Below are 72,089 nucleotides of genomic sequence, written 5' to 3'. Positions count from 1 at the left end.
AGGTAAAATTTTTCTGTTCCTATCTTTTGGGAGGTTTGGAGAAAAAAGATATAATTAATTTTTTTTATTTTATTATTATTTTTTTTTTATGTCCTTGAAGATACATTGCTTAGGAAGGTTAAGAATCCCTGTAAATGAAACCTAATCAAATTGATTTTACGAATATCTTGAATATGTCTTGGGAATGTGAGCAATTTATTAACTTCAAAATAGTTTGGGGGAAAAAGAGCTTTAGTTAAAGTATTCACCATTTCAGAAACATAAAGTACAGGATTTAAAAGCAGTGGTTAGTGGAAACTATATTTTGGGGCTGACTTAGTTGAAGTAGTTACATTAGGGACTGAAAGATAAGTACAAATTTTCATGCCTGATTTTTTTTTTTTTTTTTATTCAATTCAAGCTATGTTTTTCTGTGCTGAAACTAGAGATTGAAGGAAAGAAACCTCCTGGCAGTTGAAGTTGAAGCCATTTTGGAACATCTTACTCTAAAACCATTCAATTTCATTGGTTGGTTTAGGTTTATGTGATATTGTCCTGAAAGCTATTGATAAACTTACTGTTTCTGTATGAGCTTCTAGCAACAAAGTGATCACTTCTTGTTTCTTAAGAAGGTTGGATATTTTTAATTTCATTGAGTGCTGTGGGAATAATATAGTTTTAAAATGTCTTGGGTACAAATTGTAGCCTAAGCAATAGAAGATAGAAAAGGGAAAATAATTAATATTTTCCAAAACGCAAAAGAAAAAAATCTATACACCTTTTCCATTGTTCTTTTAATCAATTGGGGAGAGAGAGAGAGAGAGAGAGAGCACATATTTACCCTAAAGTTGCCAGTATATCCTGTTTTTAGAGTAATGTAGAAGGTTTCTACTTTCTCATTTTTTACCAACTAGATACATGCTTTAATAGTTTCGGGTAGTTTCATAACTTATGAACTAATATGTGCCTTGTAGAGAGAAAGTCAAAAGTTTAGTTGTCCATATCGTGGACAACTGTATCTGAACTTCATTTCTTGGAGCTCTTATGAAACTAGCTAAATAATATGTTGGGCTGTATCTGCTCGTCTATGTATAAATTAGTGAAAATAGATTCTTTCAATCTTCACAATTCAACTTTCATAATCAGCTCCAACATATAGTGGTGACAAATGTCCTGGTGTGTTTCATAGCAATCCATTAATGCCTTAGTGGGCAATAAAATGAATGTGCAGCCATGTGACTTTATTGTTCCATGTTATGGTTCATGTATAGCACGTGTTTGTAGTAAATCATTAATGCCTGTTGTAGACAGGAAGTGCATCAGGATTAAGAAAACTTTCCTTATGAAATTGTAAAAGCAATTAAGCCAATGACTCTCTCTCTCTATCTCCCATCAAAGTCAGATTATGAAGCACACACACCCACAGTAAGTGGATAAAGTCTATCAAGTAGGAAGTAGTTGATCTCAAAACCAAGGATTGCAAGATTATTATGTTAGTGTAAAAAAGTATCAATGGTATGGACATCTTGTAAAAGCAACATCTAGGAGATACTTTTTGGTAACATCTTGTTCAGACCCTTGATTTGGCTTTGCTTTTCCCTGCAATTACACCAATAGAAAAAATGCTAAAGACTGATTGATGCAAGCCTTGTATTTAAACAGTCTTTTAAAGGCAGTGCAGAGCTGGCTGTTCTTGTGATCAATCGCTAAGAATATTGCAAAGCTGGAATATTGTGTGGCAAATACTAGCTGTTTTTCCAAACAGAACTTAAATGTTTGTTTGGATGAAGTTTCTTCTCTTTGTTTTCTGGGAGGAAAATGTCATTTTTCTTATTAATTTTCTGTATGCTCTGCTTATCAGATTCTATGCTAAGATTTGGGAGGGAGCTATTCAATTTCTTTAACCTTTACAATTGGATGACCTCAGTTAGTATTTATTCATCTTGAACAGGTTCAGCCAATTTGTCTCCCTATTCTATGACACTGGTGAGTGGCTTCCTTGCTGTCATATCAGTTAATGTAGTTATTGCCTTCTATATTTATATGGCGATGAAGGAGCCTTCAGATAAACATGAGCCAGATCCTGCATTTCTTGCTGAAGCCAAAGCTAGTGTCAATCAGTCTAAAAGTCAAGCCGAAGCTAGTGTCAATCAGTCTACCAGTCAATCTGAAGATTCTTCCCATTCCTTAAAGAAAAAGGAGTAGATTAAATTTAAGCCTTTCTCATGTATCAAAAAGAAGTAAAATGTGGAGAAAACTTGCTGGTTAGATAGTAGTGAAGATCCAAGAGATAAAATTGTCCTAATGTCTGGTGTTTGATTATTTTTCCTCTTTTATTACACTCAAGTTTTGATGTGAATGTTATGAGTTTCCTGTGGATTATCTCTCTCTCTCTCTCTCTCTCTCTCTCTCTCTCTCTCTCTCTCTGTTATTTTACTCGATTTTATGAGTCTATTCCTGTTTATAAAGGGATGAAATGAAAAGAAGGGGAATTTTTTTCCCCATGTATGTTGGGAGTTAATAAAAGAGGTAACAATTTTTTTTTGGTAGAGAAGGAAACGTACTTCTGCTAAAATGGCATCATACTTCATATGTCTTCCAATAAAAGAAAGATGATGATAAACGTTTCTTTATTGTCCACTTTTGGAATGAATCATTATGAATGTATACAAATAAGTGGAAAATAATGGAGTTAATCAAAAAAAAAAAAAAGTGGAATATAATGGAATGAGACCTCTGTTTTAGTCAATATATTTCTTTCTACAAAAGTAACAAAATTCCCCAAACAAGAGAATATATAAAATGTCCTTTAAAATCCGTTCTCTTTCATTCCCTTTCCTCTTCTTATACCCACCCCCCTCACCTCAAAATACCTAAGGTGTTTTGCAATGTTTCATTTTATGAAAGGCAGTCTACTGAATATTCCTGGGCCTTTCATGTCTTACTGCTAAAATGAAAAATCTTAAATAACGGAAGAAAATAAAATACTAGGGACAGCCATCCTCCCTAAATATACATACATAACTTCATCACCAAAAAAAGCCTTGGGAAGAACAGCACTAACAAAGGGATATCATGACGTCTGTCTATTTTCAATCACTAATGATAACAAAGGAGCATCACTAATTGGAATAGGACTTTTTTGTATCATTTTTAAAATTATTATGTTTTCTTTCTTTTTCCTCCTTCTTTTTTTTTTTTTTTTTTTTTTTTTTTTTTGAGAAGAACTATTCCAACTAGTTAAAAATGTGTTTTTAAAGAAAAATATTAAGGAGGTATTTTACTATATTAGTTCAATAAAATTCTACAGTATTTACCTCAAAACCAAAAACTATATTTTAATAAGCTTGCAATAAAAAGCTAAATTCAAATGCTCTTCCCTTCAACTCCAAGGAGTTGGCTTTAATAATATCTAAGATCTAATAAATCAATGAAGTCCTAGATTCAAAACTTTTAGCCAACATATTGGGGCAACCTTCAAGGAATTTTTCTCTATAATATACTAGTGTGTGGAATTGGAAAATTGCACACACCCAAGAAAAAACAAGGAATCGTAAAATCTCATCTTTATATTGATTTTAAAGTGTTAGAAATATAAAAAATTTATAAAAAAAAAAATTCATAATTTATTAGAGTAACAAATCGAAATAACAAGCCCAACCTATGGAACCAGACCATGGGCCTTATGTGAATATAAAAGTGATTGAGGTACCATGAACAAAGGGCAAGAATCTAACAGTAAAAGGAAAGGAAGAAGGAGCCTTGAATAAGGTACAAATGACCCAATAAAAATGGTTGCAAGGGAAGGGGTTCTTGAACGAGACTAGTATGGCAAGTTCGAGGGTCCATTGGGATGAACGGTCATAGACGACCCAGTTCCTTAGTGGAAGAACTCGAAGGGAAAAATGATCCCACCATAGCAAAATTAGATCTGGAAAGTCTAAGAATCCTAAGGAGAGAAGAATAGCATGCGAGAACTAGCCAACCAATGAAGAAGAAAGCCAAGGAACTTCGTCTATAAGAAAACCATGAAATAGTAAATCACCCCAGTGACTTTCATGGGTTATTCAATCAAAGGAGTATCTATAGCATATGTAGGTAAGAAAACTAAAGATTGTGAAGTCACTTTCACAACCTAGTAGATTCGTAACGTTGCCTTCACAACACAGCAGTAAGTCCTACACCCTGGTGAACTCGAAAATTGCACAGAGGAATTTTCCATTAGAGGAAGGTACCAAAGGTGCTTTTCTAGAGGAAGCTTACAAAGATAATGAAATAAGAATGAAATGAGGAAAAAAAAAAAAACCTTCAGAGGCAAGCCTCCCAAGGATGAATAGTAGAACCAAGAAATAAAGAACGTAGTATCCAAGAAATAGGAGGAAAAATACTTAGGACCTGTTTGGATAAGCTTTTTTTCATCACTCAATTTTCGTCACTTAATTTCCATCACTCATCATTTATCACTCATAACTCATCACTCATCATTCATCACTCATTTTTTCACTCATTTGACAACATCACTTTTATTTTCATCACTCAATTTTTTCACACTATTCATAGGTCCTACACCTGTCAGCCAGTACATTTTTTTTTTAGTACCCAACTCACCGAAGCTAATATATATATATATATATTAAAAAAACAAAAAAAAAACACTGAATGGCTAACCCAGGAAAGAAAAGAAAAAAAAAAAAAAGAACAATGACAACCCAGAAAAAAAAAAAAAAAAAAATCACTGAACGGCTAACCCAGGAAAAGAAAAGAAAGAACAACGCCAACCTAGGAAAAAAAAAAATCATTGAACGGCTAACCCAGGAAAAGAAAAAAAAGAAAAGAAAAAGAAAGAACAACGCCAACCCAAAAAAAAAAAAAAAAAAAAACAAACAGCTAATGCCAACCCAGAAAAAAGAAAAAAAAAAGTCAAAAGGTGGTCAAAAGTTACGGCTGTGGGTCCCTTATGTGTGTTTAATTACAATATTACCATTGAGTTATGAGTTATGGAAACTGAAAACAACTTTTGATGATAAGTTGTGGAGATCCAACTCCTCTATCAGCTCCAGGACTAGTTGTCCTCCTGATATTGTAAATGAAGAAGATCACACTATTGATGATAATGAGTTGATCCCTGATTTTCGTAAATGGACTATTCCTAAAGTTGATACTAAAACTATTTATAAAACAAGTTTTGTTGAAAGTACTTTTCATTCTGCTTATAAAGCTAGAACTGTTGAACAAATTTTCTCTATTTCAAAAGTTCATGAAAAATGCTGTTTGTTCACTAAAAAGAATATTAATGACTTCCTTGCTGCTAAAAAATTCAGTTATTTGCATATTGGTATGGTTCAAGTTGCTATTAAACCGCTTACCCGAAAGGGTATTAATGCTTCTGTTCTCATGTGTTTAAGAGATGCTAGATTTAAGATTTTTAAAGATAGCATTCTTGGTATGATTACTGCTTCTTTGTATGATGATCCTGTTTATTTTAACTGTTATCCTGATCTTACTCTTGCTTTGGATGATCCTAATATTGTAAAAGCTTTAACTTTGAATATTGCTTCATCTGGCTATCACATGGAAGAGGGTAGTAAGCCTTTTGCTTTGATTTATCGCATTTATTATAAACTAATGGGTACTCAAATGAATCCTTGTGCTATAATGCCTAGAGAACCTTCAGGTAAAATCATGTTAATTCAATGTTCAACTCCTGATGCTAAAATCCAAGTTCCAAAAATGATTCAATGGCAAGATGTTAAACTTCCTAAGGATTGGTTGTTAGAACAAGAAACCCCTCCTACTAAACCCATTTTTGATGAGCTTGATCTCACCCATATTCAACAATATCTTGATGGTACTGTTAAAATAAGTTTTCAAAACAATCCACCTTTGAGAATCAACGAAGGAAGACATTCCTTTGCTGGATCTGAAAGTATTTCAAAAAGAGATCGCGAGATCAATGAATTTTTGAAAAAGAATTTGGAAACATCCTCTGATTTAAAGCTAAAAGGTATTTCAAGTGATAAATCCCAATTTAGCTCTGTTTACTATTCAACTAAACCTGAAACTTCCACTCCATTTAGTAAAACTGCTAATGAAGATGAGGAAGATACTGTTTCATACCACTAATAAGTGGGATAATAGTAATAATATTCATACTTATACCACTAATAAGTGGATTATTATGGAAAAGAAAAACAAAGGAAAAGCTCCTACACAGGACTATTCCCAGATTGCAATGCATGAAGGTGCATCTTCTGGGATAAAACCCAGCGGATCAACATCCCTTCAAGGATATGTCCCAGCTAAAATGACATATTCCAGTGGTGATATGATAATTGCTTTACAAGAAGTCTTATCTAGATCCTTACAATTTCATAATGGGATTTATAGTGAATTACCAGATTCCATAAAATATATTCTTGATAATCTCTATGCTGCTTTTACCAGAAACAACCGCTCCTTGTTTGAAAAAACCCTTCGAGCTCTCGAAATCCACCTTGTTAATCTTACTGCTCAAATTGAATCTTATATAAGCTATGCTAACCTTATTTCAGAAAAAATCCCTACTCCAGAAAATACTCTTATTTCAGAAAATGAGGCTTTTAAAAGCCATCTTGCTGACCATCCAAATACTTCAATTGATCCTTACATTAGTCAACTCTTTAGCATAGAGGATATCCATTCAAAGGATAGAATGACTATAATGGGCACTGACTACGCCAGATTGAGTCTTAAGACCCAATCTATGGTAAGAAGTGCTTTTGCCAACTTGCCATCAGATATACAATCTCGTATTCTGAAAAGCAAGGCTATGTTTAGGTCTTTTGACCTATGGTTCAAATGTTTTAAAAGGCTTGTCACAGCCACTATTCCTGATCCTGATGAATTAGATGAAGGTGATAATGTCTTCATTCAGCTTGAATGGGAAGAACACTTTGGGAGTACTCTTAGAGTTTATGAAAAGAAACACCCATTTCCTGGCCTCTTAGTAAATTATGATGATGGTGCAATTGTTGCTGATGATTCAGATGATGATGATGACAGGGACCCTAACTGGCTTTCACATATGTTTGAATATGCCTTTATCAGATCCATAAAATTAACAAGCCATTATCAGGCCAGCCAACTCCCACAGATTATTCAGGATGCTATTAAACAATTCAACAGTCCTTTAATTTAAAGAAATTGTTGACAAAATTTGATTTCTTTATCATATTCCGACGCCATTGCTCATTTGCGAATTGCTGACCATTGTAATCCACGGAGTCTTCTTATCCCAGGTAAAACTCCAACGTTTGAGCCAATTTTATACTGCGGATTCTGTAACCAGTATGCTATTTCCCATGAGCACCCATGTGGTTCTCCACAAGGTCCTTTTGATCCTTTTGATGGTTATCCCTCTGACGCTCCCTCTACTGATTGATGAGATCACTACTGTTTTGAGACTGGTGTTACTTTATTTGTCTGGCTTGCACAACAGCCAAAATATTTTATTGTCCTTCATAAATATGCTGCGGAAAATCCGGAACCAATTCATGATACTCCGGATTTTGCGGAAGATTTTGATTCCCCTATTTGTCTAGCCTGCACAACGGCCACTATTTTTCTAGCCTGCACAACGGCCAGATCTATTACAATATTCAAAATATTTTGAAAGGCATAAGGCCATGATGATTGTGAAGAAACAATGCTCTGTAAAGCAATCATCATATCACCACTGGAATATGTCATTTTAGCTGGGACATATCCTTGAAGGGATGTTGATCCGCTGGGTTTTATCCCAGAAGATGCGCCTTCATGCATTGCAATCTGGGAATAGTCCTGTGTAGGAGCTTTTCCTTTGTTTTTCTTTTCCATAATAATCCACTTATTAGTGGTATAAGTATGAATATTATTACTATTATCCCACTTATTAGTGGTATTTATCCGCGCATCATTGTCCGATTCCTGCAAAGAATCATTGATAATGTTAGGATAATGGATAGTTTTTAACATTTTGGTGTTATGAAAATTACCTTTAAAATCATCAGAATTCATTATTAGTTCTTGAACAAGTTCATTCATGGGAGAGTCTTTCTTATGAGACAGATTATCAATATCAATCTCAAACTTTGAAGCAAATTTGAATTTTACTTTCTGTCTGAATGGATCAGTAGTAATTCCATCATGTTCAACAAGAAAGGGATACAAAGCATTAATAAATGGCAGACCAAGAATCACTTTATCAGTCATATTTTTGACAAGAACAGAAGGAATCTTGAAACAAACATTATCATGGCACACCTGAGCATTATTCAATTCATACTTAATTTTCATTTGAGAACCATTAGCAGAAACCAATCTTTCAGTAGATTTCTCAAAATATTTTGAGGGAATTAATCCTTCTTGGATACAGTTCATATCTGCACCAGAATCAATCATGGCAATAACAGTGAAATGATAATCAGGAGAAACAACAATTTTAACCTTTGTAAACCATTTTGGAGGAAATAATTTATTAACAAAAGCAAGTTGGGGATTAATGAAAGTACTAGGAGTACCTTTATCAGAAAGAAGAGTCTGTTGACTGGAATCATTTCCATCACTGTGCTCATTTTGATCGTTACTGGACTTATTAAGATCTTTATCAAGTTTTAGCATTGTCAATTCTTGTTTGAGATTATGATTATCACTTTTCATGCTTTTAAATTCATGTCTTAATTCGTTTATCTCATGTTTAATAATATGAATTTCATTTTGGAGATCATTAACAGTTAGTTCTTTAGATTTCTTTTTATTAAATCTTTCCAAAGTTTCTTCAAAGCTTATAGTAGATTTTGGTTTTTTACCAGTTTCATCTCTTATCAAATTTTTCTTAAACCTATCCAAATATTCTTTCTGGAGTTCAGGGTTTTGAATTTGGTTTATTATTTGAATTATTAATTTTTCATCTTCTTCACTTTTGGTGAGAGCATTAATAACATTGCAACAAGAATCTCTACAACCAATTTTAATATTAGGAGAATCAAAAGAATCATCAGCAGAGTGATAGCAAGAATCAGATGAAGAAGAGAAATCATCTTCCAAAGAATCAGACGAGTTGTTTGATTCAAGGATTCTGAATAATTCTTCTTGCGCATTATCATCAATGTTTAACATGTTGAACTTGTTTTTCAGTTTACCAGGTTTTTCTTTACAGTCTTTACTAAAGTGTCCAGGTTTACCACAGTTAAAACATTTACCTTTATTTGATCTCTGTTTAACATGTTTTTTAGAAACCTTTTTCTTTTTAGCATAGAAATCATTGGGTTTAACAAAGTTATTTTTGTATTTTTTATAGCTTTTATCATGTTTTTTACTTTTTTGCTTAGAAGGAGCAATAGGAGGCAAACCATATTGTTCACAGAAATTTCCCATTTCATATTTAGCTTTTCTTTTATTCTTTAATTGGTGTTTTAACAATTTTTCATCATTGCACATATTAATACCAAGTTTTTTAATAGTACTGAAAATATCACCATAAGTTAAATTATCATAATCAATAGAATCATTTTTACCCATTAGTTCTTGTTTTACCTTATGAGCAAAGATAGGGGGCAGACCGTCAATAAACTTTTCTTTCCAATAAGGCTTATGGCAATCTTTCCGGAGCATCACCCTGGAAGTAAAAACATCTTGATACCATCTGTAATCAGACATAGTTGGACAACTCAGATTATTCAGATAATCAGAAACACGAGACGAAATATTGGATGGAGTACCAACAAAATGTTTGAGGATAGTATAGATCAAGGTATTGACACCATCAGGAATACCACGACCAATACTTTCATCAAAAATAGGCAAACCTTCCTCATTCTTTTTAACAGCATGTTTAATAGACTCTTTGGATTCTTCAGTGATGTACGAATCCCACCATCCACGAAGAGTACCAGAAAACCCAGTAAGAAGCAAGTTAACAATTTCAGGTTGATCAAGATCATGGTTGTTTTGATAAGCAATACCAACCATAGACATGTGACTCATTTTATTAATGATTTCCTGTTCAGACAAACCATCAATATTCCATTCATAGAGCTTATCAGCAGAGACAGAAAACTGTGTTTGAAAAGATCTCTCTTCAAACTGCATGTCAGGAGGAGTAGGTTTTGGATACCAATTTTTTGTAAAAGACATGGGTTTGGAGTTCCCAACAAATCTTTTAATTTCTGGGAAATCGTCATCAAAGATTCTTTTTGCAGGAACAGAAGAAACAGAAGAAACAGTATCAGAATCTGTATTTTCTTCAGAAACAATTTCTTTTTTGGAAATAGTTCGATTCATTGGAGCACTTGTAGAAGTACCAGTACCCTCAGTTTTAATCTTTAAATTAGAAAGCATTTTGTCAACAATTTCAAGAGTCTTGGACTGAGAAGTTTTAAACATAACTTTTTCTCTTTGACTGGGTAAATCAATCAAAGGTTTCTCAGTTTTAACAGGAACAGATTTTTCAGAAACAGGAACAGATTTTTCAACAAATTTTTCTTCAATACGGTCAAGCTGTTGACCAATAATATGCAAAGATTGATTAGTGAAATTGTTTTGTTCAATAAGGCTAACAATAGGAGTTTGATCATCAGCAATTTTGAAAGGAGAGGCCTTCACTTCCTCTTTTGTCACTTCATCTTTCTTGGTAGTTATCAAAATAGAATCAAGAGGAGGATGACTAGATCTAATAATGGTTTTATCAATCTTAACAAAATTTGATTTCTTTATCACATTCAAATGTTGTTTTGAAACCTCATTATTTGGAACATAGTGGTTTTCAAGAAAATCAAAAAACAAAATATGTTTTTTCAATTGGTTCATCATTTCCAACCATTTTCTTTTAACACGGTCTTTATCAGACTGAGCAAAATTATCTTGGAAATATTTTCTCTTGGTTTTGTTTGAAGCAAGCATAAACTCATTGTACAAAGAGTCCCAATCAATTTCAAAATCATCATTTAAAACAGTCAAAACTCTTAATTGATTTTGGTAAACAGGAGGAGTTTCAATAGGAGAATCAAAATCAGATGGAGTAACAGAAACAGAGTCTTCCTCATCTTCATTAGCAGTTTTACTAAATGGAGTGGAAGTTTCAGGTTTAGTTGAATAGTAAACAGAGCTAAATTGGGATTTATCACTTGAAATACCTTTTAGCTTTAAATCAGAGGATGTTTCCAAATTCTTTTTCAAAAAATCATTGATCTCGCGATCTCTTTTTGAAATACTTTCAGATCCAGCAAAGGAATGTCTCCCTTCGTTGATCCTCAAAGGTGGATTGTTTTGAAAACTTATTTTAACAGTACCATCAAGATATTGTTGAATATGGGTGAGATCAAGCTCATCAAAAATGGGTTTAGTAGGAGGGGTTTCTTGTTCTAACAACCAATCCTTAGGAAGTTTAACATCTTGCCATTGAATCATTTTTGGAACTTGGATTTTAGCATCAGGAGTTGAACATTGAATTAACATAGTTTTTCCTGAAGGTTCTCTAGGCATTATAGCACAAGGATTCATTTGAGTACCCATAAGTTTATAATAAATGCGATAAATCAAAGCAAAAGGCTTACTACCCTCTTCCATGTGATAGCCAGATGAAGCAATATTCGAAGTTAAAGCTTTTACAATATTAGGATCATCCAAAGTAAGAGTAAGATCAGGATAACAGTTAAAATAAACAGGACCATCATACAAAGAAGCAGTGATCATACCAAGAATGCTATCTTTAAAAATCTTAAATCTAGCATCTCTTAAACACATGAGAACAGAAGCATTAATACCCTTTCGGGTAAGCGGTTTAATAGCAACTTGAACCATACCAATATGCAAATAACTGAATTTTTTAGCAGCAAGGAAGTCATTAATATTCTTTTTAGTGAACAAACAGCATTTTTCATGAATTCTCGAAATAGAGAAAATTTGTTCAACAGTTCTAGCTTTGTAAGCAGAATGAAAAGTACTTTCAACAAAACTAGTTTTATAAATAGTTTTAGTATCAACTTTAGGAATAGTCCATTTACGAAAATCAGGGATCAACTCATTATCATCAATAGTGTGATCTTCTTCATTTACAATATCAGGAGGACAACTAGTCCTGGAGCTGATAGAGGAGTTGGATCTCCACAACTTATCCATACTATCCTAGGTTTAACACTCAGTTATCATGTTTTTCTCACAACCGTTGCATTTCGTAACACATACCCTAACCAACCTCATACCTCTCATGCCCTACACGCCCTCTCTTGGCTCAAACGGGCCTTACAGCTAGGTCCTAGGAATTCACTTTACGACTAGGGTGGCGCCAACGACGGTAAGAAGGGAACACAACAACGGAATATCAAGCGTTCGGGTAGACACGGACAAGAAGACAAAGAACACAACCACACTACCACCGGCCAGAAAAGAGTGGCTCTGATACCATAAAGGGGGAAGGGGACGCACTGCTGAAGAGTGTGAGTGGAAGCACAGTAATATTGTAAATGGAAATAATGTAAAGAACTTAAAAATAAATAGCTTGAAAGTAAATAACTTGAATGTAAGAACAAGAACAATAGTTCAAAATAAATGAAAGCAATTTAGAACCATCCGGTATGGCGGTAATCCGTCCAAGGTGGTGGTAACAACAAATAAAGTAATGAACATAGAACTGAAAATACTTCTTATTGAAAGTAGGATAAACACTTACAGTAGTAGTAGTGAATACAAGATCTCAACAGTACAAGTTAATAGTTACAAAGCTTGAACTAGTCCTAGTTACAAGGTTTGTAGGATTACAAAGTTTGTAGTGAATAAGGATGAACAAGGTAGTAGTAGTAGAAGTAGGGTGAGTTCTCTCTCTAAGAAGGCTAGTTCTAAGGGAAGAGAAATCAGAAGCAAAACTTGACTTAAGAAAAAACCTTAAGGGACAACCCCCCTTTAATAGGCAATATTTTTGAGTAAACAGTACTTGTGAACAGTGAAAGTTAACAGTAAAAGTTAATAGTAATGATTTTTCTGAAAGCAATCTTGGTGTGACTAAAAGACACGGGAAACATGGAGAATCATCTTTTCAGAACATTATCATCAGTGGTGGAAATCAACAGTAGAATTTGACCAGAAAGTAAACATTGCAACATTTTTGGCCATTATGCAGGCCAGACAAATAGGGGAATCAAGTTTTCAATCAATCTTTTGCTAAGTCATCAGCATCTTCGTCATCATGACCAAACCACTCCTGATTGTAAGGGTAGTAAGGGTCTTTTGAAGCAGAGGCTTGAGAGGATCGCTCATCATCTGAATCAGCAGCTTCATCTTCTTTAACCATTTTAGTGAGCAGGGCATATAAAGCATCAGGGTCTTTGCGGATTGCATCCAAAGGAGAACTTTTCTTCTTAGTCTTTGCAAGTGGCTTAACACTTTTAGCGGATGAGGAAGCAGGTGCGCCAATTACAGCTTTTTGCATAGGAGTAGCGATTCGTAATGGGGAAGCACTTGGGGAAGGGAAATCTCTGGCAACATTGGTAATGATGGATTGGGTGTGGGCAAACTTATCCCACCATTTAACATAACAACAACAAGTGAGAACATCACCATCTTTAACATACTGCCATTTTAGAATCCAAGGAACCTTGTATTTTTTAGTGAAATGAAGCAGGGGAGTGAACTTAGCTCCATGATCATCAGTTCTGAACCTTAATGTAAAATTTTGGAAAGAATCCTTCAATGGCACAGGGAATATTCAACAATTGAACCAAATTGGGTCCACCAACGGATGAACCAGAGAGGGAGTTCAGAATCAAATTCTTTATCAAAATTAATAAACCATGAATGGGACATATTTTCATTTTGGTGGAGCATGAATCTGAACCAGGCAGTAACATAATCATGATATGAATAGGGAATAGAGAAATTTGGTAATCTTCTTGTGGCGGCAGGGTTGGAGCCCCACATTTCTTCAGAAATAATATTTTTTATGTAAGCACTGTGATAAATAATCCTATTATTATTAGCCTTATCAGTTATGGCTTTGATAACAATTGAATTCTCATGTCGAAGCATTTCAGAATAATATTGGACAGTCTTTTGGCTGTGTTCCGGAATCCAGTGAAAATTTGGAGGAAAATAACTGGTAGCAAGCCGAAAAGGGTTAGTGATGGAGGCCCTATTTGGCTCTACGGAGAACAGGTTTTGGATATATTGTTTTCTAACATACTGGGAAGTATTGGAAGCATTAGGGTAAATAGTTTTAACAGGTTGGTGAACAGTGGCTAAAGCATAAGGATCATATTGTGAAGCTAAAACAGAAGAATAATTAGGTTTGGGAATGGTACCTAGGGGAGTAAAACGGTTAACAATATCCAAAGAGGAAACAGGTTCTTTTTTAACAATTGGATTAGTAGTGGCAGGTGTCTTGTCATTCGACCTTCTACTTGCCATTGGGACACTGCAGAAATTCACGGGTAAGGAAATCAGGGATAGCATTTTGAGATCCTTTAATATATTCAATATCAAAATCAAAAACACTCAAAATAGCTTGCCATCTGGCAAAAATATGTTTTGAAGCAATATTTTCAACATCTTTTTCAATAACATATTTAGCACTTTTGCAATCAATACGTAACAGAAACCTTTGGTTTAACAAATCACTTTGAAATTTTGAAATATATAGTACTATAGATAAAATTTCCTTTTTAATAGTACTATAATTTAACTGTGCATTATTCCAAATACCAGAATAAAAACGAACAATTTGTTCAGGTGACTCAGGAGAAACTCTTTGTTTTAGAATACCACCATAACCAACGTCAGAGGCATCGGTTTCAACAATTTTGAAGGCACCAACAGTAGGAATACCAAGACAAGGCAATGTCTTAACATGAGATTTGATTTGTTTAACAAGAGAAGTATGAACATCAGACCAAGGAGGAGGATTACTTTTTAATCGATCAAACAAAGGTTTGCATTGTTTCCTCATATTCTTGTAAAAATCCGCAACATAGTTTAATGACCCAAGAAATCTTTGGAGCTGTGTTTTGTCAATGATAACATCAGGAAACTTATCAGCAAATTGGATGGCTCTATCTATAGGACGAATTTGTCCTTCAGAGATATCATAGCCAAGAAAACGAACTTTGGTTTGGAATAGTTTAACCTTCTTGGCTGAAACAACAAGACCATTTCTTTTAATAGTGTCTAGAAACGAATTCAAATGTTTCCAATGTTCGTCAATGGAGCTAGAGTAAACAAGAACATCATCAATATAAACAATGGTGAAGTGACTGAAAGAGTTAAAAATGTCATTCATGATGTTTTGAAATTCGCTTGGAGCATTTTTGAGGCCAAATGGCATAACATTCCACTCATAATGTCCAAAAGGAGTGGTAAAAGCAGTTTTATACCTATCATTCTCACTAATCTGAATTTGCCAGAACCCCGATTTCATGTCAAACTTGGAGAATACAACAGCTCCACTTAGCCTATGGACAAGGTCATTCTTATTGGGAATAGGATACTGAATCCATTCTAAAACCTTATTCAATGGTTTGTAGTTAATGACTAATCTTGGGGTTCCTCTTTCAATCTCAGCATTTTTTTGGACATAAAAAGCTGAACAAGACCAGGGGGACTTGCTATTCCTAATCAATTTTTTCTGCAACAAATCATTGATTTCTTTTTTGCAAAATTCAACAGTTTCAACATTCATTTGGATAGGACGAGCTTTGGTGGGAATATTTTTCTCATCAAAATCTTTAATATATGGTAAATCAACAATATGTTTCTTTCTATGCCAGAAAGCATTAGGAACATCGGAGCAAACATCATTAATCAACATTTTCTGAAAATCGTCAATTTTGGATTGCAACAATTTATCAGAAATTTGTTCAGCAATTTTCTTGTATCTAATCTCTTGCTGGAGGAATTTAAGATGTTTAATTTTAGCATGAATTATGTTTGAAGCAATATTAGTATCAATATCAGTCTTTAAAGCAAATTTGAACTTTACTTTTTGTCCAAAAGGATCAGTAGTAATTCCATCATGTTCAACAAGAAAAGGATATAAAGCATTTATAAAAGGCAAACCAAGAATCACTTTATCAGTCATATTTTTAACAAGAACAGAAGGAATCTTGAAACAAACATTAGCATGGCATACACGAGCATTATTCAATTCATACTTTATTTTCATCTGAGAACCATTAGCAGAAACCAATCTTTCAGTAGATTTTTCAAAGTATTTTGAAGGAATCAGTCCTTCTTGGATACAATTCATGTCCGCTCCTGAATCTATCATAGCAATAACAGTGAAATGATAATCAAGAGAAACAACAATTTTAACTTTTGTAAACCATTTTGGAGGGATTATTCTATCAATAAGAGCAAGTTGAGAAATAGTGACATTATCAGGAATTCTTTTAGCAGAAGGAAGAGCTTGTTGACAGGATTCATCTCCATCTCCATCTTTATACTCAAGGCCTTGTTTAAGATTATTTTTATCACTTTTAATATCTTTAAAATTATGTTTTAATTTGCTTATCTCTTGTTTAACAATATTAATTTCATGTTGTAAATCATTAACAGTTAGTTCTTTAGATTTCTTTTTATTAAATTTTTCCAAAGTTTTATCTTCTTTACTCTTGGTGAGAACATTGGTTCGAATAACATTGCAGCAGGAACCTCTACTACCAATATCAGAAGAGTTATCAATATTTAGTATGTTGAATTTGTCTTTTAAATTACTAGGTTTTCTTTTACAATTTTTATTAAAGTATCCAAATTTTCCATAGTTAACAGGTCTCTTCTTACCATAAAAATAATTAGGTCTAACAAAGTTATATCTGTACTTTAATTGGTGTTTTAATAATTTTTTACCATTACACCTATTTGTACTAAGTTTTTTAATAGTATTGAAAATGTCTTCATAGGTTAAATTATTATAATCAATAGAGTCATTTTTACCCACTAATACTTGTTTTACCTTATGAGCAAAGATAGGAGGCAGACCGTCAATAAACTTTTCTTTCCAATGAACCTTAAGACAATCTTTCCGGAGCATTACTCTGGAAATAAAAACATCTTGATACCATCTGTATTCAGACATAGTTGGACAACTCAAATTATTTAAATAATCATGAGATGAAATATTGGATGGAGTACCAACAAAGTGTTTGAGAATAGTATAGATCAAGGTATTGACACCATTACAAACAATGCTTTCATCAAAAATAGGCAAACATTCATCATTTTTTTTAACAGCATGTTTAATAGATTCTCTGGATTCTTCAGTGATATATGAAATCCACCATCCATGAAGAGCACCAGAAAAACCAGTAACAAGTAGGTTAACAATATCAGGTTGATCAAGATTATGGTTGTTTTGATAAGCAATACTAACCATAGACATGTGGATCATTTTAGTAACAATTTCCAGTTCAGACAAACCATCAATATTCCATTCATAAAGTTCATTAGCAGGAACAGAAGAAATAGAAGAAACAGTATCAGATTTTGTATTTTTTTCAGGAACAATTTCTTTTTTTTGAAATAGTCCGAGCAACTGAAGTACTTGTAGAAGTACTTTTCATTTTTAATTTTTAAATCAGAAAGCATTTTTTCAACAATTTCAAGAGTCTTGGACTGAGAAGTTTTAAACATAACTTTTTCTCTTTGACTGAGTAAATCAATCAATGGTTTCTCAGGAACAGATTTTTCAACAATTTTTTCTTCAATACGGTCAAGCTGTTGACCAATAATATGCAAAGATTGATTAGTGAAATTGTTTTGTTTAATAAGGTTATCAATGAGAGTTTTATCAGTCTTAACAAAATTTGATTTCTTTATCACATTTAAATGTTGTTTTGAAATCTCATTATTTGGAACATAGTGGTTTTCAAGAAAATCAAAAAACAAAATATGTTTTTTCAATTGATTCATCATTTCCAACCATTTTCTTTTAACACGGTCTTTATCAGACTGAGCAAAATTATCTTGGAAATATTTTCTCTTGGTTTTGTTTGATGCAAGCATAAACTCATTGTACAAAGAATCCCAATCAATTTCAAAATCATCATTTAAAAAAGTCAAAACTCTTAATTGATTTTGGTAAACAGGAGGAGTTTCAATAGGAGAATCAAAATCAGATGGAGTAACAGAAACAGTATCTTCCTCATCTTCATTAGCAGTTTTACTAAATGGAGTGGAAGTTTCAGGTTTAGTTGAATAGTAAACAGAGCTAAATTGGGATTTATCACTTGAAATACCTTTTAGCTTTAAATCAGAGGATGTTTCCAAATTCTTTTTCAAAAATTCATTGATCTCGCGATCTCTTTTTGAAATACTTTCAGATCCAGCAAAGGAATGTCTTCCTTCATTGATCCTCAAAGGTGGATTGTTTTGAAAACTTATTTTAACAGTACCATCAAGATATTGTTGAATATGGGTGAGATCAAGCTCATCAAAAATGGGTTTAGTAGGAGGGGTTTCTTGTTCTAACAACCAATCCTTAGGAAGTTTAACATCTTGCCATTGAATCATTTTTGTAACTTGGATTTTAGCATCAGGAGTTGAACATTGAATTAACATGGTTTTACCTGAACACAAGGATTCATTTGAGTACCCATTAGTTTATAATAAATGCGATAAATCAAAGCAAAAGGCTTACTACCCTCTTCCATGTGATAGCCAGATGAAGAAATATTCAAAGTTAAAGCTTTTACAATATTAGGATCATCCAAAGCAAGAGTAAGATCAGGATAACAGTTAAAATAAACAGGACCATCATACAAAGAAGCAGTAATCATACCAAGAATGCTATCGTTAAAAATCTTAAATCTAGCATCTCTTAAACACATGAGAACAGAAGCATTAATACCCTTTCGGGTAAGCGGTTTAATAGCAACTTGAACCATACCAATATGCAAATAACTGAATTTTTTAGCAGCAAGGAAGTCATTAATATTCTTTTTAGTGAACAAACAACATTTTTCATGAACTTTTGAAATAGAGAAAATTTGTTCAACAGTTCTAGCTTTATAAGCAGAATGAAAAGTACTTTCAACAAAACTTGTTTTATAAATAGTTTTAGTATCAACTTTAGGAATAGTCCATTTACGAAAATCAGGGATCAACTCATTATCATCAATAGTATGATCTTCTTCATTTACAATATCAGGAGGACAACTAGTCCTGGAGCTGATAGAGGAGTTGGATCTCCACAACTTATCCATACTAACCTAGGTTCAACACTCAGTTATCATGTTTTTCTCACAACCGTTGCATTTCGTAACACATACCCTAACCAACCTCATACCTCTCATGCCCTACACGCCCTCTCTTGGCTCAAACGGGCCTTACAGCTAGGTTCTAGGACTTCACTTTACGACTAGGGTGGCGCCAACGACGGTAAGAAGGGAACACAACAACGGAATATCAAGCGTTCGGGTAGACACGGACAAGAGACAAAGAACACAACCACACTACCACCGGCCAGAAAAGAGTGGCTCTGATACCATAAAGGGGGAAGGGGACGCACTGTTGAAGAGTATGAGTGGAAGCACAGTAATATTGTAAATGGAAAGCACAGTAATATTGTAAATGGAAAAGAATGTAAAGAGACTTGAAAATAAATAGCTTGAAAGTAAATAACTTGAATGTAAGAACAATAATAAGGCGGTAGAACCAGCCAAGCAGTATATATCAAAACAATTCAAAGTAAATAAGAACAATAGTTCAAAATAAATTAAAGCAATTTAGAACCATCCAGTATGACGGTAATCTGTCCAAGGTGGTGGTAGCAACAAATAAAATAATGAACATAGAACTGAAAATACTTCTTATTGAAAGTAGGATAAACACTTACAGTAGTAGTAGTGAATACAAGATCTCAACAGTTACAGGTTAACAGTTACAAAGCTTGAACTAGTCCTAGTTACAAGGTTTGTAGGATTACAAAGTTTGTAGTAAATAAGGATGAACAAGGTAGTAGTAGTAGTAGAAGTAGGGTGAGTTCTCTCTCTAAGAAGGCTAGTTCTAAGGGAAGAGAAATCAGAAGTAAAACTTGACTTGAAAAACCCTTAAATTTAAGGGACAACCCCCCTTAAATAGGCAAAATTTCGGAGTGAACAGTGTCATGAACAGTAAAAGTAAACAGTGATTTGTGAACACTGATCCGTGAACAGTAATCCGTGAACAGTAATTAGTGAACAGTAATCTGTGAATAGTGATTTTTCCACTTTTTGAAATAAAACTTCTGAACTTTTGACAATTTGGTCCAACATGTCAGGAGAATAATGGCAAAAGACAAGAGGATAAGCATGCATGCCACCACCAAGTACGTAGATGCTCCATTCTTTTCTAAAAAGACTCCAAAGGTGGCATCTTGTGTAGGCACAAAGGAAGTCTTTGTCAGAGCATTGTTTCTTCACAATCATCATGGCCTTATGCCTTTCAAAATATTTTGAATATTGTAATAGATCTGGCCGTTGTGCAGGCTAGAAAAATAGTGGCCGTTGTGCAGGCTAGACAAATAGGGGAATCAAAATCTTCCGCAAAATCCGGAGTATCATGAATTGGTTCCGGATTTTCCGTAGCATATTTATGAAGGACAATAAAATATTTTGGCTGTGGTGCAAGCCAGACAAATAAAGTAACACCAGTCTCAAAACAGTAGTGATCTCATCAATCAGTAGAGGGAGCGTCAGAGGGATAACCATCAAAAGGATCAAAAGGACCTTGCGGAGAACCACATGGGTGCTCATGGGAAATAGCATACTGGTTACAGAATCCGCAGTATAAAATTGGCTCAAACGTTGGAGTTTTACCTGGGATAAGAAGACTCTGTGGATTACAATGGTCAGCAATTCGCAAATGAGCAATGGCGTCGGAATATGGTCTGGGACCAAAGACAGAAATTCTATTTGTGCTTCCCATGAAATGATAATTTTTCCATAAATTATGGGCAATATTAATAATCTGGTTATTAAAATAATTTCTCCAACATTCTGCAAGACCACGAGGATTTTCAAAAGATAATTGAGAATTTCCTTCAAACCATGGTCCTTGGTGAGTGTGACCATTAATGAGAACGAGATGTTTTGAAGGCTGGACGTTCATCCAGTTATCTCTTTCCCACTGTGGCAACGTACTCCAACACCTGATGGAAGCAAAAGGACTATTGAATTGTTTAATAGCATCCTGAATAATCTGTGGGAGTTGGCTGGCCTGATAATGGCTTGTTAATTTTATGGATCTGATAAAGCCATATTCAAACATTTGTGAAAGCCAGTTAGGGTCCCTGTCATCATCATCATCTGAATCATCAGCAACAATTGCACCATCATCATAATTTACCAAGAGGCCAGGAAATGGGTGTTTCTTTTCATAAACTCTAAGAGTACTCCCAAAGTGTTCTTCCCATTCAAGCTGAATGAAGACATTATCACCTTCATCTAATTCATCAGGATCAGGAATAGTGGCTGTGACAAGCCTTTTAAAACATTTGAACCATAGGTCAAAAGACCTAAACATAGCCTTGCTTTTCAGAATACGAGATTGTATATCTGATGGCAAGTTGGCAAAAGCACTTCTTACCATAGATTGGGTCTTAAGACTCAATCTGGCATAGTCAGTGCCCATTATAGTCATTCTATCCTTTGAATGGATATCCTCTATGCCAAAGAGTTGACTAATGTAAGGATCAATTGAAGTATTTGGATGGTCAGCAAGATGGCTTTTAAAAGCCTCATTTTCTAAAATAAGAGTATTTTCTGGAGTAAGGATTTTTTCTGAAATAAGGTTAGCATAGCTTATATAAGCTTCAGTTTGAGCAGTAAGATTAACAAGGTGGATTTCGAGAGCTCGGAGGGTTTTTTCAAACAAGGAGCAGTTGTTTCTGGTAAAAGCAGCATAGAGATTATCAAGAATATATTTTATGGAATTTGGTAATTCACTATAAATCCCATTATGAAATCGTAAGGATCTAGATAAGACTTCTTGTAAAGCAATCATCATATCACCACTGGAATATGTCATTTTAGCTGGGACATATCCTTGAAGGGATGTTGATCCGCTGGGTTTTATCCCAGAAGATGCGCCTTCATGCATTGCAATCTGGGAATAGTCCTGTGTAGGAGCTTTTCCTTTGTTTTTCTTTTCCATAATAATCCACTTATTAGTGGTATAAGTATGAATATTATTACTATTATCCCACTTATTAGTGGTATTTATCCGAGCATCATTGTCCGATTCCTGCAAAGAATCATTGATAATGTTAGGATAATGGATAGTTTTTAACATTTTGGTGTTATGAAAATTACCTTTAAAATCATCAGAATTCATTATTAGTTCTTGAACAAGTTCATTCATGGGAGAGTCTTTCTTATGAGACAGATTATCAATATCAATCTCAAACTTTGAAGCAAATTTGAATTTTACTTTCTGTCTGAATGGATCAGTAGTAATTCCATCATGTTCAACAAGAAAGGGATACAAAGCATTAATAAATGGCAGACCAAGAATCACTTTATCAGTCATATTTTTGACAAGAACAGAAGGAATCTTGAAACAAACATTATCATGGCACACCTGAGCATTATTCAATTCATACTTAATTTTCATTTGAGAACCATTAGCAGAAACCAATCTTTCAGTAGATTTCTCAAAATATTTTGAGGGAATTAATCCTTCTTGGATACAGTTCATATCTGCACCAGAATCAATCATGGCAATAACAGTGAAATGATAATCAGGAGAAACAACAATTTTAACCTTTGTAAACCATTTTGGAGGAAATAATTTATTAACAAAAGCAAGTTGGGGATTAATGAAAGTACTAGGAGTACCTTTATCAGAAAGAAGAGTCTGTTGACTGGAATCATTTCCATCACTGTGCTCATTTTGATCGTTACTGGACTTATTAAGATCTTTATCAAGTTTTAGCATTGTCAATTCTTGTTTGAGATTATGATTATCACTTTTCATGCTTTTAAATTCATGTCTTAATTCGTTTATCTCATGTTTAATAATATGAATTTCATTTTGGAGATCATTAACAGTTAGTTCTTTAGATTTCTTTTTATTAAATCTTTCCAAAGTTTCTTCAAAGCTTATAGTAGATTTTGGTTTTTTACCAGTTTCATCTCTTATCAAATTTTTCTTAAACCTATCCAAATATTCTTTCTGGAGTTCAGGGTTTTGAATTTGGTTTATTATTTGAATTATTAATTTTTCATCTTCTTCACTTTTGGTGAGAGCATTAATAACATTGCAACAAGAATCTCTACAACCAATTTTAATATTAGGAGAATCAAAAGAATCATCAGCAGAGTGATAGCAAGAATCAGATGAAGAAGAGAAATCATCTTCCAAAGAATCAGACGAGTTGTTTGATTCAAGGATTCTGAATAATTCTTCTTGCGCATTATCATCAATGTTTAACATGTTGAACTTGTTTTTCAGTTTACCAGGTTTTTCTTTACAGTCTTTACTAAAGTGTCCAGGTTTACCACAGTTAAAACATTTACCTTTATTTGATCTCTGTTTAACATGTTTTTTAGAAACCTTTTTCTTTTTAGCATAGAAATCATTGGGTTTAACAAAGTTATTTTTGTATTTTTTATAGCTTTTATCATGTTTTTTACTTTTTTGCTTAGAAGGAGCAATAGGAGGCAAACCATATTGTTCACAGAAATTTCCCATTTCATATTTAGCTTTTCTTTTATTCTTTAATTGGTGTTTTAACAATTTTTCATCATTGCACATATTAATACCAAGTTTTTTAATAGTACTGAAAATATCACCATAAGTTAAATTATCATAATCAATAGAATCATTTTTACCCAATAGTTCTTGTTTTACCTTATGAGCAAAGATAGGAGGCAGACCGTCAATAAACTTTTCTTTCCAATAAGGCTTATGGCAATCTTTCCGGAGCATCACCCTGGGAGTAAAAACATCTTGATACCATCTGTAATCAGACATAGTTGGACAACTCAGATTATTCAGATAATCAGAAACACGGGACGAAATATTGGATGGAGTACCAACAAAATGTTTGAGGATAGTATAGATCAAGGTATTGACACCATCAGGAATACCACGACCAATACTTTCATCAAAAATAGGCAAACCTTCCTCATTCTTTTTAACAGCATGTTTAATAGACTCTTTGGATTCTTCAGTGATGTATGAATCCCACCATCCACAAAGAGTACCAGAAAACCCAGTAAGAAGCAAGTTAACAATTTAAGGTTGATCAAGATCATGGTTGTTTTGATAAGCAATACCAACCATAGACATGTGACTCATTTTATTAATGATTTCCTGTTCAGACAAACCATCAATATTCCATTCATAGAGCTTATCAGCAGAGACAGAAAACTGTGTTTGAAAAGATCTCTCTTCAAACTGCATGTCAGGAGGAGTAGGTTTTGGATACCAATTTTTTGTAGAAGACATGGGTTTGGAGTTCCCAACAAATCTTTTAATTTCTGGGAAATCGTCATCAAAGATTCTTTTTGCAGGAACAGAAGAAACAGAAGAAACAGTATCAGAATCTGTATTTTCTTCAGAAACAATTTCTTTTTTGGAAATAGTTCAATTCATTGGAGCACTTGTAGAAGTACCAGTACCCTCAGTTTTAATCTTTAAATTAGAAAGCATTTTGTCAACAATTTCAAGAGTCTTGGACTGAGAAGTTTTAAACATAACTTTTTCTCTTTGACTGGGTAAATCAATCAAAGGTTTCTCAGTTTTAACAGGAACAGATTTTTCAGAAACAAGAACAGATTTTTCAACAAATTTTTCTTCAATACGGTCAAGTTGTTGACCAATAATATGCAAAGATTGATTAGTGAAATTGTTTTGTTCAATAAGGCTAACAATAGGAGTTTGATCATCAGCAATTTTGAAAGGAGAGGCCTTCACTTCCTCTTTTGTCACTTCATCTTTCTTGGTAGTTATCAAAATAGAATCAAGAGGAGGATGACTAGATCTAATAATGGTTTTATCAATCTTAACAAATTTTGATTTCTTTATCACATTCAAATGTTGTTTTGAAACCTCATTATTTGGAACATAGTGGTTTTCAAGAAAATCAAAAAACAAAATATGTTTTTTCAATTGGTTCATCATTTCCAACCATTTTCTTTTAACACGGTCTTTATCAGACTGAGCAAAATTATCTTGGAAATATTTTCTCTTAGTTTTGTTTGAAGCAAGCATAAACTCATTGTACAAAGAGTCCCAATCAATTTCAAAATCATCATTTAAAACAGTCAAAACTCTTAATTGATTTTGGTAAACAGGAGGAGTTTCAATAGGAGAATCAAAATCAGATGGAGTAACAGAAATAGTATCTTCCTCATCTTCATTAGCAGTTTTACTAAATGGAGTGGAAGTTTCAAGTTTAGTTGAATAGTAAACAGAGCTAAATTGGGATTTATCACTTGAAATACCTTTTAGCTTTAAATCAGAGGATGTTTCCAAATTCTTTTTCAAAAATTCATTGATCTCGCGATCTCTTTTTGAAATACTTTTAGATCCAGCAAAGGAATGTCTTCCTTCATTGATCCTCAAAGGTGGATTGTTTTGAAAACTTATTTTAACAGTACCATCAAGATATTGTTGAATATGGGTGAGATCAAGCTCATCAAAAATGGGTTTAGTAGGAGGGGTTTCTTGTTCTAGCAACCAATCCTTAGGAAGTTTAACATCTTGCCATTGAATCATTTTTGGAACTTGGATTTTAGCATCAGGAGTTGAACATTGAATTAACATGGTTTTACCTGAAGGTTCTCTAGGCATTATAGCACAAGGATTCATTTGAGTACCCATTAGTTTATAATAAATGCGATAAATCAAAGCAAAAGGCTTACTACCCTCTTCCATGTGATAGCCAGATGAAGCAATATTCAAAGTTAAAGCTTTTACAATATTAGGATCATCCAAAGCAAGAGTAAGATCAGGATAACAGTTAAAATAAATAGGACCATCATACAAAGAAGCAGTGATCATACCAAGAATGCTATCTTTAAAAATCTTAAATCTAGCATCTCTTAAACACATGAGAACAGAGGCATTAATACCCTTTCGGGTAAGTGGTTTAATAGCAACTTGAACCATACCAATATGCAAATAACTGAATTTTTTAGCAGCAATGAAGTCATTAATATTCTTTTTAGTGAACAAGCAGCATTTTTCATGAACTCTTGAAATAGAGAAAATTTGCTCAACAGTTCTAGCTTTGTAAGCAGAATGAAAAATACTTTCAACAAAACTAGTTTTATAAACAGTTTTAGTATCAACTTTAGGAATAGTCCATTTACGAAAATCAGGGATCACCTCATTATCATCAATAGTGTGATCTTCTTCATTTACAATATCAGGAGGACAACTAGTCCTGGAGCTGATAGAGGAGTTGGATCTCCACAACTTATCCATACTAACCTAGGTTCAACACTCAGTTATCATGTTTTTCTCACAACCGTTGCATTTCGTAACACATACCCTAACCAACCTCATACCTCTCATGCCCTACACGCCCTCTCTTGGCTCAAACGGGCCTTACAGCTAGGTCCTAGGAATTCACTTTACGACTAGGGTGGCGCCAACGACGGTAAGAAGGGAACACAACAACGGAATATCAAGCGTTCGGGTAGACACGGACAAGAAGACAAAGAACACAACCATACTACCACCGGCCAGAAAAGAGTGGCTCTGATACCATAAAGGGGGAAGGGGACGCACTGTTGAAGAGTGTGAGTGGAAGCACAGTAATATTGTAAATGGAAAGCACAGTAATATTGTAAATGGCTGTTTTCAGTTTCCATAACTCATAACTCAAAAATCAGGGAATTGAGTGATGGAAACAGAGTTATGGAAACAGAGTTATTGTTTGCCAAACAAACTTTTTACTATGGGTCCCATCCTTTTTGAGTTATGAGTTATGAAAACAGAGAATTGAATTATCAAAAAACTCAATCCAAACAGCCTCTAACTTCTAAGACCTGCACAGTATTAAGGAAAAGAAGTAAGCAACGCCAAACTAGGTTGAGGTCCTTAGGAAGAAAATATTGTAGGAATAGAAATCCCAATTTATAGAAATATCTAGGGGCTCCACATTGATCTGAGGTCCTCGATCTCATATTCTCATAAGTCTTGTAAAGTCTCAAGTACCTACTTAAATTTGTGAAGTTTGGGATTTAGAGGCTTTGTGGCTTTTTCTCCTAGAGGAATTATGCTTGAGTTTCATTGCTAACTAATATAATTTATAAAGACTCTTTAAGAAAGAGAAGCTTTGTAGAAAAGAAAATCTATACTTATAGAATGTGTATTTGGGAAAACCACATTGATTTAGGATTCCAAGTCTCACAAGTCTTGTGAACCCTAAACTGTCTATTGAATTATGTGGAACTTGGGGTTTAAAGGTCTTGTGGCTCTTTACCTTGGGAACCAATATTATGGGTTTCATGATTTAAAGGTCTTATGGCTCTAGGAATTAGCATTTTGGGTTTCATATATAAATAGTAAAATTCATTAAAGTACTTATTTTCTCTCTAACTTTCTTAGAGCATGCTTGGTAGACTGTAAGAGGTGCTGTAATGTAATAATTATTCCTATGATTTAGTTATCCTTTAGTTTGATTATGTTTTTAAAATGAATAGCTATTCTTCAAAATGAAGAATAATTATTCATCTTTAAAAGGTTGTATTAGCGATTCTTTATTAAGTGCGATAATTTCAAAACTTAATATATCTTCAAATAAACAAACTTTCCATATACATTTAACAGTTCTAAAAATAAAAAATCATAAAAAATAATACATATCGTTCTTAAATTTAAAAATAACAGTTTTTAAGGAGATATAATTATATGAGTAAGATATTTCCTAAAATAAATGTTAAATTTTATTATAATGTAATCACTCACAACCAAACTAATGAATATGTTTAGTTATTACATTCCAACACACTTTATTACTAGTAATAAATATTACAATTCTGGTTATAATCCTCATTCAGTGTACCAAATATACCATTAATTCTTTTTATATGCATATATGTATTGTTGTTTATTGATTTTACCTATGCACAAATTTGGTCTAGTAGAATGACCGCACATGGTCATGGTAGACCTAAGCTAGAGTCTCTAAACTCCAATGATCTATATTTCTACCCAATGAACTAAGTTCTAGTAGATTCATAATTGGATATGTGTTTGGGCGAACCATGAATGATTTTGTGGCTAAGTAATAATTAATGCATTGTTTGTTTAATATTATTGTTTTATACATTGCTAGTTATTTGGATGGCTGTTTTTGCACAAGTTGGTTCCGTGGAACAAATCTATTTTATGCAGTGTAAGAGCATTCACATCAGTTCTTCTAAATTTTCTGTCTATTTTACACGAAAAAACCTACTTTTTCTATTTTACACTACCACCTATATAAAACACCCACATCAGTTCTTCTATTTTACAAGATATTTTAATAAAATATTCACCTTTCTCATTTTTTTGTTATTTCTCTCAACTGCCTACCTCTATACGCGCGCTCTCACTCTCTCTCTTTATTCATTTTTTCCTAACTGAAAGACCTCTCTCTCTATTCAGCAAAAAAAAAGAAAGACCTCTCTCTTTCTCTCTCTCTCTCTCTCTCATTCTTTCCCAAAAACGATCGACCCAGATTACTTCCTCACTGGCCGATCCAGATTCTTTCTTCACCGGCCGATCCTTTCTTCACCAGCTACCCAGATCCTTTCTTTCTAAAAACTACCAACCTAGATCACTTCTTCACCGGGTCCTTTCTTCACCGGCCGATCCAGATCCTTTCTTCATCGGCCGATCCACGAACCAAGATCCGGCGACGCAGATCCTTTCTTCACCGGCCGATCCACGAACCAAGCTCCAACGACGCATATCCTTTCTCCACCGGCCGATCCACGAACCAAGCTCGGCGACCCAGATCCTTTTTTCACCGGCCGATCCACGAACCAAGCTCCGGTGACCCATATTGTTTCTTCACCGGCAACCCATATCTCTCTGTTGGTTTGTCTGTGTGGGTTTGTTTGTGTGTGAGTGTGTTTCTGTGTTGATTTATTTGTGTGGATGTATTTGTGTGCATCTGAGGAAAACAAGACGAGGAGTTGAGGTTGTTGTGCACAGAGAAGAGAAAAAAAAATTGGTGCGAACGGAAATTAGTAAAATAATATATACACATGCTACAGTGCCCGTGTAAATTTACACGGGTACTGTAGCTCGTTGAAAATTATACATGGATTTACACGAGTTTACAAAGATTGATATAGTGTGTTTTTTGCTTCAAAATGTGTAAAAATGATCAAAATATGTATTTTACATATTTACACACAATTATCCAAGAGCTGATGTGAATGCTCTAACCAAACCTAACTCCACTCATAACTCTATTGGGCCTTGAAAAGCCCAAGTTTTACAAATAGAATATGGACCTAGCAAATGACAAAAAAGGGCTTTCAATCCACATCATATATATTTTCATATAAAAACATAATCATAATAAAATGTTTATTAATAACTATTATAATTATTAAATTTTATTTTTAGAGAAAATAAAAGTTGAAAAAAAAAATGTTAAACTTTTCTATGAATTGTATTGATTTCCCACCTATTATATAAATAATAATTGGGTGAAAAAAGAATCCTACCAAGAAAGAAGATTTGTGTTTAAAAAAAAAAAAAAGTTGTGTCACATCATTTAAGAACTCAGCGGCGAATGTGGCAGCATCCTATATGAGGCGTGCACTTTTTTACACAATATGGGACCCAATGAAATCCGGCTCCTCTTCGTAGTCAGTCAAATTGCTCTCAACACCCAACCACCAACCCCTCTACAGTAAAAAGTAAATTAAAAAAAAAAAAAAAAAAACAGTATATATAAAGAGAAAAAACACATTCACCTCCCAACCCCCAAAAGTTTATAACATACCAGAACGCGAGCGCAAAAGAGGGGGATTCAGAATCAGATACAACAACAACACATCAGAGACAAAAAGAAAGAGAGAGAGAGAGAGAGAGAGAAACCCTAGCATAGCAAAAGTGATCTCGGAAGGAAGAGAATGGGAAAGAAGAAGAAGAGAGCGTCGTCGAAGGTGTGGTGTTACTATTGTGACAGAGAGTTCGAGGACGAGAAGATTCTAGTTCAGCATCAGAAAGCCAAGCACTTCAAGTGTCACGTCTGTCACAAGAAGCTCTCCACCGCCGGCGGTATGGCCATCCACGTCCTCCAGGTCCACAAAGAGTCCGTCACCAAGTATGTTACTTTATCAACCCCCCTCTCTCTCTAAACCCTAATTACCTCGCTTTCTTGTTATATAAATATAATTGTATTTTTCCTTTTAAATTAAAAAAATTGAGTCTTTAATAATTTTGGATCTTCTTTAGCATCGGTGTCAATATATTGTTGTTGTTGTATTTTTTTTTTTTTTTTTCAATATGATTTTTTATTGTATAAATTTGATAGTTATGCAATGGGGAAGATGTGAGTTGAGCTACGAGCTCTTGGCAATAGGTATTGATATGTATATAAAAGAGGTCGGGTCTTGCTGCGATGGCAAGTTCCTTTTACTTAAAATATGGGTACGACACCCTTTTAAAGCATGGGTCCGATACCCCAAATGAAGTGTCTGTACTTCCTAGCTTAAAAGTGAATGCTGCAAAAGTGGGAGTTTTGTGCACTGGGTACAACATTTATTGTAGTAAAAATGGTTAGGTTAAGCTTATGATGATGATGATGAGTACTCCATAACCTAAAAGAATTACATAAAAAAAAAAAAATTGATTTTGTGAAATATAGGTATAGTTGAGTGTAACTGCTTGTGAGACACCGAGACCAATCAAACAGAGATTGAATTAGCAAGTCTTCAAGGCTTCAAGTTGGTTCTTTGAGATTTCTGAATCAATGAGTAATATGATTTATTAATGTAAGTATATGAGGTATGTAGTTATGTGTGTGTGTGTGTGTGTGTTATGTTTTGAAACTATTTATGTTGGTATTTGTTAATTATGTCTGATTTTGGTGGATTCTCTATTTGACAAATGATGTTGTTCTGCAGGGTTCCCAATGCAAAACCAGGTAGAGAGACTACGGATATTGAAATATATGGAATGCAAGGAATCCCACCTGATGTCTTGGCTGCTCACTACGGTGAAGACGGTGAGGATGCTTTAAAATTAGGAGAATTTTTTGGTCGTTGTACTATGCTACATGTCTGTGTTGTGTTGTTGTTGCTTTGATTGAGATGCCTATATTTCCCTCTTATGTTGTATTATCAACTCCTAAATTTGGAACTTAGCGAAGGAATGGCTGGTCAAGCCTATGATTGTCTAAGCTTTTTCTATAAATTACTTGGGTTTTCAAAGTCGATTAAGGGATTCAAAGTCAAGGGCAGGTGTTTGGTATGTAATAGGGATTGCTCAAAATTGGAATGGACTGCCTTTAGTACAAAAATCATATCAAATTAGAACTAGTAACTAAACTCAGCATTAAGTATCAAAAGAACTCACATAAGCCTGCATAATGAACACAGAAGCATTCCCTTGTGAGCTGATTGCGTTTAGCCCAGTGCCACAACAGGATTCTTGATATGTGTGATGCATTGGCTTGAGACTAGACTTTTGAGTTACTTAAAATAATCTCATACCTTGAAGGAGCCAACAAGCTCCAGCTCAACTGGCACAGTGGCACCTCCTCCCCTTGCAAGTGCTAGGTGGAGGGTGAGGCTGTGGGTTCAAGACTGACGAAGAAAAGGAAGAGCTCAAGGAAAAAGAAGATTAAATATACAAAGATTCAATAATTGTGGTCTAATTTTGATGTCGGACCTTCTTAGCACCTTTGATAGGTCATTTTAGTTATTAGTATTAGGTCTTTTAGGTTGAGAAGCTGCTGGATCAGTTTTAATTAAGTTCTATTAGAATAAGGGCAATTTGGTAATTTTCAGAAATATGGAATGGGCTGTCCTTGGCCGTACCAAAGGCCCAAGAGTCTTATTTTATGTTTACGTATTATTAAGTCTTTTATGTAATTATTATTAGTATTCCTATTCAGTCTAGGAATAGGTTATTTATAGTCCAATTCCTACTGGGAAAAGGATAACTATAGTCCTTTGGTACGGCCAAGGACAGCCCATTCCAGATTTCTAGAAATTACCAAATTTCCCTTATTCTAATAGAAATTAATTAAAACTGATCCAGCAGCTTCTCAACCTAAAAGACTTAATACTAATAACTAAAATGACCTATCAAAGGTGCTAAGAAGGTCCGACATCAAAATTAGACCACAATTCTTGAATCTTTGTACATTTAATCTTCTTTTTCCTTGAGCTCTTCCTTGTCTTCATCAAAGACCCACTCAGTGCATGTCTTACTTACTATCAAAAAAACAATTTTCATAACTTGAAGGAGCCCATCTAAATAGTTGGGATTGCATTTGCTGGTTCTGAATCTGATTTTGGTTATTCTTGTTAGGATTTTCCCTTTGCAGTTCCCTCATCTAATAACATCACCAACATCTAGTTGAAAGCATTTGGTCCTTTTTTTTTTTTTTTAAATTTTAATTAATTCATATATATCTATCTATTTATATGCATGTATATTGTGGTAGTTTAAAAAAAAAGTACATTTTGACAGCTTTATTGATTAGATCATTTTGCTATCTATCCTTTGCTGATAGATAGTATAGTTTTTATGCTATCTATGTGAACACCAGCACTCAAGTCTCCAATTTGTGTGTTGGATTGTTATTATGATATCTATGTGGTGGGGAATGAGTTCTATAATATACTCAAACTATGGCCAAAAGAAAATTTTTGGAAAGGAAATAATTTTTTGTCCACACAACAAAATTTCTGGCTCTGCCCTGAAATGGTTTATTTTTAAATATGGTATTGAATTATTCAAAATTGAATGTATTAATGACATTTTATTGAACTCGTTGAAGAACATTAATGACATGTTATACATATTAAAAAAAAAAATTTAATGACATGTTGAATTATACTATCAATGTATTAATCAGCAGTTGGTTTTTTCATGTTTTCCTCGATTTTTGTTGTTTCTTTTTCCATTTACGTGAAATTGCCACACTTCAGAATCATTTTCTTGGTTCTTTGTAGCATTTCGAATAAATTTTTCTTTTGCAAGTAAAGGTTTTGTGCAACTCTCTAGTTAGGACCTCTTGTACAGACGTTTGTGCTGTCCACTCAATTTCTCCACAGTGCTTGGTTTTCCATCAGTTCTTTTTTCTCCTCCTCTTCCTCTCTCTACTTCATCCTTATTCTCTATTTCTGAAATACTTCTTATTTGGGGGAGACTAAATTATGTTGAAAACTAGGGTGTTCCTAGGTTGGGCTTGTAAATGATTTAGGTAGAATTCATTTTTTTTTTTCAGATTGGATGGTGGGTCTGATTACCAGCTTAGGAACTAATCCCCATATATGTAGGGGAAGGGGCATCCTATATTTTGTTGTGCCAGGTCACATATAACGTCATATTGGAATAACCCATTATCCGTTTCATATTGGAATAATGTCATATAGGAAGCATGTCTTGGTTGGTCACTCAATTTAAAATGGAGGTTAAATTTTGAAAGGGATAATGGTACTCCCAACTGTCAATTGATGAATCAATTCATGTGGGAGGGCTGAAATTTTAAAGTGGTGGTAGGGAATCACCCGCTAACTATTTGTGTGGTACACAAGATTGGTGGGAGTCTCATCTCCTTCCATTCCCTTCTATTTAGGTCCAAAACCACTGATCACAAAAGAATCAGTTTACTTGTTCAAGAAAATGAGCTTTAGCTCAAATGGTATCTCATTTCCTTGGAATAGTAAGGCAGTGATTGAGGCTGTGGGTTCAAGATCCACGGATGTGTGTGTAATCAAAGGAAAATCATATTTTTGGCTTGCCTTGTTTATAGGTGTCTTTGGAATATCAGAACCATTTTATTTTTTCAAATCCAAAGAATTTTTCTTAATTTATATGTGGGTCATCAATTCAGCATTAAATTAAAAAGAGGGGTTGAAATACTCGTAATCTTTTTTTCCAATAAATAAATTGAAAAATAAAAAATAAAGGGTTCAAATCATTCTATCGACATGAGTGTTATATATTGAAAAAACTTTCTAACTATTCATTTGGTATGGTGGTTCAACACTTGTCAACCATTGACTATTAGTGTAACATAACATGTGAGGGTCTCTCCTGTGCCTTACAGTTAACTTGTTTTTTATTTTTGTTTTTAAGTTTACTAATGTGTGATGTCATGTGTATCTTCCCATTTAGTCCAATTACAATCTGTAGAAAAATTTGGAACAATGAGGTTATTTTCACATAGTAATGGAGAGTTTGTATATGTTGCATTGGAGAAGTTAAAAGCATTAACATACTATGATTACCGTCTGACATCTGAACTATTTTGCAGAAGAAGAAGGTGCATCGAAAGTGGCTAAAGTGGATATCCCAACTACGTCGCTAGTTGGTGGTGTTGTACCAGGATCATTGGGAATTGCATATCCTCCTCAACCTACTCTGGGTGTAATGCAGCCAATGTATGTTTTCTATTAGATTTTTCTCTTAAGACTTTCCTGCTTCACATTTATGCAGCACTAGTTCTTGGTGAAAGTAGATCTGCATTCTCAAGATATATTCCTTTCATTTTGATTTGTACTTTGAGCACAAATAAATAAATCAAATTAAGTGTTCTGTACTGTAAGATATTTGATTATCACATCCATAGTTATCTCACATTTGGAACTTATTTTGGGTGTTTGGTTACAGTTACAATCCTGCACTACCAGTGCCTCCTGCTGCTTGGCCTGTTCCACCTCGTCCCGGGCCTTGGTATCCACAGCATCCTGCAGTTTCTGTTCCTCCTCCTCCTCCATTGGGTTATGCCCAACAACCATTGTTTCCTGTCCAGAATGCAAGACCTCCTTTGCCATCAACCACATCACCTGCACTACAACCTTCACAGATAACTCCTCCCGGACTGCCCGTATCCAACCCATCTGTCCCTGTATCGCAACCATTGTTCCCCGTTGTTGGGAACAACAATATACCTCAAATTTCACCATTTTCTGCTCCTATGCTTTCAACAAGTATGCCATCAAGCTCTGCAGCGGAAGTTAAAGGCTCCATTGACGTGCATTCAAGTGCTAACGCTTCTATGACAAATAATTACCAAGCCCCAAACATACCAGGTTGGGTATTTTTTAAATTGAGCCCTGCAAATAATCTTTTCAGTTTTGGTTTTCTATCAATACTCATCGTGGTTGATTTTAGAAGTAGATCTCGAACTTTCAATGTCATAAAAATTTCCAAAAACTGAGAATTGATAAGTTGTGATTAAATGATGATGTAAAATAATCACTTGTCATTAATAAACTGATAAAATTAAAAAAATTAATCACTAGTCATGAAATTATGTCAGATTTTATATTCTGGGTTTTTAATAGTATTGATATTGCTAGATGTTGATGTTCTCTGTAAAAATAATGGTGCAAATGTAATTATGTTTGATACTTTGATCAAATGTGCCAACATGAGTCTCATTTAAATAGTTTTCTGTAAGGTCTCCACACTCCCTATAAAAACCATTCAGCTATGAGATTATGGGTTTTCATTCTTACAATTACTATTGATGGTAAGGATGTATTGCTTGCTTAGCTTCTGTCTGTCTGTGGTACTGAATGTTGGGCTGTTAAGAAGCAGTGTATTCTTAAAATAGCATTCTATTATTCATTTTATTTGTCTACAAGTATTTGCAAATTTAGATATTGCTGTCAACTATTAGCCAAAAGCTAGAATAAACCAAATTCCATAGAATTAAAGCACAAGATAGTTCCATCCTGACAAGTTCAAATAACGAGCAATGACTGTTTTAATTGTGACTGCATTTAGCTGATGTTTCTCTATGCTTACCCCATACCACTAGGCGAATTAGCCATTGCCCTTTCGTCTCTTAGTTTGCACATCTACACATATATTAAGAAGTCAAATTGGTCTCTCCTTTGTAATTTGCGTAAATTACCCCCTTCTGATTATATTCAGAAGCAGCCTTGCTAAATAGTAAATACTGTTTTTGGTGAGTCAATCCTCCAACTACCTTCATGCATCTACTTATTCCTTTTCTGATCTTGTGATGATGAATTTGATAAGAAAACTACCAAAAAACTATTTTTGATGAGTGATCCTCCTACTACCTTCACCATAGGCACTTGTTCTTTTTCTGATCACAAGTTTGACTCTCTCTCTCTCTCTCTCTCAATACATATAAAGCCACCACCTATTAAAATGTGAATGAAGTTTTATTTCGTAACTTTGGTGCTGCTGTCCATTGGTTGAGCCTACTTACTCCAGATTGGTTTGATTTGGTTTTATAGCGGGCTGGTAAGATTAGAACCATATTCATTGGATTCCATTTCATGATGTTGAACTTTGATATTGTTAGGCTGCTTTGCTGTGGACTTGCCCAAATATGTTTCTCACATCTTGTTGGTGTCTTTGTAGTACATAATTTTATTGATTTTAATGTCTTTTTTTGGGGATATACTGTAGGTGGGACATTAAGCAACTCTCATTCATATGCCTCTGGCCCAAATACTGGTGGTCCTTCAATTGGACCACCCCCAGTAATTGCAAACAAAGCTCCTGCTACCCAGCCAGCCACTAATGAGGTCTATCTAGTTTGGGATGATGAGGCAATGTCCATGGTTAGTTCTCTCTCTTTCTCTCTCCCCAAAAAAAAGAAGAAGAAGAAAGAGTCTAATAAGGAAAGCTTTTAACTATAATTATTGCTGACTTGGCACACCTGGTGATTGCAGGAGGAAAGAAGAATGTCCCTAACGAAGTATCAGGTGCATGATGAAACTAGCCAGGTAAGTCATACTACCTCTTTAATATATGGAGTTGGTTTCGCATCTGACCAGATGGGTAGGCTTTATGTTTCATGTTTTCAGATTCGATTCTTTCGCACTGTTTCCTATTTAGAGAGGTATTTCTGTATGAATTTCCAATTTTTTCATCATTAAAAGAACAACCCACTTGGTTAGTAATATGTTAAACCATTTAATAATTCCATTTTTCTTCTTCCAACCCAATTGGTTGAGGGCATGTAAACTGCCATTCTTCGGTTTGCACGCAATGCCACCACTCTTGTGGGAATCAAAAATTGCAAGTAGGTATTTGCATTGTTTTATTCTGGTAATTAGTAATTACAATTTTGTCAAGCTTGCTGCAATCAACTCCAAGATTCTTCATCCTAGCATTGTACTCAGTTAAGAACAATGTGTATGTATTTTCTCTTTTAAAATTTGGATTTACCTGCTGTTATTCATTCTCCCTATGCTTGATTCTGAAAAGTGGGGTTTTGGGTGGAACAAGATCTTACCCAACAGATTTTTGCCTATTCGTACAATTTAGTTTATGATCCAACAGTGAATTCAGACTTGGCCCAGGTCAGCTTCTTTTGCAAAGTTTGGTTCTCTTTGCTTAGGCCAAGCTTTATAACATATCTGGTTTGTCCAAGTGATTGATATTTAGGGCTCCTTTCTGATCACCCCCCTCCTGTGATTTTATGTTTCAGATGAGCTCAATTGATGCAGCCATAGACAGAAGAATATTGGAAAGCAGGCTTGCTGGTCGAATGGCCTTTTAGATCAAATAGAAGTCATGATGAATTGTTGGAATGTTTTTGTCAATGCATCATCCTTAGAATATTGTGGGATTCACTTAAACGACAAGGCGATGCCCTGGTCTTTATTCTCATTGATTTAATTGGGTGTCTTGTAAGTGGCCATATTTATTTGTGTTTTATTCTTTACAAGAGAGGTTCAAGGGAGTAAATTTTGTTGATGATATGAGGATTCTCCATAGAAGTTGCTAAACTTGTATTTTTCTGCATAGTCTCTTAATTTTTAGTTTCAACACTTTAGGATCTAGTCTTGAACCCTTTTGTGATCAATCTAATTCAGTTTCTCCAGGTGTTTTTGAATCATTGGATTTCATATCTTTGTAAACAACTATTTGCTTCATTGTTTAATCTTCATTAAGAGATATACTGTGTGTGTGTGTGTGTGTGTGTGTGTGTGTGTGTGTCTGTGAGAGAGAACATTCTGTTAGCCAAAGTAATTAAAAGCTATTGTAAAAACTCTTCTCTATCTTGTGCAATAAAAATTGTCTTTATGAAAGCTTACGATTTGGTTAGGTTGAGTAGTGCTTCATTCTTGACTGCACGGCTGCTATTATATCCCCCAATTTTGTATTTGCTTAACTGGAAGTTGGTTATTTCATTGACTAAACGGTTTTTCTTCCTCTTCTTCTTCTTCTTCTTCTTCTTCTCCTTTTTTAGAAAATAAAAATTTATTGAAGGTTTTATTCACTTAAATAAGACCTAATTGTAGCAATTGAATTAGAAATCCTGTATTTTTATCTTGGGCAATACCGCAAAAATGGCTTAAGAAATTTTCAGTGTAGCGAGTTTTGCTAGTATTTGTCAATGCTCATTACGATTTTAGCAAAATGGAATGCCAATTTTAATTATGGGCTTTTCTTTAAAGGGAATTTGGGCCTTTTAGCTAGAATACAGTCTTTATCGAAAAAGAAAACCTGGACATATTCGTTCGGCTAAAATTGCTCATTTGAAGGGTAACGTATCATAACAGCACCCTAATGAATTTCTCAAGTCTAATAAATACGCGTGGGAACAGACTTATCTTCTTTCTTTTTTTCGCGCTAAATAAAACACATGCTAGTTGAAAATTGAAATATATGGTTTAAAATGCAGGCTCAAGTAGAACAAAGATCTAAAAACATAATTTATTTAAAATTTCACAACGGCTTGAGGTGATAACCTGCCATTGTTGTATAATAGAAGTGATGCCAATAGTGGTCTTAGCAAAAATGATGTTGCACTAATAATAATTTGTCATTACAACAAGTTGTGATATACGTTATGTATGTAGTATTGTTGCAAATGGAATCAAGATGCGATTTAATGTTGATCGTTTTTTTTGGATTCATTTTAAGTGGGGAGGAGATTTGTACTTGAAGTCTTGAAATACTATAAAATGCTTTTGACTTGATTGTCAATGGTGATTTGATATTGAGTATACATTTGGAATGCTATTATAAGCTAGTAAAAACTAGCTTTTTGCTTCTTTTTTCCCACTGTTTGTGGATCCTAGTAGGTCTCGCAAAAGAAGAAGCTGTTTTTTTTTCTTTAGTTCGCTTAATTGCTCAACTGGCTTGGTATGGTTTGTTGGTCCCAGTATAATAGTTTTGGTCAAAAGGTGAGATAAAGTTAACTGATTGAGAGTCGCTATATAGTTTTTGCACAAATGTCAAGTATTTTTTTGCTTATTGTGGCTCTCACTCTACTTTTTTCCCCTATAATACTTTTAGCAAAACAAAATCAACTTATTTTACTTCTCTTTTAGCTCTTTTTAATTGTACTTTTAGTAAAAAAACTAAATAAGTTATTCTCAAACATATACTAATGTCAAGTCCTTTTTGCTTATTGCAGCTCTCACTCTACTTTCATTTACCCCTACAATACTTTTAGTAGAACAAACTCAATGTATTCCAAACAGACACTAAGACAGGACCATTGTGGATGTAGGGAGCATTAAATTACATCTTAGGAAAAACGAAGGGGGAGATCTAATTTTAACCTATGTTTTCTTTGTATAATTGAATTTCAATTTCAATCTCTCTCTCTCTCTCTCTCTCTCTCACACACACACACACACACACACACACACATACCCTCTGACATTGGCAAATCTCACCCCTTTTATTTGATCGCATTAAGCTAATAGTCGGTTTTTTAGAAACCTAATTATAACTGCAGGTTAGTTGAGTTTAAACCTCTATATATATGGGTTTAGCTATTCACTTGAAATCTTATCTTCAATACCTACATGGGCAAACATTATTATGTGTAATTACCAACTCAACATGAAATCACATTTTCACTTGAACTTGCGTTTTCATTTAGAAGGTATCTCATGTATTGGATATATGTATCATCTCTCTTATAATGTGCAGACCTCATAATTGTGAGATCCACACTATGGGAGGGATACTGTATCCTATGCACAAGATACATTCTTCTCTAGCTGAAAGCATGGAGGGATTAAAGGGGGCGGGGGAACTCATGTACATTGTAGAGGTTTGGTAAGAAGATTCATCATCTTTAATTACCAACACATATACTTAATGATATAACTAATTTTCATTAATGAAAATATCTCTATTTTATTTATTTTAAAAAATAAAAGAAAATTCCAAATGCTCCTTTAATTAATCAACCATAAAAAAAAATGTGGTGAATTTGACAAAAAAAAAAACTTCTTTTTTATAGAAAGAGAGAAATGGCTAAAATCTACTTTAGATTCCCTATGGAATTCGTTATATTCAATGATTTATTGTGCTTAAAAAATAACTCTGGTAAAAGTATATATTTTTTAAATGTAATATTTTATAAATCATATATAAACTGACAATAAAAATAAAATAAATTTAAACTTATGAAAAAGAATTTGGTATAAATTTAATTTTCATCCCTAAAATTTCAAATGTTTATAACTACTTCTTCAAAATATTTAATAGTTTCATCATTCGTTTGAATTTTTCATTAAATTTATTCTAAATCATATCAATTTTTAGCCTTTTTTTTTTAAAGATAATTTTAGGGCATTTCTATTTTTTTTTTTGATAACCTGGTATTTCATTAACATTGTTCAATATGTATGTAATTTCTTCAAATATAGACGGTTGCACATATAATTTCTTTAAATATAGAACTAACAAAACTTAAAATTCAAAGCTTTGCAAAAATTAAATATAAGCTTTAAAGTTTCAAGGGAAAAAACCAATAGCGTATATTTTGGAAAAAAAAATGAAAAAACTTTTTTTTTTAAAATTTTATTATTATTATTATTTATTTATTTTAAAGAAGCCAAACCCAATCCTTTCTATGTTCAAAACAAACAAGCCCTTACATCAAAACCCCTAAAACCCACGTTTCTCTACTCCATCACTCTGCAACACAACACATTTCTCCGCAAAAACCCACCTTCATACACTTTCAACCAAAACCCATCTCTCTCTCTCTCTCTCTCTCTCTCTCTCTCTCTCTCTATGTTTTTTGTATAGGAGCTGAGACATGAAAGCTTTGAGAGCTCTAAGAACCATCACAACAACCCTTTCTCCAAAACCCCACAAAACCCCTCTCAACCCAACCTTCCTTCACCACTTCTACTCAGCACAGCCTCAAGAAGAAGACCCATCACACAACCTCAACTCCTCAGACTCTGAAAATGGCTCTGACTCAGTCTTTGACAGTACCCATTACACAATACCAGGTCTTGGTTCTGAAACCAATGCTCAAGCCCCTCAGCAACCCACTTGGGATGAGAAATACAGAGAAAAAGCTGATGGCTTGATCTTTGGGAAAGATACCCAGAAGAGGAAATTGAAGATTTTGGAGGAAGAGGAAGAGAGGAGGAGGAGAGTGCTTGCTAAAGCTCTGCTCGAGGCAGCGTTGGAGGCGGCCGACGATGAGGATGAGGAGGAGGAGGAGGAGGTGGTGGTGAAGGAGGAGGACCAGAAGTCATTGTCTGTTGGGATAATTGGTGCCCCAAATGCTGGCAAGTCTGCACTCACTAATTACATGGTTGGTTTTCTAGCAATCAATTCAATATGTTTGGATTTCATTGGGTTTTTTGAAGTTTTCTTCATGATTATTGTGTTAAAGATTAGTTCTTTTTTGAATTTGTTGGTCATATTGTTATTGAATGTTGAGACTTTTAGGAATAGTGATATACCAACAATGAGACCTATCAAAAAGAAAAAGAAAAAGTGAGTATGCTTAGGTAAGAGGATAGAAAGAGAGAGAGAGAGAGAAGTCTGCACTCACTAATTACATGGTTGGTTTTCTGGCAATCAATTCAATATTTTTGGATTTTTTTGGGTGGCGGTTGTTGTTTCTTGATGATTTTTATTGAACGTTGAGTATTTTAGGATTAATGATTTAACAACAGTGAGTATGCTTAGGTTGAAGGAGAGAGAGAACGATATACTTTGTGCGGAAGTTATCTTGATGATTATTGTGTGAAAGTTTAGTTATTTTTGAATTTTTTGGTTATATTGTTATTGAAAAGAGGGATAATACTTTGTATCTTGCTCATTTTGTTGGTACCTTGTTTGATTGGTCTTGAGTTTGGGGACTCATGCATATGGATTATGTTTCAGTGTTTATTGAGTCTTTATGTTTTTGTATATAATACTTTGTATTTGTTTGTAACTCTTTAGGCTGCTTTATGTCATTTTGCATGCCGTAGTGTCTTTTTAATAAAATTTTATTACCTATATAAAAAAAAGAGGGATAAACTTTGTTGTCAGAGATGCTTGATGGATCCTATATATATTGGCATGATTCATGGTGCTGATCTATCCCTTTTTAAGTCAGGGACTTTAGAAATATGGTCCTTCATTTTCAACTACTCAGCTTGTGTGCTGTCTCTTGTGGTTTATGCATAATTGATATGCAGGATTAAGGGCACAATGTCAGTTTTGGAGAGCCATTCGTATTTGTCTTATGTGGTTAATCTGGAGGAGGCTTATTTGCAAAATTATTAAAACATGGATTTTTCTACGCTGAAAGTTATTTTCAGTTCCCCGATTCTTCTGTTAGCAACTTCCATTTGTGTGGATCTCTCTCTCTCTCTCACTCTCTCTGTCTCTCTATTTTTGTTTTTTGGTAGATGGTAAAGGGTGCCTGTGATTTTCATTATTGATCTTTTTATTTTCTTTTAATCTGATTAAGACTGAGAATCATTCATTGATCAGTCCCCTTTCTCCAGTTAATTTGGTCTACATCCTTTACTACTTTTTTTTTTTGGTATATCAAGGATGGCTGTTAAGTCCCAGTTTCGAGCATTCCTGGTTCTCAGGAATCCACCCATGTCCTTTTTGGTCTGTTTATGTGATTTTCATATTGGGTTGAGTTGGTGTTAGAGAGTGTGCTCGTCTAGAGGCATTGTGGGCTCCGCTCCACCCATTGGGCCCGATGTGGCCATTTTTTTTTTGTTTGTTTTTCCTGGGCTAAATTAATTGGTTGACAGGTGTGGTGTGGCAAGGGTACTGGGAATTTCAATGTATTGGGTTAGGGTTTTTTTAGGCATTATAAAGTCATGTAAACCCTTTATTTTCTGATAGTGAAGGTTTTCACAGCTTGTTCCCGTGGATGCAGGCACATTGTCAAACCATGTAAATCTTTGTGTTGATTTTCTCCTCTCTCTATTTTTCATTAATATTGCTAAGACCTGAATCTACAACAGTTGGCCTTCAGTTCCACAATGGACTGTACTGTATGCATTATGCATGCTGTCAGTTTTCAGTAATTGTTTTTTTTGTTATGTTATTATGACTTGCATTGTATATGATTTTTATTTTTATTTATATTTTTTAATATTGGTATTTATCTGAATAACCACATTTTCCAGATCGGTTATATCTTTAGTGCATTTGGTACAGGTTGGGACAAAGGTTGCTGCTGTTTCTCGGAAGACCAACACTACAACTCATGAAGTGTTAGGAGTGATGACAAAAGAAAATACCCAAATTGTATGTATCTTGCTTTGATATATTACCAATCAACTACTTTGTTGTAATGACATGAATTGCGCAGTATGATGTGCATCTAATTTTAAAACTAAATACTTATATCCATATTGCTACCACATCGAGATAATTTTTATACCCCATTTGATTAATGACTATATCAAACTTAGTAAATATTATTAGTTTTCTAAATAACATGTTTCTCCATTCAGGATTGGGCTTATGATGCATAACAAATTATGATGACAGGTTATAACAAATTGTGTGCAAAGAATAACTATTTTTGCATTGTCTTTTCTACTGTGAATGCTTGGTTAAACTTAATACGTTCAGATCTTCTGCCTTTTTTAAATTGTAACTTTGTTTATAATTTCCATCTTAAGGCATGCATCTTTGTTTTTTGATAAGTAATAATCTTTGTATACAGGGGTATACAAAGAGAGAGTTAACATCAACACCTCAAATTACAATGCTCTAACAATCTAATAAAGAATCACAAGAGAAAAATTGTAAAGCTCTAGCCCAATCCAGCATAGAATGAAAGAAAAAGGATTTAAGCTCAATTCTAGACCGCTCGCAACCCTCAAAACTTCTAGCATTTATCTCCCTCCAAATATACCACCTTAAGCAACGTGGCACTAACTTCTGAATTGCGACATTACGATGCCGACCAAAGCTGCCTTGCCAAGAAGCTAACAAATCCAAAACCCGCTGTGGCATCACCCAATGAATTCCATACAAACAAAATACCAAGGACCAATAAGCTATAGGACCGTATAAGTAAATCTATTGATGTCACAATTCTGAAGCTGTAAATCTTGTAAAAATACTCATATAAAGATAGAATAAAAAATATATATTATTAGGAATTCATGTCTTGCCCCATGAATAGTTGGATAACTCTTCCTACTTACTTTTGAAGCAAAAATAGAACATCTTTAGTTTGAAATCTGAAATCAAATTTAAAATTTTGTAGTGCATCTTATTAAAAGCTAATCATTGTCCTGCTTTTCATATGTTATATCTCTTGTGCTGCAAAACATTTTCTGTTATGTTGATGCCGCAGCTTGAAGCTTCAAAAATTTCATTTCATAAAATCATGGCAGATCTATGCTTGTAATTCTGTGTGGAAATAATTTTTTTTTTTCCACTTTCTGTAGTTTTTAATACTATGTCAAAACTAAAAAAGAAAAAAGAGAGAATGAACTGCAGATATAACGGCATTAAAAATGTTCTGGTTTAAATTAAGTTATTCTTTAGCAAAAAGTGAAAAACAGAAGTATTGCTCGTGTAAAATGCTTTCTATATCATTTTATTTCTGTCTAATCAAATGCCCATGATTTGATGCTTAACATATGCTATTAATGGTATTTTCACACCATCTTTATGTTTTCTAGTCAGAGATAACTTTTATGAGTAATTTATGATGCCTGTTGTTGTGTGCTGTTTGATAATGTAATTTAATGATTTTCTGAATGTTCAATGCAGTGTTTCTTTGATACCCCAGGACTCATGTTAGATAAAAGTGGATATATTCACAAAGATATGAAGGTTCGTGTGGAAAGTGCTTGGAGTTCTGTCAACCTCTATGATGTGCTCATTGTTATTTTTGACGTTGATAGGCATCTTACCAGGTCAGTGGATAGCATTTTACACAAGTGGACTTATCCTTCTTTTTTGTTTCTTATATTAGATTGATATTTTTTTAATGGAAATTATTTCAGCTATATTGGCAGTGCCATAACTATATGGAAACATTTAGCTCTTCCTTTGTATAGTCCCTGTGTACTTAGGGTTGTGCCCTTTTTGTGTCTTTTTATTGAAATTCAGTAACTTATATAAAAAAAAATCTCTTGTAGAATGATTTAAAAAAAAAAAAAATTATTATAGAATAACGGCTAGACTCTATTAGTAACAAGTAAATCTTTTGTGTAAAAAAAGTCTCGATATTTTTTATTTTTTGGGGAATAAAAGGCAATCACTGTTGGGCTAGTTTATGTTCAATCTGGTTTGTGAACTGACCCAACTTGGAAGTATTACGGTTTTAAGTGGGAAATATTCTAAGGCTTAGTCCATGGAGCGGAGGTTTGAGCTGATTTGGCCCTGTTTTTGAGGTATTTATTTTTTGCTTCAGATTAGGGTTTTACTGTTGTATTGAAAACTTGACGTAGCAAAAACACAGCAACTCCATGGACTAAGGGTTGTGCCCTTTTTGTGTCTTTTTATGATTTAATAAAAAAAAAGAAAAGAATTTATTATAGAATAAAGGCTAGACTCTATTAGTAACAAGTAAATCTTTGTGTGTAAAAGAAGTCTCGATATTTTTTATTTTTTGAGGAATAAAAGGCAATCACTGTTGGGCTAGTTTATGTTTGATCTGGTTTGTGAACTGACCTGACTTGGAAGTATTACGGTTTTAATTGGGAGATATTCTAAGGCTTATTCCATGGAGTGGAGGCTTGAGCCGATATGGCCCCATTTTAGAGGTATTTATTTATCGCTTCAGATTAGGGTTTTACTGTTGTATTGAAAACTTGACATAGTAAAAACACAGCAACTTCATGGACATAGGCAAATTGCTGAACCATGTATATCTTGTGTCATATGATTGTTTCCTTTGCTCCTATTTTCTCTGTTTTTTGCGTATCATAGGTTCTAGGAATTAGGTTAAATTCTAACAATCGCAAAGTCTGAGACGACCCAGAGAGCACCTGATGTCCAAGTTAATTTGTTTTTGTCCAAAATTACCCCCTTCTTTTTGTCTGACTCACTTCCTTTATCCTTTGTGAGTTTCAGGAATATCTCAATTCATAGGTCCGATATCCACATTTATGAATTGAAAGGTCCGAATGATCCCTGTAAAAAAATAGTCATCCCTTCCACTAAAATCTGTTGGAATGCCTGTATGCCTGATCTATGCTGAGTAGGTGCTCTATTCAGCAATATGGGGTGCCCCTAAGATAGGCTAGAACTATCACCCTACTTAAAAAAAAAATTCCTGCGATAGGCTCAGAACTATCTTAGAATTTAAAATCCTTCCTTAGGCTTTTCTTTTGAAACCCTTAGTCTTGCTTTTAACAGAATAAAATTAATAAGATGCTCTAAGGGCATTTATAGTGTCCTCAGTTTTTTGTCTATTATTGATGCCAGCGTCTCAAACTGACTTGACCAAAAGTGACAACAGATTAGCTTTTTATTTACTCTTAATTTAGAGATCCTATAGTATTGCAACTTCTAGCTTCATTACTGATGTGCATAGACACTGTTTGTGAAAGAAACACATAAAGGGGAGAAGTCCAGGTGTACAGGATGTATACAAACAAAATTACTTAGAAATTGTGACAAATGGTATCTATACGTAATACGTCAAATTGAACAATTCTAAGAAGATTAAGGATTCAACAAAGATCATTTATTATAAACTTCTGCATGTGAACTTAATATAACACAGATGACTCAATCTTTTATGTTACCTTTTTTTTTTTCTTTTTTTTTTTTCTCCTTTTGGTGAATATATGCACATGAATGCTTAATTTATTTATAATCATAGTTCTTTCATTGTCTAATTGGGCTTTTTTATTCTTCCACATATATAGGCCCGATCAAAGGGTGATAAAATTGATTCAACATATGGGATCACAACCACACCCAAAACAAAAACGCATCTTATGTATTAATAAGGTTGATTTAGTTAAAAAAAAGAAAGATCTGCTAAAGGCGGCTAAGCAATTTGAAGATCTTCCTGGATTTGAAAGGTCAGTGTTTCTTGTAATAGGAAAAGGAACACTAGGCTGTCACGTTTCTGAAAATTGATCTGGTGCTTAGGATAGCTTATTGTCTATTGTTTTGTAGGTATTTCATGATCTCAGGACTGAAGGGCTATGGAGTAAAAGATCTTACTCAATATTTGATGGAGCAGGCATGTAGTTGTACCACCATTATTATATTTTTCTCAAATCAATTTACAGTTTCTGGAATAAGAGATTTGTGGAATTTATTTTGTTGCTGTATGTCTTTAGAATGTTATCTGATTGTCAGCCTGAACATTGGAAACAATCTTTCTGATCAACTGTGGCCTTTTGTGAGAAAAATAGTTATGGCTATCTTTCTGGTTCACCTATCAAAAAAAAAAAAAAAAAGCGAATAATTTATGGTTAATATCAATTTGATCTATGAATTTAATATATGGAAATGATTGCACCTTAATTCTTTCTTGACAGAAGTACTCTTTCTTCTCTTGTGTGCAATGTAGTTCTAAATAATGACGTTCTAAATAGTAATGTTACAGCTTTGAATGAGATACATTATTCCTCATTTTTTTAAATCAATGTGAGCAGCTTATAATTTTGACTTGGGATCCTAATAAAGTTAAGTGTAATTCATTTTAATTGATAGGTGTAAAATATACACTCATATGAGATATGACTAGTGGTTTGATTGTGTTAGCTAATCATTTTATCAATCTGTTTTTATCAATCGTTTTATAAATCATTTGATTGTGTTTGATTTCATTAATTCTATTAGCTTTTCCCTTTGATCTGTTTGTATCCATTTTTTTGCAGTGAGTTTACTATCATAAACTCATTGTACTCTTCTTATCAATAAAGTTTTTATTACCCATAAAAAAAAAAAAAATCAATCTTTTTATATGCATTTGAATGGTTTTTTTTTTCTTTTTGGATAAATATATGCATATGAATGGGTTTACTCAGTCATTTGTCAGTTTAGTACTTTCAGGCCTTTTTTCTTCTCTTGAAAAAAAAAACACAATTTTTCTAATTGTCCATCAATTTTCCAGAAGTCTACTCTAAATCATCCTCCCCTGAGCTTTAGCTTTCCCTGTTGTTTAGATGCATTTATTTTGGTTATGGTTGGAAACTCTCCAATATTCTATTGAAGCTGAAAAAAAGGTTATATTTTCTTTGTATAAATACGCCATCATTTTTGTCTCGAGGCTTCTTTCACCATCCATTCACAATGTATCATCTTTGTCCTTCAAGTACAGATTTGACAACTGTTATGTGACAGGATAGATGGAGATTATACTCTTTACTTTTTATTAGTGAGAAACCTGGTGAAAATAGAATTAGTCATTCTATTTAATTCTTCCATTTACTTGGTCAAGGTGCACTGCTAACTCTGGCTCTTCAATGTCTTTTTATGCTTAGGCAGTTAAAAGACCGTGGGATGAAGATCCATTTATCTTAAGTGAAGAAGTTATGAAGAACATATCATTAGAAGTTGTCCGTGAAAGGCTGTTGGACCATGTTCATCAGGTAGAGCTGGAATTTTTTTCATATGTCCACCTTGAGGAAGTGTTATTAGTCTACCATTAGAATAATCTGCATATTTCAGGAACTAACTTAGATAACTACATTGTATTCTGCTCCTCTCAGGAAATTCCGTATCAAATTGAACATCGTTTAATGGACTGGAAGGAATTACGTGATGGTTCTCTAAGGATTGAGCAGCACTTAATTACCCACAAGCTAAGCCAGCGTAAGATTCTTGTGGGAAAGAATGGCTCTAAAATAGGGTAATCAGCTCTGTTCCTGTCTCCATAATTATTTGATATAAACATCATAAATTTTCGATCTAGTAGAAATGAATTACACGTTAACATTAGACATCAGATGAATCAATGATTTATCAGAATTTTCTAATTTTCTCATATTAGTTACTGGAATTTCAATTTCAACACGATAGCAGCTATCTTGGTTCATCATGCATACATACCATGAATATATCCTCATGCAATGTTAGGAGAAAATAGATCTGGAGTTTCAAAGTTTGTGCAATATCAATCTGTTCCTGGTAGGAGGCATCTAAAGTTATGATTTAGGATTGGCACTTTGCCTGGTTATTATATCACTTTATTGAAAATATATCTTAGACATGCATATGAAGATGCTCATAAGTTTGTGAGGATGATCTTATTCAGGAATATATGGAATGTATAGGGAGTTTCATGGATTCCAATATAGATTAGGGACAGGCCAGTTAAATCTGAATCTGTTTCATTTGATGTCCCTTCCCCAAATCCCCCAACCACAAGCTGCCAACCAAGAGAAAAAAAAGTGTTCAGGAGTGTGCGTTTTTGGGGGTGAGGGGGAGGGGAATTGAAGCTTACCATATCTAACTGACTTGGATCATCTTCTTATGTTTGATGTCTGAAATCAAGCAAAGCTGTTTTCCTTGAACACAGAACTGAGTGTTCATCTTCAATGGTACGTATCAGTTCCCAGATATCCTCTTAGGTTCCTGTAAGAAGACCTTGCATGTATTCTGCCCTTCAGCCTTCTTGCTTTAGTGTTTTGTCCTCTTCCTGCACTCATCAAGGAACATGATCCATATTAGATTCATTATTTTAGAAAATCCTAATTAGAAACATATGGCTGTCATTTGCACAGGAGAATAGGCATTGAAGCTAATGAAGAGCTAAGGTCCATCTTCAAGAGGGAAGTGCATCTCATCCTTCAGGTTAGACTAAAATGATGTGTTCAACAAGTTTTATCGAATATCAGGAATTGCACTCCCCAGCACCATCTGGAATTGTATATAGAAAGGCTTGTCAATTGCACTTGCACGGGAATCTTCCCAGGGACTTAACCTTACAAAGGCAATGTGGAGCTGAGCTTCAAAGTGGCAAGTGATTCATCAGATGTTAGGGGACTGGGGCTCAGGAGACTCCGTCTTTGCCAAGGAGATTTCCCATTATTCCGCTTTTAGTTTGCTAATCTTGCAAAATTTTGAGAAAATATATGTTTTCTACTCTTTTTGGTATGAATTCTTTCTTTTGTATTTATGTACCATTGTATGAATCCTTAATAAGGTCTATTCAATTATAATTTATACATCATTATTAGATTATTCTTTGTTCTGGTCTCTGTTGTTGAAACCATCTCATTTGTAGAACTTTTTCAACTTTTTATTACTTGTCATCCCACATCTCTATCCTGACTCCTGAGGACCCAAAAATGGAATTTCTCTAAAATCTTTTTATCCCCTTTGTGCTTTGGATTTCAGCAACCAAGTGAAGGTATATTTTCTACTTTGCTTGTTGCTGAAATTGGTGACCCTTTGGGCTTTGGATTTCAGCAACCAAGTGAAGGTATATTTTCTACTTTGCTTGTTGCTGAAATTGGTGACCCTTTGGGCTTTGGATTTCGGCAACCAAGTGAGTTTATTTTCTACTTTGCTTGTTGCTGTAATTGTTGATAGCTTTCCTCATCTTTTGTTTGTTTGTTTGTTTGTCCTTTTGTGCGTGTGCATGTCACGGGTTCGAGTTTGGGATTGACTGTGTTGACAAGCGATATTGATATTTACGAGTCATTTCGGATTCTTTGGTACATATTGACAAACTCAACTGATACTTCCAGGAGACTTATCGAAAATAACAAGTTTAACCTTCATTTGTCATGGTTGTGGGAGCGTGTCATCTCACTCCTGCGTTCAATGTCAATGTCAAATATAAAATTATGGCTCCGTTTGTCGGTATGAAAATCATAAACAAGAGGAAAAATAATTAGTGCCCGGTGTTGAGTCTTCTTGCTGTGGAAGTTTTGTTGGGAAAAATGTTTTAACATTCCCCTAAACTTTAGTGTAGTGGCCATTACATCTTCTGAACTTTTATTTTAAAGCCAATTTACTCCTTGAACTTTAACCATGTGCCAAATTAGTACTTCAGTTAGACTGCCATTAATATTCTAATAGACTACTCAGTGAGATCCACTTTTATTTATATATTTTTTTAAACTAAAAAATTATCAAAATTTACAAAAGAAAACCGATCAAGTTAAAAGAGAGAAACCTATTCAGTTTTGAGAGAGAAAGAAAAGCCTAGGATGATTTTCAAATCCTTAATAATTAAACCATTCCAGTTTAGAGTATAATTTTTGTTCCTCTTTAGTTTAGTGCCAAAGATAATATCAACGTTTAGCATAACAAACAAGGCCCATAAATCCAAAAGAAAATCAAGCAAATACATGGAAATGGGAAAACAAAAAGCCGAAAAAGAACAAATTATAAAGAGTTTTTTTTTTGGCAAAACAACAAATTAAATTGGAAAAGTTAATTAAAAGATCCAGTTAATGTGCGCCCTTAGGGCACACATTATTTTCTATTTTTGAAAAGATTTTATGGAGAATTGAAAAAACTGTCATAAAAGTTAATAACTTTTTCATTTTTTTATAAAAAGTTTCTTAAAATAGTTTATTAATATATATCCTAAAAACAGACATTAGTAAAATCCTAATTAATTAAAATAAAGAAGTGGCTTTTTAGATTGGGAAACAAACTACGGGTCCAGGACCTTCCCATGAAATCGATCTTTTGACAGCTCAATCATGGAGGAACGGAGTTGGGTTTGAAATAATATTTCTTGAAGGAAATTGGTATACGGCTCTCAACTCTAAAAACAAATCAGATGGGCGACGTTTAGACATTAGAGTTACTCTTTATTTAGATGTAGATTAGCTAGATCGGAGGACAATGAACAACCACTCACAATCCTACTTTGTATTTCTCCCTAAACTAAGTAGTTTTTCTCTCTTCTATCCATCGGCTTTTGCAAATTTTGATAATTTTTTAGTTTCATGTGGGTCTCACATGAGTGATCTGTTAATGTGTTAATGGCAGACTAGTTTTTGTATTAATTCAGCACATATATAAAGTTTAGAAAGTAAATTGGTTAAAATAAAAATTCAGAAGGTGTAATGACTATTATCCTGAAGTTTAAGAGGTGTCATGACATTTTTCCTTTATAAATTTAATACTTAAGAAAAAAAATCCTATCAAACACTTTGTAATAAATATCACCATACTCAAGTAGAATACACAACACAAAGAAGTTTTTAATTAAAAAGAAGTTTTATGATACTTATAACATAACACGTAGTTATTTCATTCTAGTTTCAACAATGGGATTTAGTTTAAAAAAAAAAAAAAATCTTATTTCAACAATGGGCTTTATATAGAATACATAGATTTTAAGTTTCTAAACGTACTTAAATTGATTGAAAAGGTTGAATACATGTAAAATTTTAGAACTACCATCTTGGATAATGCCCACTTATTATGGTTTGATGCTACAAATTTGTATTTTGGGGGGTTTTACAACCTCCGATACTAATCTTGACATAAAGAAATGTGGGACTGCTGAAGAAGATGGCTTCAAAGCACATTATTTCACCTCACACCTTGAGACCTAATTTGTCCTCTGTAAGGAAAGATATTGAAACTTCGAAATTTGGTAAGTTCTTTCATGAAGTTTCAGGTGGAAATGACTCTAATAAGTAATACCCTCTTGTGGCACATAAATTGACACAGTTGAGGAAATAATACCTTAATATAATATATATAGACACCAATTGACCTAAAAAACTTGAAGGCTATAATTAAGTTTGGATTCAATTATATTATATTAACCGCTTACTTATTTATTTATTTATTATTTAATGTGAAACTTTACTTACACAATATATATATATATATATATATATATTAGTATATTCCTACAAACACCCAAAAGTCCCCTTTACTTAAAATTTAGCCATGCTATACTAATTCTATCAATGCCAAACTAGCTAGTGAGCTTTGTAGTAAATCTTGGTAATGGAACCCAACAAGATCTTAGGATCTTGTTAGCATTCAGAGCAAGTTATCCTTGGTTGAGCTAGGGGACCGTGATAACTAAGGCTATGTAGATGTCTTCCAAATTAGGCACCTACTTCTGTGCAGTTGCCTGGAATCAAACTAGGGACAAGGTTCTGTGGAAGTTACATTCGTTCTCAAAATCAATTCCTAGGCATGCCTTTATATACTGGTTAGCAATAAGGGATAAACTTTGGAAGCTCATAAACAAAATGAGAAAATTTAAAAATATAATAAAATGCCACAATATTTTTATGTTCTTATTTTAGTTGTGATGGTCCCTATCTAATATTTTGTTATTTTATTTAATTTACTTTTGACCTATGTTGACTAACGCTTCAATTGATGCGAAGATATTGTGACAGTTTGTTCCGCTCTAGTACAACTCAAATGTAATTCTTCACCACGGAGCTATCAGTATAGGGGATCAAATTGTGCAAGCTATAAGGAAACATGTGGGGTCTAGGCTGGAGAGTAGAGAGCCTACCCTTGTACCAAAGTAAATAAAGAGCTATGTAACATATGGGGAGTACTGTCTGTTTCGATTTTACACTAGAAAGTCTGAAACATATGGCTTTTCGAAGAATTTTGTCTTTGTTTTTGGCCATTTTAGTTCACTTGTTTTGTTGTTGAATTTTGCTCTTGATAGCCTTTAAGTTGTTGTGTCGTATTTAGCTTGTCTCAATAAAATTTGTTCCTGGATTATTACCAAAAAAAACCTATGCAGCCTTTCATCCAAACTTGATTTCAAACCAGCTAAAAATTCTGAGTCCCTTCAAGTTGAAACCAAATATACTCAAAACTATTTTGACCCAACTTCAACTTGAAATCAATAACGATATATTATGGAAATCACTAACTATATATTATGGAGTAATGTTACACACAAAATAAGTTTCACAATAGTTGAGTTAAGTAGTTTTATTGGTTCTCTTGTGCCCCACCACTCATACCATTTTATTACCTATCCTTAACAACTTGCTACCTCAGTTGTTTTGTAGAAATTTTTGTGACTCTAGACTTATTTTATATTATATAGAACATTGATTCTCACACATTTGTAAATCATCCACACGCATTACATGTTTCATATTTTATATGTGGATATCAAAAGAATGTGGGTATCGTACGTTATATATACAAAAAACTACTCACTATATACACATGTAGATATGCATATGCACCCTTCAATTTTATGGTTAGTTGTGTTCGTTTGGATACCTCATAGTTTTTAGTAGCTTATTTGTATAGTATTTGACAAAATGTATAATTTTTGGTAACTCTTATATTAATAAATGTGTGACAAAAAGTTAAAAAACTAGTTTTTTTTTTTTTTTTTAAAAGGGGTAAAAATTAGATTTGTCTTCAATGCACTCACAATTCACAAGGTTATTGAATTTGTCTTCTTTTCAGTTTTTTGCACTGTTAAATTTTCCAGTGAGAGTCTAGTACTTGTTTTTAAGTATTAACCATGCTTGTGAAACTTAGAGCAGCTTGGTTACAGGTTTCTCTTTGTCAAGAGTCTTAATACTACAAAAACATTGATTTGTCTCATTTTATAAGAGGAATTAGGATTCCAATCTCTCTCATTTCTTTCTTGTCATAACAATTTATATTAATAAAAAAAAATGCATCTAATGGTACACTAAAAAAATTAAACAATAAAGTTAGGGCATGACACAATTGCATACTAAACACGGCACATTAATTCACTTAATTAAAACATCTGAAAGGTACCACAACAAGTACAGTACTGCAAGCCTAAAAGCTTATGCTACTACCAAGTCTAACATCACACCAATTTGGACCTACCAACTATTTTTTGTTCTTTTAGGAAAGTGGACCTTCTAACCATTGAAAGGCTGAAATGGAAGGGTGAGCTGGTCTAGAAGACCAGTGACTGGTGTAGCCAGTCTAGGCTCATAAGCAAAACCATGCAATTCACTATCTCGTCCATAGCTACCACCAACACCACCATCTTGAGAGTACGGACATGGAGGAATCCACTGCCAAATCTTCCTAAAAATATCAAACAACAATGCCTTATCTGACCCTCGAATCATAATCACAATAAACTCTCCATTACCAACACAATCAAACCCATTTCCACCTTCCAATTCAGCAAACTGAACATAGAGTTGTTGTGGCATTCTCTCAACTTCAACCCATGTAGTCCCACATGATTGCAAGCTCCAAAGCCTAAAGCTTTTCGGTACATTTAGCTTGCTTTTCTCAACTGCAGCAACTAAGAGTAGTTTTCCTTTACTCTCAACCAGGTTTGGTGACCTCAAAAACCTTCTCATTGGAGCTTGAATCTTGCACCATATATTGGCTGCAACATCATGAGCTAAAACACTGAATGGGCTGAAGTTCATGCAGTAAAATTTTCCTCCTACATAAACCATTCTACCCGACTCAAGGCTACAAAGCCTTGGCAGTGAAGAATTTGTACCCCATATTGAATAAAATCCACCCCCATCAATATGAAAGTTCTCAGCTGTTAAATTCTTCACTGCAAAAGGAGAAATCATATCATCACCAGCAACTGTAACATCTATGGATGTAGGACTAACAGTTAGTCCAATAGAAGGGAAAAGCCTTGGTCTAAGTGTTGGAGGCAATTGAGTTAGAGAACCAAGAATTGGGTTACATAGGATTATGCTTTTTGGACCAGCCTCGTCTGAAACACAACAAACTAAGCCACCAGAGGAAGAAGCTGGTGAAAACCCTGGGGGAATCAAAGCAAAAGAAAGGCGGTACCATGTGATATCATAAGGATCAAAGATATATCCTTCGCATGGTGGTGCTCTAACATTAATGTCACCTTGATCTCCACTACTAGTATTGTTCCTATAAATGTAGCTCTTGAGGGTTTTGTGCTTGAAGAATAGGAACCAATGGTGTCTTGGAGATACTTGGAGATATAATTCAAGAAAAGTGTCAGCGAACAAGAGTGCATACCATCTTTTACAGACAGAACGAGCACGAAAGAAGGCTGGTGGTGGAAGAAAAGCAAGCACACGATCTAGAAGTCTCTGTGGGAGTTTGCTCCAAATCCTAGGGTCCATCCAGGTATTAGTGATGGATGTGGCAGTGGTACCACTACTACTACTAGCAGTGAGAGTTGTAGAGAAAGTATAGGAAAAGGGTAAGTTCATAACAGGGTGAAAAGATTCCATTTTTATGGTTTGGCTTGGATTTTTGGTGTAATACTGCTCTTCTGGGTCTTTGTTTTTTGAGTGGAAGCCAATACTAAGTAGAGGAAAAAAGGCTAGCTTTTCGTGTTAAAAAGAGTAAAGATTCATTCTTTGTTCAAGGAGAAAAAGAAAGTGGATGTGGTTGATAGGTTTGTGAAAGACTTGGAAGCCATGACATATAAATGGAAATCTCAGGTAGGTCTTAAGAAGGCATTGTGTTTGTGGAGAAATAAAAGGTTGTCTTTGGTATGTAACTGCAAGAAGTTGCTATGTGTCACTTGGGTAGCTAGGTTTTCATAATTAGTGGGAATGCATAGAAGAGTTGAAGAAGAAGATCCTAAAAGACAACAACTAGAAATAGAAGAAAAAGTAACGAAAAGCATTTCTAGTTAAGAAGAAAGTTATACTAAAAGCCTAAAACTCATGAAATTTGGTTGGCTTTGGATTCTTTTGCTTGATGGGGTTGGACAAGTGTTTATATAAGATGGGTTGGTCAATACTTTTTCATTAGGTTTTTTTTGTGTGGTTTTTTCTTGTTTCTTAAAGTGAGAAATATGACAGTGATTCTGATTGATGCATCTATCATTTCAGTGTTGTTTTGTCAAGGCCGAGGTATAGCAAGGACAGAACAGATAGCAGAGAGAGAGGAAGTGCAAACACGAGTGTACTTGCACTATCTTCACACTATACAATTACAAGTTGCAACCACCCTCTCCAAGTGAATGCTGCTGGTCCAGCTCAAACTCTCACACTCACAAGTTATAAAGGAGCAAAGCAACATCAAGAATATTTTTATAATGTAGCAGATACAAACATGAACAAAAACAAACGAACAGTGTGAGTCCTTTATTCATTACTGTAGAGTGGTCATCCCAAGGAAGGACAACAAACTCGGGACCCCCATGAATTTGTATTGCAAAGCCAAAACCAAAGGGTATTCCATATTCACTTTGTCACATACTTTTGGCCAGACATATAAATAATTTTGATATCAGTATAGACTCGTCTTCTAGCTAGTTTTATATTCATCTACAGGCATTCATATTGCCGGGAATCCTTTTCTACACATCTCAATAATATAGCTTGTCACTGCAGATATATTTACTCTCCATGCCTTCCTGAGAAATCATTTATCAGTATTCCTTGCAACATATGATACGATTTCTTTAAGGTATTCCACTTATATGTTTGATGCCTTTTCCCAAGATTCTTACGTGAATATATGCTATATGATTCCACGAGTACATCCATGCACCTAGATGTGTAGATAATTAATTACATGTATCGTTTGAGTGATAATGAAAATATTACAAGTTTTATATATATATAAACTAACATAAGTTTAATGTGTCACCAATCATGAATACATAAGTCACTAAAATAACATAAAAGGTAATTTAAATATTTATTTATCAATTGTTCAAGTAGCATCAATTAAATTTATTGTCATATCAATTTGTAAAACATTTAAATAAGATTTGTAATAAATTTAGCATTTTTACTATTGGTTTATTTAGTAGCAACACGGGCACTAATTATTGAGACTTGTGAGGGCAAGCTTTTTAAGAAAAATGAATGTGGTTAAGAACCAATTATATGTAATCTAATAGGAGATTAATTTTTGAATGACATGCAATTTGGTAATGTTATATTAAGAAATATATATTCAAGACCTGTTGATAACAGCCATCATGCAAGTTTCAGAAAATGAGAAACTGCTGAGATCATTTGTGTAAACATTCAATAGGGTAAAAGAAAAAGTTGAATTGAATGCAATTTGATTTCATTTTTTTAATTCACTTATCTAACCATCATACTTATGGCTGTTATTATTATTAGTTGTTGTTAGACCAAAGTCAAAAGAAAATATTTAATGGAGACCTTGGGAAAAAGGAAAAAAAATCTATCCAAAAGAGTTCGGATAAAAATGAAAACAAATAAGAGAAAAACCTACCGAAAAAATAAGAGAAATGTCTCTTATGCATACGGTGTACACACCTTTTGAATGTCTTAGCTAGGTAGATAGACTATCTAACTAGGTACATTTTTTTTTGGAATTGGCTTAGGGGGCCCGAGTGGGGGTAAAAGGTGGAAGCCTGAAGCATGAAGGAAGAAGACGAAAAAGGAAACGAAACGAAAGCTATAAATCTAGCTCGAAATTGCAGATCTCAGTGGTCGGGTTATATCATACATTTCAACCTTGGGGTCCTGAATCTTTTTTATGACAAATGAAACTGACTTTTGATTGAGTAGTGACTGGTCAACCTCTAAAATGTATTTTAATTAGTACCTAAAATTTGAAAGATTTTGGTCTAAACTTGAATTATTCAAGTATCAACGTGTGAATTTATCAGTTAGACATATAGATTCAGAAAAAAAGAAGAAAAAAAAAAGACTTATAAGGCCACCAATTTTGCTTTTTTGCAAGAACATGAGCTCTCAAACGTTTTCTTCAGCATTTCATAATTTTTTAGAGAACATGTAGAGAGTTTCACATTAGTCTATACTATTGATGTAGATTGAGAGTTTACAACAAAGACGGTTTTGGAGAAGCGAAATTCAGCACCCTTCCGACTTCAATTTCTGCACTTGCAGCACTTCATCTCAGTGACCCAATGCAAATAACATCCCAAAATATTACAAGATACAATGAAATTGACTATTTAGATACATGAAAATTTGACAAAGAATTAGCCAACACACTAAAATCCTAACATAGATAGAGGAATCGGCATTAATTGATTTAGTTTTGTTCTTAGGGCTTTATTTGTATCATTCATCCTTCTCATTCCCAAACCTTCATAATCTTTTTGTTTGCATTTGAGTCCCATGACTGATACACGGTGCTTATTTTATTTTATTTTATTTTACCAGATCAACCCCACCAGAATTCCTGGAGGATCATATCCATTTTAAGTCATGTGGACGTGGGAGGGCTGAAGAGAAGACACTACATAAAGGGGGAAACTATTGCTACTGATAACTCAATCATTACAATGAAAGAGAGGCAATTTGAATTTTAGAAGTTTTTGTTAGAAATATTATGATGTACTAGTTAAGTTATAAGATTCTTAATAATAAGGAGTATAGTTGATTTCTTCACATTCATCGACTGATCATTTGACCAACCTCGATATATTTAAACTAACTTCATCACACACACTTCACGTGATTTTTTTTTTTTTTTTTTTTTTTAGTGTTATAATTTTTCATTTATCCAAATTTCAAGTTTACACATTTGCTTACTCAAGAGTGTCATGATGCTAGTTTTAAAAAGTGAACAAATTAAGATGAGAGAAATGTATAATATGGGAGATTTAAAGATGCAGTGCCCACTTTTATGAAGGCAGTGGAGCCATTAGACAAAGAGACAAAGAGAAAGACAAAGGGAAAGATAAAGTAATATAATGAAATTAATGAAAAACAAATGGTATGTTCATACCTTTTTAATTGAGTTTTGAGTGTTTGTCTTCCTTTGAAATTAGTGGGAACTTGGGAATAGATGTGCCAGATTGGATTTGTTTTTTAGAATTTGAACAAGAAAGAGAAAAGATGATAAGGATGGGGAGACATGTAGAGTGAAGTAACTGCTTGTTATTGAGAGTATAAAGTTAGTAGGAACATGAGAGTAGATATGATCAAGAGAACAAAGAAAAAAAAACTGCACTTAACTTTATTTTTATTTCTATGCAACATGCTTTTAAAAAAAATAAATACCAGTTGTTGGTAAATTGCTTTTTTAAATTTATCTAAAATTTAGGAGTTTTAAAATTAGTAATTATATATGTCTAACCCTAGCTATTATTAACTTTCTAAACAAGTAAATTTTAGGATATTTTGGAAATAAAAAAGTAAGAATCCAAATAGGGAAAGTTTCTTAAATAGTAGTATAGATATAGATAAGGACAAAGCAAACTTTGTCCTTTAGGGGTAAAATTTGGCTCCAAACATGTTTAAAATTATCTTTTTCAGTCAATTACATGGCCATTTATAAGACTATCTATCGATTCATGTGTATTATTTAAACAAGTTACATGACTCATTAGAAAGTTATGTAACTAAAATTGCACATGGATGCTTTCTTTAGTCTCTTACCCCATCTATTGTATGCCCAAAACAAAAGGAAAAAAAAAAAAAAACCAGAAATTTAATTTTAAAATAAGGTAAAATATCATTTTGATTCCTAAAATTTAAAAAGTTTTTCTTTCGTCCTTAAATTATTAAAATTGTTTCACTTTAATTTTGTCTTTAAACTTTAAAAATGATATAGTTTTCATCCCTGCACTATTGTAATTTTTTTCATCTCCATTTTTTCCTCTAAATTATTAAAAAAGCTCTCTACAAAGTTTAAGAACGAAAAAAAACATTTATTAAAGTTTAAGAACAAAACCAAACTTTGAATAAAATTTAAAGACCGAAATAATATTTTATCTTTTATATAAAAATATATATTAGCAACAATTTAACTGAGTTTAGACTCTCGGTAGAGACTAGCCCAACCAATTTTTTTTTTATTTTTTTCTTTTTCTGTTTTTTCCCAACTAAAACTAATTCCATGTAATTCCTCCTATTCATATGCCGACAGTATACTGGTGATAAAATCATGACAAAAAGACTGATTCCAATTTAAGATTCTAAAAATAATGATCACTATTAAGTGTATTGGGATATATGATGAGTGACAATGACACCTTCCGACTCTCTGCAACCCTGATCTTTCTTCATTTAACTTTTCCAAGATCCCGTACCAGAAATTCGTAATAGTCTTGTGAATCATTGTCCATATCACTGGCATAAGATATGCCAAGTGCTAATCTTAGAAAAGCGTCAAGATTTTTTTTTGACAAACTTGTGTTTTACTGTATGAGATGCTAGTCTCTGGCTAATATGGATTCAATTTAAAAGTAATGTTATAGCAAGTTATATTAATATACATGTTACTTTCAAATCTGGTCTATACTACAAGATGGAAATGCTATATTGCAATTTTGCATGGCTGAGAATTGGTAGGTATAGAAAATATTGTGAGAAAAAAGAAAAGAAAATATATAGTAGCCCCGTTCATTTAGTTGAATAATTTTTGGAATATTATCAGGTTTATTACAAAAAGGTTACATATTAATGAATGAATTCATTCTTCATTTTTTTAAAAATAGTTAAGTTTATAACAAACAAGAATTTTAGGATAGTTTAAATTCATTGGTGTATTGGACGTAAAAAGTGATTAAATTAGATAAAAATGACATGACATTTCTGCTATTTAACTGAAAAAAGAAGAAGAAGAAGATAAATGTAGAGATGTACTTAAAAATAAATGAATCTTTAAAAAATGGAATAATTATAATTAATTACTATCCATGTGGTTTGCCCATAAAATAAGAAGGTATCCTTCAATTATTATTACTATCCTGTGGTTTCATTGGTTACACTTAACCATTTACTTAAATTATTTAATAGACTTTGACGATGTGGTAAATATCAAAATCACTTTTTGAGACAAAATTCTTGAGAAAGAACTAGTGCATGGTATGGTCAACTTGGGGCCATGATTTTAAAAAACTGTTAAATATATATACTTATGCTCCTCATCCTAATTAGAATAGTTATATATCTATGTATAAAATTATTATTTTTTAAATATATCATTATTATAAGAAAGTCTAGGGTTTCTTATTTTCGTTTACATAGAATCACAATTCTGTTAAGTGAATGATGAATTGCATTAGCTACCATCCGCACATGGATGATAGTTATAGCTTATCCATTAAAAGAATTATATGTATAAGTTAGTTTAGAAAATAAACCAGTATATAAATTTATATAGAATTTTATTAACATATTTAAACTATTTTAAAAAAAATTTAATGAAAAAATAACTAAATTTTTTTTTTCAATTTTCATAAATATTTTCAAAAAATGGATAGAACTATTTGTATAAACAGTAAACACACGTTAAATGAATCTATTTAGCATATCTTTTCTCATGTGTTTTCGTACATGTAAATTATTGTACTGCATGAATTTTGATAACTATCGTAAATATATATAATTCTTTTTTGATTTAAGGTTGATAGTTGAAGTTCAGGCATCATTTTCCTAAAGCAGTGTGTAACATGCACAGTTTGTCAGATCATACGTCCAATCCATCTCTCTTTTGATGGGTTTTTTGTACAGTTAGCGTGAACTAGAAGAAGCTTTTGGAAGTCCTTTGGGGATTCGGGGCTCTTTTACAATTATAAATTCACACACTCTCTCTTTCTCTGTGTTAAAGAAGCTGTCTTTTACTCTATTCTATCTGAATCTGACTACTCCACACACTCTCTTTTCTCTGAGTCACAATATTCTCACTTTGTAAGCTTATTGGGTTTTGTTTGGTTTTGTTTAAGGGAAGCAAAATCTAAGTCAGAAACATTATGACAATGTCTTGTTTGTGTCAATGCTTTTAGTGTTATCATTTGTCTCAGAGTTAAAAACCTTCAAAAAATGGAAAAAGGTATTGTGCACTTATCTGGAAATTGCTGTCTTCCTTCAAGAAATCTCCACATTTGGAAAAAGGCCAATGCATCATATATGGAAAATTATGTTCCCCTCCAAGCAACCTCTCTCTCTCTCTCTCTCTCTCTCTCTCTCTCTCTCAGGTATGTGTGTGAGATTTCGTTTTTGATTTTTGATTTTCTTTCCATATTAACTTAGTTTACTTTTTGAGAATCATTTAACTTAGTTAATTGTTTGTTTATTTTTTATTGTCATATCACCCATGTACTCTAAAGTGTAAAGTCCAAAGATCGTTCTTTCTCTTTTCTCGTCCATTTATTTGGTTAGAATTGGACCATTTGACTTGGGCATAGGTTCATTAATTTTTCTCTTATTGATTAAAGTTATTATTTTTATCTGACAAAAACTTTATTTTGATACTTATATTTTGAAATTTTAAAATTTTAAGATCACGATCAATTTAATTCTTACATTTTTGTAACAGTTAATTTGATCCTCTTATTTTTACTGTTAATTCTCTAACGGAAATTGGCTACGGCTGGTACCGTTGGGACATTAGATAATTCTGTGACTACTAAAATAATAATAAAAAATTAATTTGATATTTAAAAAATGCCATGTCATATCTAACTGAAAAAAAAAAAAACTGAAATTTAATTTAATTTCTCAAAATATTTTTAAAAAGAAATATTTTTTTCGTAATCTCATCTTTCTTTCTCTCACTTTCATAACAAATAATTAATTTGTTATTATTGCCTTTGTAACTCTGTAATTTGTTATTGCATTTTTCTATTGTGAAGGAAGAAGACAAGAAAGATCAAGATGTTGGTGTTGACAACGAGCTTTTTACCATCTCCTTGTGATCCAAATTATTCAAACTTTTCAAAAGCTCTTATTACTCCAAATTTGCGAACTGGGACACAGAGGGTTGAATCTCTGAAGGCCTAAGCAAGCGTCCACCTTGGATTTTGGGTGGTTTATCTAAAAATTTATGTGTAATCTAGATTATTCTTTTGTGTGTTTTGAATTTCACAAGATGGAAAATTTGCAGATCTGAATATTTTGTAAGTCTAAGCACAACAAAGTTTGACGATGGTGGGTATAGATTTTGTAATTCTCTCATGAGTTGGATGGGATCCTTTCAACACCACCATTTTCGACGAAGCTTATTCGAGACCCTTGACGATCTCAGCGAGAATACAAGTCTTCACAGTTGGAATAACGATTGTACTAAGATGATTAGATCAGTTGTTGAGGTTTTTGGTGGAAATTTGGGTGATTTTGTGGTTGAAGATTTATGAAATTAGGGATAGAAGACTTATGCTAGGAAAGTGAGAGAAGAAATTTTGTGTGTATTGAGATTTTCTTTGTTGTCCTGTTTGGTGGGTAAGAAAGCGAGAAAAGAAAGTTGTTTTTTTTTATCATCTCATTCATTTTGTGTTTTTTATTTTTTGTTAATACGGATCTGTACACACAGAATGTTGTAGAACAATTTCAATTTGAAGTGAAAAATAAAATTTGAGAAATTAAATTAGAAGAAAAATAAATGAGGTTAAGAATTGAAATACCCAGAAAAACAAATTCTTGTTAAAAGTATTATAAGAATATTTTTTTTTTTCATTTAGATCTGACTTGGCAATTTTTAAATGTCAAATTAATTTTTTATCATTATTTTAGTAGTCATGTAAGCATCTTATATGCCAATGGTACAATCCGTTAGCCACATAAGTATTTTTCGTTAGTGAGTTAATGGTAGGATCAAATTGACAATAAATAAAAAAAATTAAATTAACTGTTATCAAAATGTAAGGATCAAATTGAACATGATTTCAAAATATATGGATCAAAATAAGTGTTTTTGCGTTTTTATTTTTATTTTTGAAGAAAGTTGTATGGTTGAGTAATTAAAACATGATATTGGACAAAGGTCACATACAATTTATTTATTGTTTTTTTAATGTACAAGAAAATATTTACCCAAGGAAAATTCCAAACTTCCAAAACATGTTAGTATACAGTTCAATTCTTTGGAAAGAAAAGTGAGGAAATAGAAAATAATAAAAAGAAAATGGAAGATTTTGTTATTTTTCTTGTGTGATAGAATAGAAAGTGGAGGGAAGAAAAAATAAATTTTTTTTTTCAAAAATCCTCTTTGTTTTTCATGTCTCTGTCAAACTCATCTTTCTCAGTCATGGGGTTGCATGTGTGCTTCCATTTGGACGTGTAATTTTATAAATGTGATTGGGCTTCTAGCAATGGCTAATGGTCTTTGATTGGGGGATTTTGTTGTGTGGGTCTTGAAGGGTATTTAATTGAGTGGGCTAAATGCTTTGGGTAGTGATGGGCTTTTGCAAATGGGCTTTTTCATGTAGGAGGCTTTCGGCATAGTTTTAATTGAGTGGGGAAAGGGCTTTGCTTTTAGGTGAGGTGTGTTGAACATTGGGTTCGGAAGAATGAATGGTGATTGGGCTTCAATTTTTGTACCCTTCGGCCTTAAAAATAATCTTACCTCTAAGGCTCTAACTTCTACATTTTTATTATCCTTTTCAACCAATTAATTTGTGGGTTGCAAAAATATTAAAATAGGTGGTGAAATAGCTGAAGGCTACATTTGGTGGTGGTTGAGTTCAGGTTGTGTTGTAGAAGTTAAGAAGGAACTCAAGAGTTTGTTGGTTTGTAATATGTGTTTTAAGAGATGATTATTAGGCATAGGGCTGAATTTAAGGGTATAAGGAGAGAAGTCAATCTTACCACACTCTTTGGACTTTGGGCTATGAGGTTTGGTTTATATTTAAGATCTTGGGGTTACCTATATGATGCAACTGTATTCAGAAACAGACCTGGCTCCCTAATTGGTTTAATTTGATCAAATTGACTTCAGGAACACAGTGAGTTAATTATTGAGTTTCCCACGTCTTCCTCGAACCCAAACCAGGTAATGGATGAACCCAAACCAGTGGAGTTGGTCAGAGACACTCCAGAAGTTAATTAGTGAAGAAATTTCCTAAGTATGCTACCGAAGAAAAATTGCAAAGTAACAAGATTGTATGTGCACATAGACATGGCAAAACATGTTAGAATTTACTGACCCAACACGAAAAAACTTGACCTGAAGCAAAAACGGGTTGACTCGTGGCCCAACCCGATTTTTTTGTAAGTCAACTCAACCTGACATGAATAACCCGTGACCTAGACCGTTAAAAAAAAATTGCTAAAAAATATTTAGACTATGTCCTGAATGCTAGGTGAATAGAGCACAAAGCATGTGGTCGGAGCCAATAGATAGCATGTTCACAGACATGAGACAACCCATTTATTAAAATAAAAAAAAAAAAAAAATCCTGCCAATTTTCATTCAGTTGGACTAGACACTTCACAATTCACACTAGTACACTAAATCACTAACACAGTAAATGGCTAAGAGCTTGTAGTTGTAGTCCACAAAACACTAAATGGCTAATACACACGTGACACACCATACACACACAGAGACACTGAGACAATCATACAATCACACACCTAAGAGCTTTCACAGTTTTAAAGACAAAATGTTTCACTTTGCGCCTCCACTGCTCAGCAGCAATCAGCTCCTCTCTGCCTATACTCTTTTTCTCTTATATTTTTCTTTTATCTTTTCTTATTAGTGATGTAAACTTAAAATATATACTTTTTGGTGCTCCTTAAGATCTATTTCTTTTTGAAATTGTAAACTTGTAATTACATGCATTTTAACAATGAGTTATTAATACTGAAGACTTTTTCCATCATGAATTTATTAACAAGTGGCATTAAGTGTAATTCATTTCCTTAATTGATTTTATTCATTCTCTTTGAACAAGTTGTCATTGATTTGTTTTTGTAATTAAAAAAAAAAAATTCATTTGAAAAATACGGGCCAACTCGACTCGACCCGACCCGAACCCAACCCAGCCCACCTGTTTTGCCATGTCTATGTGCACACCTTTGTTAAGAGAGAGAGAGAGAGAGAGAGAGAGAGAGAGGTGCTTTTATAAAGTTTTGAGTGGAGTTGGCGATTGGTTCTTAATAAAGTGGAAGAGAACCTGACAATTCACCATCCCTTTACTACAACTAAGAGGATGAACTACTAAGTTTTTTTTTTTATTTTTTTATTTTATTTATTTTTTATTTATTTTTTTTAGAGAAAGGGATGTACTACTGAGTTAATCTCCTAAAGAAAGCCTTTTTGGATATACACCACTGTAAGTTTCTTTAAGACCTTTTCTTCTCTCCCCGTGTGTATGTTAAAAATATTTAGTATTCTCAACAGAAAAAGTTAATCCCCCAAAATGCATTTTCTCATTGTATTTAATGCAAAAGTGGTGGCAATTACTTAGGACAATTAATGCTGATGTAATGAGATATGCGGTCTTTCTTAGGCCCTCTTATTGAAGTAGGGGTACTCAATTGAAGAGTTTTGAACAATATCGATCAAGGTCTAGGGCCTTTGCCTCTCATAGTGTTTGGCAGCCTTGTGCCACATGCTTCCTATTTGAGAGGGCCTTTCTTGGATACAAATGGGTGCACGATGAGTGTTGAACGGTAAAGTGAAGTAAGGTCACCCATAGATGTGGTCTTGAGCTAGATGCTAACCCTTAAGGGATTGTTTAGAGGCCTGTTGGTTCTAGGCTTTAGTCTCTCTCTCTCACACACACACACAAAGGATGAAGTACAAGTAAAGTGCAAGAGATCTAATGGTTAGGGAGAATGGGAATGGCCCCCAGGATGAAGTACAAGTATTTATTTATTTTTTTCTTTGTTGCTAATTATCTTATTCATCCAATTTATTAAAAAAAAATCCAATACAATGATTTTGTTTTTATCCTTTTGACCAAGCAAAGTCTAAGTATTATTCAAGGATTTGACAATAAAAAAGGTAAATTACAAATTACTCAATACATTTAACCTATATTATAATTTGGTACAGCAAATGTTAAATTCTTTTATTATATCTAGATATCATCGAATTTAAATCTTTGAGATCTGCTTTATGGTAATTTTTTATTTTTTTTTATATCATCAAACTAAGAAAACAATTGGTTTTAGACTAAAATGAAAGAGTTTCATTCAAATTGAACCTTTTTTTTATATAACAAAAATCCGCTTTATTTTTCCTAAGCTTTTCTCTCAACTCTTATTTCTCACTCGTGGCCTCACGGGGTGGCTGGGTGCTCGTGTTAGCCAGTTTTGAAGGTATGGCGGTAGAGTTGAGGGGGATTTGGCCCATTGGTTCTCTAGCAATGGTCTTTATTGGGTCATCTTGTTGTGTGGGTCTTGATGGGTGTTTGGTTGAGTGGGTTAATTATTTTGGGCAGTGATGAACTTTTTACAGAATTTGGGCCTTCATGTGGGGGGTTCTTGACAAGAGTTTTCATTGAATGGGGTTTGGAAGAATGAATAGTGATGGGGCTTCAGCCTTAAAACATAATCTTAACACTTGAACTTCTATCCATTTCAACCAATTAATTTCATAGTCGCAAAAACAGGTGGTGAAATAGCTGAAAGCTACATTTGGTTGTTGAGTTAAGGTTTGTATTGTAGAAATTAAAAAAGGAATACGTGAGTTTGTTGGTTTGTTGTATGTGTTTTAAGAGAATTATAAGGAATAGGGCTGAAACTAAGGGTATATATATATTTCAGATCTTGGGATTATCTACATTATGCAGCTGTATTCAGTAACACAACCTGGTTACCAATGTGGGTTGATTGAATTGACTTCAGTAACTCATTGAGTTAATTATTGAGTTTCCCACATCTTCCTCGAACCCAAACAAAGGAAAAGAAAAAATGGATTAAACAAGTTAATGGATGAACTCAAGCTAGTGGGGTTGGTCAGAGACTCCAAAAGTTAATTAGTGAAGAAATTTCTAAAAACTAGACCCGAGGGACATCGCAAGCTTACCATAAAACCCCTCATCAGATCCTACTCAGGACTCAGGAGATCTTTAATCACTTCATCAACCACAACATTTACTACGCAAAAGTTCTCTCAGCAACTTAAGAGCAACAACATACTAAGGGCTTGGTGTGAACGTCACAGCACAATCTCTCTCTCTCTCTCTCTCATTTTCATTCCTGCTCTATGTTCAAAATGGTTTAGATATAAGCATTATTAAAGTGTTTCCATCTTTTTATTATCTAGCATTTTTGGGCAATTGTCTTTGTGATACACCACTAACCTCTATTCCTTCAGTATTGAAATTTTGGATTTGACTCCTCTTACTTATTTACATTTATCAAACCAAATCGAAACCCGAGTGTTTGGGCTAACTTTTTTTCATTCCAGCCCTTCCACAAATTGATCCCGGCAATAAGACACAAAGAATCAAGTCATTCATTTCATTCCATCTGCTTCTTTTATTTATTTATTTATTTTAATAATAATAATTCTATTTCATTCTGATGAGTCCAGAAAAATCATTAAGATCGTCCATTAATATGGACAACCTTGCATCATTAGTAGACCATCAAAGATAACTGCTCAACACATTCAATAACGACCATCAAAGGTCTTAAACTCTCATCAAGACAAAAAACGTTACAATCAAGGTAATAATCACCCTAATTTATGTACAACAACTACCTAAGTCACCTATAAAAGGGACAATCGGTCTCACTAGCAAGGTATGTCAAGAAACCACTACAAAATGCTATTTATAGTAGAAAAGATATGGGCTGATACTGACTTAAACATCGGAGGCTCCCCCACCGAGCACAATCCGGTGGTCTCTTCGATCAATTCTCTTTATCTTGCAGGTCCCACAAGATCGTTTAAAGCTCCGGATTGGATGAGTGATCCAACTGGCGATTTTGGCATCATCACATTCCATTTCATCTGCTAACCTCCAAAATAGGATTCCTACGTATGATTTCTAGACTCACAGTATTACTATTCATATATTGGTACCAACATGTTGAACTATCATTTTATCTCTCTCTCTCTCTCTCTCTCTCTCTCTCTCTCTCTCTCTCTCATGTGTGTATATATATATATATATGTCTTTTGGAAATTTTATTGAGGCATATACGTCGACACAACGATGCGGTCAATAAGACCTAATAGAAATGAACCTAAGAGCCTAAGACCTAAATTAGCTTTGTATAATTGTGACACAACGATGCAGCCAATAAGACCTATTCAGTGTCGGCCCTACAGTAGATGCAGTTGATGCAGTTGCCTAAGGTCCCAAGTAGAAAAATGGCTCCCAAATTTTAACCAATAAGGTTATTTATTTAATTAATTAAGCCCAAATATTAGCTAACAAATAAAATAATTTTTTTTTTTTTTTTTTTATCAAATGAAAGACAAAAAAAGAGAGAAAAATGTTACGTCGACAATATTTTTCACAACATTTTTATAAAAAATTCTAAGTAGCAAATTGTTATTTGTCATTATTGATGGTAAAAAAAAAAAAAAAAAATCTAGTCGTAGGCAAATTTTTACTAGTTCTCACTTAGGTCCACTACTTACATCATTCTTTTACTTACCACTATTAATCTACCACATCAATAGGTGTGAAAAGTATTGTCAAATTTTTTGTGTTTATGGACTTTCTAAAAGAAAAAAAAATTACATGGTTCATGGTAATTAGTAATAAATTTGCGTATAAAATAAGATAATAGAGTTTAAGTAATATTTTTTTTTTTGGAGAAAAACCTTCCCAGCAATAGCAAGGGAGGGCTATGTATTAACAATTTCTGCAGAGTATTCTGCATAAGAGCTTACAGGTACTTCTTCTATCCAAGTACAAAAAGGAAAAGAGAAATTACAAGCTTCCCTAGCTAGTCTATGAGCTACTTTGTTTCCCAATCTACGAGTATGGCAGAAGACCAGGGACCTAAAGCTGGGAGAAAAGGACTTAATATCAGTAATTATATGCCCAAAGGGAGCTGCCGAGTAGTCATCAGAATTCAAAGCTTGGATTGCAATTGCTGAGTCGCCCTCAAGGATGACCTGATCAAATCCAAGTTCAAAGGCGAAGATCACCGCCCTTCTTGCTGCCAACACTTCCACTATCTCCACAGAAGTGGGCAGAGGAATAATTTGTGTTAGAGCAGCCATTACAAGACCGTAGTCATTTCGGATGATGATACCAAGTCCTGCAGCATCACGATCCTGGAAAATAGCCCTATCAAAGTTAGCTTTGACCCAACCCGAAGGTGGAGGCACCCACTTGGGGATGCTCTGAGCAGGGGGAGACTTGTGAGGAGCTGTGTTTGCTTGGTGGAATTCTTGAAGGGCATCCCTGGCCAAAGAGTTAACCAGTTTCAGATCCTCCACAACTTCACCTAGTCTCACCTTATTACGCCTGAACCAGATTTGATAAGAAATCATTGCAAAAAGATCAAGGGGGTGTGACTTCTCCAAGCACAGGTGAAAGACCTCACGGAAGGAAGAGCATCCACTAGCTTCATTTCTCAGTAAGCTGAAATGCACGGCCCACACACTAGACAGCTTAGGACAAGACCAGAAGGCATGTAAGGATGTCTCAGGAGCTAAACCGCAAGCCTGACAAGCTGGGTCAGTGAGGACTTTCCTCTTAACTAGGTTTGCCCAGGTTGGTAAGGCATTTGAAATGGCGCGCCACAGCAGAGTCTTTATTCTGTTTGGGGTGTTCAGTTTCCAAAGACTCCTCCACGAGCTCTTTGGCAAGGACCTCGGGGAAGCTACAACATTAGAGTTTTGATCCTCGCTTATAAGGAGTTTGTAACCCCCTTTCACCGAATACAGACCATCTAAATTGCTATATCAGCAAAGTTTGTCAACTACTTCAATGAGGCTCAGAGGGATTGCTTTGATCAGTCTAGCTTCATGGACCAGGAAATTATTGTCAATTGCCTCCTCAATCCAGCATTTTCGTTCTTTATCGATCAAAATAGACACCTTAGCATCTTCACCGAAGAAAGTAGGAGCAGATTGTATTTCTGGATATTGAGGGTTAGGAAGCCATTTGGCACCGTATATTGGAATGTTTTCGCCATTTCCCACACGCCATTGGGACCCTTTTTTAATAAGTTCTCGGCTTTTAAGGATACTCTTCCAAGCAAAAGAACCCCTGCCTTCCTTTGCATAAAAAATAAAGCCTCTAGGGAAGAACTTCGACTTGAAAAACCTGTGGA

At 33.8% G+C, this 72,089-nt stretch overlaps 4 protein-coding genes across 7 annotated transcripts in view; 3 read left to right on the top strand and 1 right to left on the bottom strand.

Moving 5' to 3' along the window:
* The window catches only part of LOC115967744, a 3,619-nt gene extending 1,237 nt beyond the window's left edge, over positions 1–2,382 (top strand). For both annotated transcript variants that reach the window (XM_031086873.1, XM_031086872.1), the window contains exon 3: positions 1,931–2,382. In XM_031086873.1, the coding sequence (XP_030942733.1) occupies positions 1,931–2,184 (254 nt within the window). In that variant the 3' untranslated portion in view covers positions 2,185–2,382. The remainder of the gene's footprint in view (positions 1–1,930) is intronic.
* A 27,499-nt stretch (positions 2,383–29,881) lies between these two features.
* On the top strand, positions 29,882–38,015 carry LOC115968333 (protein SUPPRESSOR OF FRI 4). 2 transcript variants are annotated; one of them, XM_031087710.1, is made up of 7 exons: positions 29,882–30,238; positions 31,041–31,141; positions 34,406–34,532; positions 34,762–35,183; positions 36,541–36,695; positions 36,807–36,860; positions 37,568–38,015. In XM_031087710.1, the coding sequence occupies exons 1-7, from the start codon at positions 30,045–30,047 to the stop codon at positions 37,637–37,639; spliced, it is 1,125 nt and encodes a 374-aa protein (XP_030943570.1). In that variant the 5' UTR covers positions 29,882–30,044; the 3' UTR covers positions 37,640–38,015. The 2 variants fall into 2 exon arrangements, with proteins under 2 accessions (XP_030943570.1, XP_030943569.1); XM_031087709.1 differs by having other exon boundaries at positions 36,807–38,015.
* Positions 38,016–40,977: 2,962 nt separating this feature from the next.
* Positions 40,978–50,467, top strand: LOC115969158 (GTP-binding protein ERG). Of its 2 annotated transcripts, XM_031088732.1 has the most exons (8): positions 40,978–41,659; positions 43,522–43,611; positions 45,097–45,242; positions 47,205–47,363; positions 47,461–47,527; positions 48,777–48,884; positions 49,005–49,144; positions 50,019–50,467. In XM_031088732.1, the coding sequence occupies exons 1-8, from the start codon at positions 41,150–41,152 to the stop codon at positions 50,101–50,103; spliced, it is 1,305 nt and encodes a 434-aa protein (XP_030944592.1). In that variant the 5' UTR covers positions 40,978–41,149; the 3' UTR covers positions 50,104–50,467. The 2 variants fall into 2 exon arrangements, with proteins under 2 accessions (XP_030944592.1, XP_030944593.1); XM_031088733.1 differs by lacking the exon at positions 47,205–47,363.
* Positions 50,468–55,106: 4,639 nt separating this feature from the next.
* Positions 55,107–56,438, bottom strand: LOC115967723 (protein UNUSUAL FLORAL ORGANS). Its single transcript, XM_031086854.1, has one exon. It carries the CDS (start codon positions 56,436–56,438, stop codon positions 55,107–55,109), a length of 1,332 nt encoding a protein of 443 aa, XP_030942714.1.
* Positions 56,439–72,089: the final 15,651 nt, after the last annotated feature.

The sequence above is a fragment of the Quercus lobata genome, chromosome 11 (genome assembly GCF_001633185.2).
Source record: "Quercus lobata isolate SW786 chromosome 11, ValleyOak3.0 Primary Assembly, whole genome shotgun sequence".
Classification (NCBI taxonomy): Eukaryota; Viridiplantae; Streptophyta; class Magnoliopsida; order Fagales; family Fagaceae; genus Quercus; species Quercus lobata.
The sequence above is the reverse complement of the archived record's forward strand: the minus strand, read 5'-3'. Positions and strand labels throughout refer to the sequence as shown.

Coding starts and splice junctions, on each gene's coding strand:
- LOC115967723 (XM_031086854.1), bottom strand. CDS start 56,438: ATGGAATCTTTTCACCCTGTTATGAACTTACCCTTTTCCTATACTTTC.
- LOC115968333 (XM_031087709.1), top strand. CDS start 30,045: ATGGGAAAGAAGAAGAAGAGAGCGTCGTCGAAGGTGTGGTGTTACTAT. Junction 31,142..34,405: donor TGCTCACTACGGTGAAGACG/GTGAGGATGCTT, acceptor ACTATTTTGCAG/AAGAAGAAGGTGCATCGAAA. Junction 35,184..36,540: donor CCAAGCCCCAAACATACCAG/GTTGGGTATTTT, acceptor GATATACTGTAG/GTGGGACATTAAGCAACTCT.
- LOC115969158 (XM_031088732.1), top strand. CDS start 41,150: ATGAAAGCTTTGAGAGCTCTAAGAACCATCACAACAACCCTTTCTCCA. Junction 43,612..45,096: donor CAAAAGAAAATACCCAAATT/GTATGTATCTTG, acceptor TGTTCAATGCAG/TGTTTCTTTGATACCCCAGG. Junction 49,145..50,018: donor AAGAATGGCTCTAAAATAGG/GTAATCAGCTCT, acceptor TCATTTGCACAG/GAGAATAGGCATTGAAGCTA.